This window comes from Idiotropiscis lumnitzeri, chromosome 2 (genome assembly GCF_059441095.1).
Source record: "Idiotropiscis lumnitzeri isolate Australia: NSW breed Sydney's pygmy pipehorse chromosome 2, RoL_Ilum_1.0, whole genome shotgun sequence".
NCBI classification, from domain to species: domain Eukaryota; kingdom Metazoa; phylum Chordata; class Actinopteri; order Syngnathiformes; family Syngnathidae; genus Idiotropiscis; species Idiotropiscis lumnitzeri.
In genome coordinates, this window is record NC_142392.1 from 35,152,808 (window position 1) to 35,224,896 (window position 72,089).

A 72,089-nucleotide genomic window follows, 5' to 3' on the forward strand; every position below is an offset into this window, starting at 1 on the left:
TAAAAATAGTGTCTGGGCATTTTTGTTCGTCATGACATGCAATGCACAACTCTGAGTGGTGACGTATGCTTATTAAAATAAATAAATAAAACACACAAACAAAAAAGGTTTGCATATAGAACTCACGGAGCAATTTTATTGAATTCAAACAATGATATTTGAAAACAAAAATTTTTTGGAATGATTACAAAAGCAATAAGAGCAGCATGTTAGAATGCAGAAGACCCTTCTATCGACTGTGTTTTTGAGTGTTCCCGGACGTCGTACTGTTGTAAAATGCGAGTGGACAGTAAACAGCCAATCAGAATCAGCCCTAGTGTCCGACTCCTGATTGGTTAATAATTGAGGTACAGTTTGCATCGTAAGCGTAAAACTGTGGCCGTGTCCAAATTAACAGGATGGGACCTCCGAAAGCTGCTATTTCGGCCGCGTGTTATCGTTTTCGGTGCGACGCCACCACACGTGGTGTCCAAATTCACGCTGTCATGTACGGCCTTCGAATCCAGCCTTGAAATCGGTATTCGTTTCCGTGGAGACGGCCCCAGAGCCAATGCCGCTTGGCGCAACACTTACATTATGCCCACATACGTTGCTCCGCTGTTCGACGCCGATGTGGCGCATTTACAGTGGATTTATATGAATGGATAATCGGCGCAAAAAGAATATTTGTATTAAGATTTCATTTTGAACAATGGAACCTGAACTTTTCTTAATTTTATTTAACTTTTTAGTTAACTTACATTTTGTTCTTGAGAGGAGAATCATGCTTTGCCATCGGAAAGTTGTCTTTTATCGAACAAATGAAGTAAGTTACAAATACGTCTACCAGCATTTTCACACTGGAACCAACATTGACAGGAAAATAAGTATATAACGTGATTGTTACCGAGAAACTAAAAATATAGCGAGTAAGATAACTTCAGTAGTACATGTGTTTGCTTCATAATAGAACGAACATCCATCCATCCATCCATCTATTATCCGCCGCTTATCCGGGATCGGGTTGCGGGGGCAGCAGCTTCAGCAGGGAAGCCCAGACTTCCCACTCCCCAGCCACATCTTCCAGCTCTGCTGGAGGGATGCCCAGACGCTCCGAGGCCAGCCGGGAGACGTAGTCTCTCCAGCGTGTCCTGGGTCGTCCCCTGGGCCTCCTGCCGGTGGGACATGCCCAGAACACCTCACCAAGGAGTTGTCCAGGAGGCATCCTAAACAAATGTCAGAGCCACCTCATCTGGCTCCTCTCTACGTGGAGGAACAGCGGCTCGACACTGAGTCCCTCCCGGATGGCCGAGCTTCTCACCCTATCTCTAAGGGAGAGCCCAGACACCCTGCGGAGGAAACTCATTTCGGTCGCTTGTATCCGAGATCTTGTTCTTTCGGTCGCGACCCACAGCTCGTGACCATAGGTGAGGGTAGGAACGAAGATCGACCGGTAAATCGAGAGCTTCGCCTTTTGGCTCAGCTCCCTCTTCACCACGACAGACCGATACAGCGTCCGCATCACAGCGGAGGCTGCACCAATCCGTCTGTCGATCTCTCGCTCCGTCCTCCCCTCACTCGTAAACAAGACCCCAAGATACTTAAACTCCTCCACTTGGGGCACGCTCCACAGAACTCCCCGTGGGACACGGTTGAACGCCTTCTCCAAGTCCACAAAACACATGTAGACTGGCTGGGCGAACTCCCATGAACCCTCAAGGACCCTGTAGAGAGTGTATAGCTGGTCCACTGTTCGACGGCCAGGACGAAAACCGCACTGCTTCTCTTGGATCTGAGATTCAACCTCCCGACGGACCCTCTTCTCCAGTACCCCTGAGTGGACCTTACCAGGGAGGCTGAGAAGTGTGATTCCTCTATAATTGGAACACACCCTCCAGTCCCCCTTCTTAAAAAGGGGGACCACCACCCCAGTCTGCCAATCCAGAGGCACTGTCCCCGATGTCCACGCAATGTCGTAAAGGCGTGTCAACCATGACAGCCCCACAACATCCAGAGCCCTAAGTAACTCCGGGGCGGATCTCATTCACCCCCGGGGCCTTGCCCCCGAGGAGCTTGTTAACCACCTCGGTTACATCAGCCCCCGAGATAGGTGAGTCCACCATGGAGTCTTCAGGCTCTGCTTCCTCAAAGGAAGGTGTGTCGGTAGAGTTAAGGAGGTCTTCGAACTATTCTCCCTCACAACGTCCTGAGTCGAGGTCAGCAGCACCCCATCTCCCCTATAAATAGTGTTGATGGTGCACTGCTTCCCTCTCCTGAGACGACGGATGATGGACCAGAATTTCTTCTGGAAGTCGTTTTACATGTCCTCACCTAACTCCTCCCACGCCCAAGTTTTTGCTTCGGCAACCACCGAAGCCGTATTCCGCTTGGCCAGTCGGCACCTGTCAGCTGCCTCCGGAGTCCACAGGCCAGAAAGGCCCGATAGGACTCTTTCTTCAGCCTGACAGCATCCCTTACCGCCGGTGTCCACCAGCAGGTTCGGAAGTTGCCGCCATGACAGGCACTGACCACCTTACGTCCACAGCTTCGATCGGCTGCCTCAACAATGGAGGCACGAAATATGGTCCACTCAGACTCAATGTCCTCTGCCTCACCCGGTACGTGGGCAAAGTTCTGTCGGAGGTGGGAGTTGAAACTCTTTATGACAGGGGATTCTCTCAAGCGTTCCCAGCGGACCCTCACAATACGTTTGGGTCTGCCGGGTCGGACCGGCATCTTCCCCCACCATCGGAGCCAACCCACCACCAGGTGGTGATCAGTTGACAGCTCCGCCCCCCTCTTCACCCGAGGGTCCAAAACATGCGGCCGCAAATCCAATGACACGACTTCAAAGTCGATCATCGAACTGCGTTCTAGGGTGTCCTGGTGCCAAGTGCACATATGAACACCCTTATGTTTGAACATGGTGTTTGTTATCGACAATTCATGACGAGCACAGAAGTCTAGTAACAGAACACCGCTCGGGTTCAGATTGGGGGAGCCATTCCTCCCAATCACACCCTTCCAGGTCTCACTGTCATTACCCACATGAGCATTGAAGTCCCCCAGCAGAACGAGGGCGTCTCCAGGGGGAACGCTCTCCAGCACACCCTCCAAAGACTCCAAAAAGGGTGGGTACTCTGAACTGCTGTTTGGTGCCTAAGCGCAAACAACAGTCAGCACCCGTCCCCCCACCTTGAGGCGGAGGGAGGCTACCCTCTCGTCCACCGGGGTGAACCCCAGTGTACAAACTTGAGTTTTCGGGTTTTTGAAGAAGATAGTAGGGTTTCAGGGATTCCCTTTACCCGAAGAGATAGTACATTTTAGCTTAGTTATTTTCTGGTAGAAGATACAGACTTAACTTTGCTATTTTGGAAGAGATAGTATAGAAATAGCTTTTGTTATTTCTAGAAGACGAAAATAGTTTATCTATTTTCACGAACAGAGAACTGATCCATCTGTGAGTGTGAATGTGTATTGTATGAATGTCCAACGTTTGAGAAATCTAAAACTGACCGAGGGTTGTGAGTAAAAACACCCAGGAATACCCGCTCCAACTTGGGAGTAGAAGCTTGGTATTCATCCCAAAGTCAGGCAATTTGAATTTTTCTCAACACTGAGGAACCATAACTAGACACCATAATAATTAAGACCGTCAGAAATGGCGGCAAAATTGACGAAAGAAATTAACTGTCCACTTTCCGAATTTGAAATAAAAGAAAAATGTCGGTTAGCTTCTCGTTTGTAGCTGTTCAGTGTGGTTTGTGGGCCCGTGTATACGTTTGTGTGTCTGTCTGTGTGTCAAAATGTCAGAAAGAGTGATAAAAGTGGTTGGAATTGTGCTAAAAGGATTGATGAAGTAGAGATAACATGGATTCAATGATTAGTAACTGTTCTGTTACGCAGTAAAAGTTGTGTTTGTTTCTGTGTGTCGGTGTTCTGAGACTGTTTGAAAATATTCAAATGCCTTTGGTGCTCTCTAGAGGAAATTACGGGTAACTACAACTAATGTGCCTTTTTTTTTACAATGCGGAAGTGACGTGCGTATTGCAAATAGACGACAACGACGCACGACGACGCACGTTTCTCTGCCGTCCTGAGAGATCGCACATATCTTTATTTCGAGGTTGCATCGCCGGTGCGTATAATTCGTGTTTAAAAGCGGATTTGTTGGGTTTGATGTATATTTGCCGGCTGTAATTTTCAAATGGCCCGTTAGCAGTGTTGTTTGTAGCTTGCTACTCACGAACATGAGAGTGGTTAAGATGGCGTCTAGGATGCTTATATACAGCATAATGTGATGTACAATTTGTTTATACATTTTGTAATTGTATTTCATTTCTGATTTTCACAGTTTTACCCTTTTGATTACCAGTAAACCTGCTTTGACAACAGCCACGTCTGCAGAGTCATTGATATAAGAAAGGTGTTCCTCGCTATAACGGCACAGTAAAACGGCGGCATCCACGCTGACGTGGCGACATCCACGTTGACGCGGCGACATCCACACTGGTCCGACGGCATCTAGGCTGGACCCGGCGGTCATCCACACGACTAAAGTGAATCTACGCTGACCACTACTACGCCTCGAGCAGCAAGGCATACAGCAGTGTTCCAGCATTCGTCACTTGGTCAACGCAAGCAACTATGGCCGACCAGAAGCAGATGGAGAAGGCGCCATCCGACAAATCAGCTACCTTCAAGACTCGTTCAGGGACGAGTTCAACTGATTCTGCTGCAGCCAAGGCAAGAGCAAAAGCTGAAGCAGCAAAGGCTCGTTTCAGCTTTGCAGAGAAAGAAGTGACTTGAAGACTAGAAAAAGCTAAACTGGAAGCGTCTATTGAGTTACTGCAACAAGAGCGAGATGTAGCTTCAGCCATAGCTGAAGCAGAGGTCTTAGAGGCAGCAGCTTCCTCTCAATTAGATGGACGAAGTAATCTATCTCCTTCCGAAACAGCAGATCGTACAAAACAGTGTCTTGACCCAAGCCGCATTCATAAAAAATGTTTCAGAGCCACCACAAAACAGTGAGACTCCAGGACCTTGTAGTCAAAAACATAGTGTGCAAGTCGACAAAGAGAGCGACAAGACATATTTTCCTCAAAATCAGTCTTTCCCGAATTGCAGCTTTTCTCAGTACAATGCAACAAATAACTTCAGTCATCCTGCCGAACCTGACAATACCAGTTGGTCCCACCAGGTGTCAGCATCTTCTCATCATAATGCTACACTTTACCAACAGCACATAGATAATAATGGTGTTTATGTAAATGACTTTGTTAGGTATTTTGCCCGTAGAGAAATTGTGGCCACAGGACTGCTCCAGTTTAATGATAAGCCTCAAAGTTTCAGAGCATGGAAACGCTCATTCAATAACGCTATCAGAGGATTGGAATTAACTGCAAGTGAAGAGATGGACTTGATGTTAAAGTGGCTTGGTAAAGAATCTGCTGAGCACGCTGAGTGAATCAGAGCCATATACATAAACAGTCCTGCTGCTGGCTTAGCAATAATTTGGAATAGGCTAGAGCAATGTTATGTCTCAGCAGAAGCAATTGAGGACGCGCTATTCAAAAGGATGGACACGTTCTCCAAAATCACAAACATAGACAGTGTCAAGCTAAGAAAATTTAGCGATTTGCTGATGGAAATGCACACAGCCAGAGGAGTAAATCCCCTTGTTCAAAAGCTTCCATTTAACTTGCAGGAAAGGTGGATATCAGTTGGGGCCAACTACAAAACCAAATATCGCGTTCATTACCCACCATTTAACATTTTTGAAGACTTTGTGACACAAGAAGCAAATGCTAGAAACGACCCAAGCTTTCAGTTTGCTTCTCCTTCTGATTCTCTTCTCAAGACAGAAAAGGCACCTGGGAGAGCATATAAACAAAGGGAAATATCCGTCCGTGCACAAAACCGAAGTAGTACCAGGCTCTGACTCAGACACACAAGCAAACGCAGACAGGAGAATGGCCAATGATAAACTTTGTCCTTTACACAGAAAGAATCATCCTCTAAGCAAATGTAGAACATTTCGGATGAAGCCACTACATGAGAGAAAAACGTTCCTGAAGGAGAACCACATCTGCTACAAATGCTGCAACTCTTCCAAGCATATGGCTAAAGACTGTATGGTGCAAGTACAATGTTCTGAGTGTGATAGCAATAAACATTGTGCTGCTCTTCACCCAAGCCCAGCTCCGTGGCAGAAAGAGGCTGAAACGGCATCAGAGCATGGCGGGGAGCCGGTTGCCACAGAGTCAACTTCCGCAGAGCCTGACGTGATAGCCTCCAAATGCACTCAGGTTTGTGGTTAGAGCCAGTCAGGTAGATCATGCTCTAAAATCTGCCTTGTGAAAGTGTACCCTGCAGGCTGTCCTAGCAAAGCAGTACGGCTTTATGCCATTCACGATGAACAAAGTAATAGATCATTAGTTCGCTCAGAGTTTTTTGAGTTGTTCAATGATTTGGGTCCAAGCTCTCCCTACTCACTACGTACCTGCTCAGGTGTCAAAGACACAATGGGTAGGAGAGCCACTGGCTATGTAGTGGAGGCTTTAGATCAGGGGTGTCAAGATCCAGTCCTGGAGGGCCGCTTTCCTGCATGCTTTCAATCTCTCCCGGCTGCAACCCACCTGATTCAAATGATCAGCTCATCAGCAAGCTCTGAAGAAGCCTGATAAGTATCCTGCTCATTTGAATCAGGTGGGTTGCAGCTGGGAGAGATGGAAAACATGCAGGACACCGGCCCTCGAGGACTGGAGTTTGACACCCCTGCTTTAGATGGTACAGTCCACATCCCACTCCCAAGCCTCATCGAATGCAAAGATATCCCGAATGATAGGGATGAAATACCAACTCCAAATGCAGTAAAGCATCACAGTCACCTAAAATCTGTGGCCCATCTCATTCCCGAACTAGACTCCAATGCACAAATTCTAATGCTCCTTGGACGGGACGTAGTAAGAGTACACAAAGTCCGCGAACAGATAAGTGGCCCTCACAACGCACCCTATGCGCAAAAATTAGATCTTGGATGGGTCATAGTAGGAAAAGTGTGTCTGGGAGGCGTGCACAAAACATTGGCAGTGAAGACTCTCTTTACTAGTGCGACAGAAAAAGGCCGCCCGACAATGTTTGAGCCATGTCCAAACGTGTACCATGTAAAAGAGAAGCATTGTGACTTACAAGTTCCCTTTAACAGCCAGCTTGAATACAGCACGGCATGTGAACCTGACCATTTAGGATGCAACGTCTTCAGACAAACAAGGTTTGACAACCACATCTCACACTCCATTCAAGACAAAGCCTTTCGAAAAACGATGGAGGAAGGCCTAGCAAAGGACAAAGACAGCAACTGGACTGCTCCATTGCCGTTCAAGTCATCACGTCCGAAACTGCCCAACAACCGATCACAAGCACTCACCCGCCTTATGTCACTGCTTCGTAACTTCAAAAGGAAAGAGGAAATGAAGGAACACTTCCTTAGCTTCATGGACAAGATGTTTAAAAAGGGGCACGCAGAAATTGCTCCTCCTTTAAAAGACGGAGAGGAATGTTGGTATTTGCCACTGTTTGGCATCTACCATCCGAGAAAACCTAAGCAGATTAGAGTAGTCTTTGATAGCAGCGCCAAGCATGAAGGTGTGTCATTAAACGACGTGTTGTTAACAGGACCAGACCTTAACAACTCACTGCTGGGAGTATTGATGCGCTTCAGAAGGGAAAGAGTTGCATTTACAGCGGACATTGAACAAATGTTTTACTGCTTCAGAGTTCGAGAGGAAGACAAGAACTACTTGCGCTTTTTGTGGTTCCGCGACAATGATCTGTCGAAAGACATTACGGAGTATCGAATGACCGTTCATGTCTTTGGGAACACACCTTCTCCAGCAGTCGCCATTTACGGCTTACACCAGTCTGTCCTACAGTGTGAGCCAGAGTGCGATCCAGACGTTAGTTCATCACTCGCGACTTTTACGTGGACGACGGGCTCAAATCCCTACCAACTGTAGAAGAGGCTGTGTCACTTTTACAAAGAACCCGTGACACACTTGCAAAATCGAACCTAAGATTGCATAAAATTGCAACAAACAGAAAGGAAGTTTTGGAAGCTTTCCCATCTCAAGACCATGCGAAAGATCTGAAAGACTTAGACTTTGAAGCCGACTCTGTTCCCATGCAGCGTAGTCTAGGCATTCTTTGGGACATTAAGAGGGATTGTTTTACCCTCAGAACATCAGATGAGACTAAGCCCTTTACAAATCGTGGAGTTTTATCAACAATAAACAGCCTTTATGATCCATTAGGCTTCGTAGCGCCAGTCACTATTCAGGGAAAGTACATCCTCCGTGAGCTTACTGTTGAAAATGGCGATTGGGATGCTCCACTGCCGCCGGAAATTGAAGAAATTTGGTCGCTTTGGAAAGACTCACTTAAACAGTTGGCAGAACTGTCGATCCCAAGAGTGTATGCAGACGTTTCCCCCTCTAGTGCTCTAAAAAATGAGCTGTGTGTTTTCTCCGACGCATCTACCATGGCAATTGCAGCAGTAGCCTATCTAAAAGTTACAGATGCCCAGGGAGACTGTCATGTTGGCTTTGTTATGGGCAAATCAAAGTTAGCACCACGCCCAGATCAGACCATACCAAGATTGGAACTTAGCGCTGCTGTGTTAGCAGTACAGCTCGCAGATCTAATTTCAGATGAACTTGACCTTGAGTTAGACAACACTACATTTTACTCGGACAGTAAAGTTGTCTTGGGTTATATTTACAATGAGAGACGTAGATTTTATGTCTATGTTAGCAACCGTGTCAACAGAATCCGCAGGTCATCCCAGCCAAGTCAGTGGCGTTACATAGTCAGTAGTCAGAACCCCGCAGATCACGCTACTCGTCCAGTTGCTGTGTATCAACTGCCTCTTACTAACTGGCTCACTGGCCCAGACATTCTGTTCCAGAGTCAAAAACCTGATAATGACACTCATGACCTTGTTGAGCCTAACACTGATGTAGAAGTCAGACCTAAAGTGTCCACACTTAAAACCATTGCCAGCACTGAACAACTTGGCTCTCACAGGTTTTCAAAGTTTTCCACTTGGAAATCTCTCATTCGTGCACTCGCTCGTCTCTTGCACATAAGTCACAATTTCAACCCATCCTCTCGTGGGCCTAAACAGTGCCGTGGCTGGCACTACTGTAAAACAGGGCCCACTCTAACTGAGCTTAATCAAGCCCAAAATGTTGCCATCCGAGCAGTGCAACAGGACATGTATGCAGAAGAGATCAAGTGTATACATAGACGAGACAAACTTTCTAAAACCAGTCCTTTAAAGAACTTGGATCCCTGCTTGGATACAAATGGACTCCTCAGTGTAGGCGGTCGCATTACTAACGCAAGCATCAACGGAAACGAAAAGAACCCCATCATCATTCCTGGTCACCATCATATTTCAACGCTTCTCATTAGACACTACCATGAACAAACTCGTCACCAAGGTCGTTTGTTCACAGAAGGAGCGGTACGTGCTGCAGGATAGTGGATTGTTGGAGGCAAGAGGAAGGTCAGCACAATCCTCTTCCATTGTGTCACTTGCAAACGCCTCAGAGCTCCTCTAAGTACACAGAAAATGGCTAACCTCCCTCCAGACCGTATCTCAACTGACCCTCCATTCACAAACGTGGGCTTAGATGTGTTTGGCCCATGGTTTGTTTCTTCGACGAGAACCCGAGGACACCTTATCCAAAACAAAATGTGGGCCGTCATATTCACATGCTTAAGTATAAGAGCAGTCCACATAGAAGTGGTGGAGTCACTAGACACAGCAAGTTTTGTAAATGCACTTCGACGGTTTTTGGCTATTAGAGGACCTGTAAAAACCATTCGCTCTGATCGGGGCACAAACTTTGTCAGTGCATGCAAAGAACTCAAAATCCCCTCGAACATGGACAATGCAACTGTACAAGCTTACTTGAAAGAACAAGACTGTACATGGATCTTTAATCCACCTCATGCTTCCCATTTTGGTGGGTCGTGGGAAAGGATGATCGGTCTTGCGCTGAGAATATTGGACACTATGTTCTTCCAACTCAAGAACACTAAACTCACTCACGAGGTTCTTGTCACCTTTATGGCAGAGGTGTCAGCCATTATAAACGCAAGGCCCATTGTTCCCGTGTCAGCTGACCCGAGTGACCCACTCGTTCTGACTCCGGCTACCTTGCTCACTCAGAAAGGAACCTCTCTTCAAGCACCAGCAGGCAACTTCGGTGTCGGACCTCTACAAGTGTCAGTGGCGCCAGCTCCAACACCTGTCAAACACCTTTTGGGACAAATGGAAGAGGGAGTATTTGCCTACACTACAGCCACGCCGTAAGTGGCAGTCTGCCCAACCTAACATTTCCCCAGGGAGTACAGTTGTGCTCAAGGACAGTCGTATGCCTAGGAACGAATGGCCTCTTGGACTCATAACACAGGTGTTTCCTTCAAAAGATGGTAAAGTCCGGACAGTAGAGGTTAAAGTCGCTAAGACAGATGGGACTAAAGTGTTTACTAGACCTATCTCTGAAGTTGTTGTGTTGATTGCGTCTTAACATGTATAAGGTTATTTAGTGGCGTCATATCACGCCAGACGGGGAGTGTTCTGTTACGCAGTAAAAGTTGTGTTTGTTTCTGTGTGTCGGTGTTCTGAGACTGTTTGAACATATTCAAATGCCTTTGATGCTCTCTAGAGGAAATTACGGGTAACTACAACTAATGTGCCTTTTTTTTTTACAATGCGGAAGTGACGTGTCGTATTGCACATAGACGACAACGACGCACGTTTCTCTGCCGTCCTGAGAGATCGCACATATCTTTATTTCGAGGTTGCATCGCCGGTGCGTATAATTCATTTGTGTTTAAGAGCGGAATTGTTTGGTTTGATGTCTATTTGCCGGCTGTAATTTTCAAATTGGCCGTAGCAGTGTTGTTAGTAGCTTGCTACTCACGAACATGAGAGTGGTTAAGATGGCGTCTAGAACGCTTATATACAGCATAATGTGAGATACAATTGTTCTTACATTTTGTAATTGCATTTATTTCTGATTTTCACAGTTTTACCCTTTTGAGTATCAGTAAACCTGCTTTGACAACAGCCACGTCTGCAGAGTCATTGATATAAGAAAGGTGTTCCTCGCTATAACGGCACACAGACATTATATTCATGCAGCCCGAGTGAACCACAGCATTGTTGCAAGTTCGGTCGGAGAAACGAAACCTCCCACTGCTGGAGCAGCAAAGGCTTCTCGGGGCATAGTCGGAAGTGACGTAGGAGCTGACTCGCCAATGTGGCGTTAATTTAGTTATTTTGTTAAAAAGAAATCACAACCGAATTATAATATTATTTGAAATATATATCAAAATAGAAGAGCCTGCGGTAAAAGCAAACACAGAGGCAAAGAAATAAATTTGAAAAATACGTGTTTAAATCATGACGTCATAAGCAAGCGCGCAGCTTCCGAAGGACCTCGACCACATCCACCGACCCGTCCACACCGGAACAAAAAAACCCACCGCTAAATTCTTCTTATTTAGTGTGGTACTGACTGTAATTTTCTCATAGGATGTCCAGTGCGACTCTAAAGGACTACGACATAATTCATTAAGTCTTTGTGTCCCGATAACCTCATCTTCGCGCGTTGATGCTTTTCGGCGTAGTTAGCTTAGCTTGTTAGCTAGCTAGCCGCTAACGAAAAGAGGCACATGACTCATCGCCAAGCAGAGATCAAGTGTGGATTTTTTGGAATTATCATTTGAAAATGTGTGCAAAAACGACACCCAAGTACGAAGAGGAACTTTGTGGAATAAAAGAAGAGAACGAGCAACATCTTCAACTGCTGGGCGAAGGTTGCAAGCAGCTTCGTGTTGTGCCACACAAAGCAGGTTTGTAGACGTCTTACTCTCATTTGCTTTGTATAGAACGACTTTCTATCGTTAGAAATATGCATCACAACATTAAGTTGTTTGGGGAAATCGTTCACGGTTATTGCCATTTTATTTTTAAATGTTGCCTTTTACTTGTCGGTTTGCTGAACATTTGTTTATGCCAAATAAAATCAGTGCAGAAAATGTATGCCAAAGAATAACCAATAGTGGGGGGTGAATTCCGTGTTTTTTCCCAGTATAAAATTTGAACTGATTATTTAACATTTTACATTTTCTGGTTTTTATATCTTGTTCAAGCAAGTCCTTACGGAAGGAATTCTGCCCGACTCTAAAAAATGTGCACTCTGCGGCGAAAACATCAATGGCGGTTGATCAATTTTAGTGGATAAAACACAAAATATTAAGTTTTTAAAAAAAAATCAAGTACGTATTGGTCTTATTTATTTATTTATTAACTTTGCACTGGCTTCGTCGGGTGAGAGTCAATGAACCTCGCGTGGCCCTGCACTGTTTTGTGCACATGTGCGTAGATTCACCCCATCCAAACATTTAAAATACATTGAATGCATCCATTCAGGGTTGCTCGGATCTCATCAGTGAACAAGCGCATGCTGCAAGGAATGCATCTGCATCTTTGGCTTACTATGGGCTTAAAAAGGGAGAACGTCACAACCCCCTTTTCTACCAACAAGGCCAGGAACATTTAGTTCCTGGTCATAAAGTTCCTGTGGCTCAGGTGGTTTGCATCTCCCCCGCAACTCATAGTTCTTGATAATTTATGCAAATGACAATGATGATGTCTAATTTTGTCCATGTGATGTTCTGCTCTTATGCAGCTTGCACTGTCAAAGTGGGTCTTGTGTTACTTTGTTACTCATTACTGACACCTTATGGCTGTTAAGCATCATTGCAGTTACAAAATAATTCAGGGAACTCTTATAATATTATGGTGTATCTTAGTCTAATTTGAATATGTATTGGATAACTTTAATATAAACAGTCATGATTCAAATATGTCAACATGTAAGTCAGAGTGAAAGTGTTATTGCTTAATGCTTATGTGTAGGGATTTTGTCTCTTCAAACATAGTTTTGTTTTAAATATGATTTAGAAACAGAAATTTTATTTTAAAAAAGGGAAATGTCGGAATGTACGAGCAGGATAAATATCATTTTGGGTAAAAAAAACAAAAAACAAACGTAAATCATGCAATAAATAGCCACTCTGATTCCAGGGCCCCTTTATTCTTATAGGGATCCAGATTATAATGGAAGCAAAAAGTACCCACGATGAAACTATCTCTAAATGCAAAAAGAAATACTTGTAAACATATTTCACTTGTAGGATTCCTATTTTATCAATGACATTATGTTGCGATGGCCCCCAGTGGCCCCCATTAATAAGTTAGGGTCCCACAACAGGTGTTCCATCAGACGCACACAATAGCCTGTGTGTGCTAACTTCAGCTCGCTTCCAGAAACGTCTGTGACTATGTCCGGAATGAAATCGGGCATCAGCCGCAACGTGCTTCCTTTTTAGATGCTCGTTTATCACAGTTGTGCTGCTAAAGGGAGGTTTACATCGTAGGACGTAATTTTGTGAAATGCCCCCATGCTCCGGTCCAAGTTGGGGTTGCACACATTGCTCCGTGTGCGGCAGGCACAAGTCAAGGTAGCACAGTAGAAACAATATAAGACAAAGTCACCGCATGAGCTTTGACTTGACCAAACCAAATGTGTGTTTGTCTTTTTGTGTCCTACAGACGTCAGACAAAACGATCTTTGTGCTGTGAAAGAGGAGCCAGACTTGACTCACATCAAAAAGAAGGAGGAGGAGGAGATCAACAAGTCACCAGTGAACGGTGTCCCAATCAAGACTGAAGATGAAAACAAGGATGAGAGTGAGGACAACAGAGGGGCGGAGCCTCCAAGCACCATCTCAAGTAGTCACGTGACAACAGAAGGTGATGAAGACCAATGGGGACCATCACAAGTACATAATGAGGACACATTATCAGATGCTCATCACGATGATGATACTTATGATGATGATGAAAATGATGATGATGATGATGGGCAAGCCAAAGGTGAAAGGGCATGTCACACAGACTCATTAACTTCAAAGTTGTCTTTAAAAGGGCACACAAAAACACACACTGGAGAAAAACCCTTTTCCTGCTCAGTTTGTGGCAAGAGTTTCTCTCAAAAGTCGCATTTAACAAACCACACAAGAACACACAGTGGAGAAAAACTTTTTTCTAGCTCAGTTTGCAGTAAATGCTTCTCTCCAAAGTCTTTAGTAAGGCACACAAGAACACACACTGGAGAAAAACCTTTTTCCTGCTCAGTTTGTGGCAAAAGCTTCTCTCAAAAGGCACAATTAACAAGGCACACAAGAACACACACTGGAGAAAAACCTTTTTCCTGCTCAGTTTGTGGCAAGAGTTTCTCTCATAAGATAAGTTTAACAAAACACACAACAACACACAGTCGTGAAAACCCTTTTTCCTGCTCAGTTTGTGGAAAATGCTTCTCAAGAAAGACATATTTAACAGAACACACAAGAACACACAGTGGTGAAAAACCTTTTTCCTGCTCAGTTTGTGGCAAGAGTTTCTCTCAAAAGCAAGATTTAACTAAACAGAAGAATACACAGTGGAGAAAAACCCTTTTCCTGCTCAGTTTGTGGCAAAAGCTTCTCTGTAAAGTCAAATTTAGGAATCCACACAAGAACGCACAGTGGAGAGAAGCCATTCAGTTGCAGCGTTTGTGCTAAAAAATTCTCCACTAAACGGAGTGCTAAGAGGCACGATTGTGCTGGTGAGAATAGCAGCGATCCTTGAAGCTTAAAAAAAGAAAACAAAAAACTGAAGGAACTGACTCTTTGTGGTAAGATGTAAATGTGATTTTGAATGAAATATGAAATATTGAATTTTGCATAGCTCTTTTATTGACACTAAGCCAATGTGATCATTGCCAGAAGAACCATTGTGTCTGAGTGATGATTTTTTTTTTGTGTGTTTACTTCAAACATGTAAATAAAATTAATTGCCTTTGCCTGGAATAACATTTGTTAACGTTATGCTTTTCAGTTGTCTTTTTAATCGTACTTAATGGAAAAGGTGTGAGAAGAAACTGCTTATGAAATCGGTACCTTCCACAGTCATCAATAAAATCACTTGTTCCACTTGCTCAACTGGCCTTCATTACGCAGTGTGAAAAGGTGAAAAACTAAACTAGAAGTTGAACTATAAAAAGAACCAGAAAGAGAAACGCAAATCGGCTCAGTTTCTCTCAAAGGTTTTGGTATGTCAGGAGTTGGCAACATGATGGCGACTGGAGTCAGCGCTGGTTTTCTCGGTGTGTTTGGCTGGGTCGTATAGGTATGGTCCATTGAACAAAACTCAAAGTCTTCAAATATCCCCTCACATACATTTAATATTTCACTTTCTGAATAAAAGAGATAGAAAATAGGCCTGAGCATTGTTTATGGTGGTGGCAATTCTCTCGCCAGGTCAGTGACCTTCCAGGGTATGAGAGTAATTTAAGGTGGTCACTAGTAGACTGGTCGTATCAACGGGGAGACGCATCTGCTCTCCCTCTGGGGGACTTTTGGAGGGAAATCCCAAAGACTAGCATGATGGGAATGCATATGCGTCACGTCAAGTCAATTTTATTTGTATAGCCCTTAATCAGAGACAGTCTCAAAGGGCTTTACATAACCACAATCGACATCCACTGATCTTAACCCCCAGGAGGGCAAGGAAAAACTCAAAAAACCTCAGTAGGGGAAAAGTGAGAAACCTAGAGAAGGGACCACAGATGGGGGAATCGCCCTTCCAGGCTGCAATGGATGCCAACTGGGCAACATTTGACACATAAAATGATGCTATTCAATGTTAGATGAGATAATGTGAGAGTCAATCAAAAGAAGTGCTGCAGGAAGATGACTTCAGTGGAGTGGGTCCTCATCCAGGGCCGTAATATCCATGGCAGCATATCCGAGGATGAGCCTTCGATCTTGTACCGGTCAGTTGGTGTAAATTCAGAACAGCCACTTCCAAGTGAATCACCATCACCTAATTCCCAAGCCCGGGAATTGGGAACAGAAAAAAAACCAAAGAACAGAAGCAGTAAACAGGCCAACAAGTAGTTCAACGAAGTTCTGAAATATAAGGAAATCAGAAGAGGCGCTGCATGAAGACGACTTCGGCAGAGCAGGTCCCTCCCCGGTTGGTCAGTGCCGTAATCTTCAAAGCATGTCCCCATCACCTAATTCCCAAGCAGGGGAAGAGGGGGCAGAAAAGAGAAGAAGCGGCAGTAAACAGGCCAACAAATATTTCAGCTAAATGCACAAGAGTATAAATGCGTCTTTAATAGTGTTTTGAACATTTCTACTGAGGTGGCGCCTCTAATATCTGAGGGTAGTGCATTCCAAAGCATTGGTGCCCGAATAGAGAACGCTCTAGAACCTGCAGACTTCTTTTTGGCTCGGAGGATCACGAAAAGACAAGCATTTTGTGAGCGAAGGTTTCAGGACGGAACATATGGTACCACGAGGTCAACGAGATAAGAAGGTGCTAAGCCGTGCAATATTTTAAAAGTAAGTAGCAGAACTTTAAAATCACAACTTCCGAGGACCGGAAGCCAATGCAAATTGGCTAGTATCGGGGTAATATGATCAAACTTTCTCGTCCTAGTCTTTTAATACTAGACATGGGGAGACCCGAGAGCAAAACGTTACAATAGTCGAGGCGAGACGTAACAAACGCATGGATTAAGATTTCCGCGTCACACGTTGATAGAATTGGGCGAATTTTAGCAATGTTACGCAGATGAAAAATCGCAGTCCGAGTAATATTTTTAATGTGCATTTGAAACGACATAGTTGCGTCAAATATAACACCGAGATTTTTTGTTAAATCCTTCTGGGTAATTTTACATTTATCGATACTCAGAGTGGTGTCTTTCATGACGCGCTCGTCCAATGATCAGCATCTCGGTTTTATCTGAGTTAAGACGCAAAAAATTTAAAGACATCCATTGTTTATTTTCGGCAAGGCATGCCTCTAATTTAGAGCAATCGCGCGGATTTGTTATATCCAACGGCATGTATAACTGCGTATCATCAGCATAACAGTGAAAACTAATGTTATATTTCCGTCTAATATCACCAAGCGGTAGCATGTAGATGCTAAACAATAGAGGTCCAAGTACCGATCCCTGCGGAACTCCACATGTGATCTTACAAAGATCCGAAGTCGCTTTGCCATGAATTACACGGTGCGTCCTCTCCGACAGATACGAATTAAACCAAGAAAGCGCTGAACCTGAAATGCCAACACACGTTTCAAGGCGTTTTAATAATTTGTTATGATCAACGGTGTCAAAACCGGCGCTATGATTGAGTAAGAGTAATATTGATGAGGTGTCGGTGTCATGACCCGCGTCGGGCATGTCAGTGTTTGTGTTATTATTTTCTTCCCTCCTTCCTGCCATGTGCTTTTGTTATTGTTTTCGCCACCTCCCTGCCATGTGCACCTTGTTTTTGTTTTGTCAGCTGAGAGGGGCGTTTCCCTCTCAGCCTTTTCGTTCTCACCAGCCACGCACCTGTTCCCAGTTCATCATCACGCACCTGTTTCTCATCTGCTCCCTTGATCACTATGTTTATTTAAACCCCCCAGACCGACACCACATTGTCGGGTCATTGTTCCTTCTTGCCGCATTTCCCGTGTATCTCGCTACCTTTGGACTGTCACGACCACGCCCTGTTCCCGTTAATGCTCTTGTCATCGTTCCCTGTCCGCCTTGTTCGTTCTCGTCTCGTTTTTGTTCCTTGACCTCATTCCAGTTTAGTCTCGTTTAGTTTGCCTTTTGTTATTTGCACCCTGCCACGTGTTTGTCCTGGTTTGACCCTGTCAATAAATTCCCTTCAAGTTACACCTTCCCCTGCCTCCTCGCCTTTTGGGTCCACCTCCTCATCGCCGCAAGGCGATACCTGACAGAATGACCCGACCTAAGAAGGACCCAACACAACCGCCCTCATCAGCCTGCCGACCAGCCCCGTACCTCGTCTTCGTGTTACGGTAACGCCCTCGATTTCCTCCCCGACCTTCCTCCACACAGTATCATAGACCCCGATTACGACGACAATTTTGATCACCAGGCCAATTCACCCCCTCACGTTTTTGTTGATTTAGCAGAAGATTTTGAGCACTATGCCCCTCACGTGTTGGTCGATTCCGATACCATCGATGATTCTGAGCACTATGCCCCGCACGTTTGGGTCGACTCGGATCACGAGTACGACGCCGACTACATCTACGCCCTGTTAGACGCTCAGCGCAACCCGGACACAGTTAGGACCAGTCACTTTCTTCCCCCCGAACCATTCCTGACACCTTTTTCGTTTGAGTCTTTCAAGACCACCTCCCACTCCACCTCGCGCGCTTCACGCCCCAAATCTCGGAAGTCACGGTCACGTCGCACACCTCGTTCACCATCGGTTTCAGCACCTGCTCACGTTCCCCTGGCACCTCCTAGCTCGCGTTCACCAGCCCCGGTAACCTTGGTCCCTCGTGTTCCCCATTCCCCTGATTCCCTATGGCGGCAGGCTGATAGGGATCAGGGCCCCCGGTTCGGCTGTGCCTGGACCGACTACTGCGCCCGGCCCTCTGTCGCCCCCCCGCCAGCTGCTGAGCCCTGCCACGGCTCCCCGGCAGCTGCTGAGTCCCGTCCCGGCTCCTTGCCAGCCGCAGCGTCCCTTCCCGGCTCCCCACCAGCTGCTGAGCCCTGCCACGGCTCCCCGCCAGCTGCTGAGTCCCGTCCCGGCTCCCCGCCAGCTGCTGAGCCCTGTTCCGGCTCCTCCCCAGCTGCGGAGCCCCGTTCCGGCTCCCCGCCAGCCGCTGAGCCCCGTCCCGGCTCCCCGCCAGCTGCTGAGCCCTGTTCCGGCTCCTCCCCAGCTGCCGAGCCCCGTCCCGGCTCCTCGACAGCTGATGAGCCCCGTCCCGGCTCCTCGACAGCTGATGAGCCCCGTCCCGGCTCCTCGACAGCTGATGAGCTCCGTTCCGGCTCCCCACCAGCTGCTGAGCCCCGTTCCGGCTCCCCACCAGCTGCTGAGCCCCGTTCCGGCTCCTCCCCAGCTGTTGAGTCCCGTCCCGGCTCCCCGCCAGCGGATGAGTCCCGTTCCGGCTCCTCGCCAGCTGATAAGCCCCGCCCCGGTTCCCCCCGAGCTGCTGGGGCCCGTTCTGGCCTCCCGAGAGCTGCTGACCCCCGTTCCGGCGCCTCGCCAGCGCTTCAAGTCCCTGTTCCGGCGGAGCACGTCCTGCGTCCGCCACCAGTCCCTGTTCCGGCGGAGCACGTCCAGCGTCCGCCACCAGTCCCTGTTCCGGCGGAGCACGCCCTGCGTCCGCCACCAGTCCCTGGTCCGGCGGAGCACGTCCTGCGTCCGCCACCAGTCCCTGTTCCGGCGGAGCACGTCCTGCGTCCGCCACAAGTCCCTGTTCCGGCGGAGCACGTTCTGCGTCCGCCACCAGTCCCTGTTCCGGCGGAGCACGTTCTGCGTCCGCCACCAGTCCCTGTTCCGGCGGAGCACGTCCTGCGTCCGCCACCAGTCCCTGTTCCGGTGGAGCACGCCCCGCGTCCGCCACAAGTCCCTGTTCCGGCGGAGCACGTCCTGCGTCCGCCACAAGTCCCTGTTCCGGCGGAGCCCGTCCTGCGTCCGCCACAAGTCCTTGTTCCGGCGGAGCACGCCCTGCGTCCGCCACAAGTCCCTGTTCCGGCGGAGCACGCCCTGCGTCCGCCACAAGTCCCTGTCCCCCCGGCGCCGGGCCCGCCGCTGCTCCAAATGTCGGCCTCGGCGGCGCCAGACGGCCCGCCGCCACCCCAATTCCCTGTGCCGCCGGCGCCCGAAGACACGCCGTCGCTTCACGTTGCTGCCTCAGCGGTGCCCGACGATCCGCCGTCGCCACCAGCTCCTGTTGGGGCGGGACTCGACGGTCCGTCGGCGCTCCAGTTTCCTGCCTCGGCGGTGGACGACGACCCGCCGTCGCCTCTCGCCTCTGGCCCGGCGGTGCCAGAGGAACCACCGCCACCCCTCGCCTCTGTCTCGGCGGGGTTCGAGGACCAGCCGCCGTGCCACGTTCCTGTCTCGGCGGGGTTCGAGTACCAGCCGCCGCTCCACGTTCCTGTCCCGGCGGGGTTCGAGGACCAGCCGCCGCGCCACGTTCCTGTCTCGGCGGGGTTCGAGGACCAGCCGCCGCTCCACGTTCTTGTCTCGGCGGGGTTCGACGACCAGCCGCCGCTCCACGTTCCTGTCTCGGTGGCGTTCGACGACCGGCCGCCGCTCCACGTTCCTGTCCCGGCGGGGTTCGAGGACCAGCCGCCGCCCCATGTTCCTGTCTCGGCGGGGTTCGAGGACCAGCCGCCGCTCCACGTTCCTGTCTCGGCGTGGTTCGACGACCAGTCGCCGCTCCACGTTCCTGTCCCGGCGGGGTTCGAGGACCAGCCGCCGCTCCACGTTCCTGTCTCGGCGTGGTTTGACGACCAGCCGCCGCTCCACGTTCCTGTCCCGGCGGGGTTCGACGACCAGCCGCCGCTCCACGTTCCTGTCTTGGCGGGGTTCGACGACCAGCCGCCGCTCCACGTTCCTGTCTCGGCGGGGTTCGACGACCGGCCGCCGCTCCACGTTCCGGTCTTGGCGGGGTTCGACGACCAGCCGCCGCCCCAAGTGCCTGACTCGACGGCGGTCGACGTCCCACCGCCGCGTCTCGTCCCGGCTCCGGCGGCGTCCGGCGTTCCACCGTGCCTCGTCTCCGTCTCGGCGGCGTCCGACTTCCCGCCATCGCTCCAAGTTCCTGCCTCGGCTGCGCCCGCCTCAACGCCGGTCCAAGCTCCGTCCTCTGCAGCACCCAGCGTCCCGCCGCCGCCCCTCGTCTCAGCCCCATCAGCGGACTCCATGTGGCGTTCGGGTCGTCCCGGACGTCCGCCTGAATGGCCCCATCGGGACGCACTGGTCTGGCCACCCGCACAGCCCCCTGAAGGGCCACGAAACGACTCGCTGGTCTGGCCCCCCGGGCATCCGCCAGACCGGCCTCGATCACGGGTCGTTGACCCACCTCCCGACCCCTTCCGCCCACCCTCGTTTTTGGGACATGGTTTTTTCTTTTTGTTATTCTTGGGGACGTATGGAATCCGTCCCTTGAGGGGGGGTACTGTCATGACCCGCGTCGGGCATGTCAGTGTTTGTGTTATTATTTTCTTCCCTCCTTCCTGCCATGTGCTTTTGTTATTGTTTTCGTCACCTCCCTGCCATGTGCACCTTGTTTTTGTTTTGTCAGTTGAGAGGGGCGTTTCCCTCTCAGCCTTTTCGTTCTCACCAGCCACGCACCTGTTCCCAGTTCATCATCACGCACCTGTTTCTCATCTGCTCCCTTGATCACTATGTTTATTTAAACCCCCCAGACCGACACCACATTGTCGGGTCATTGTTCCTTCTTGCCGCATTTCCCGTGTATCTCGCTACCTTTGGACTGTCACGACCACGCCCTGTTCCCGTTAATGCTCTTGTCATCGTTCCCTGTCCGCCTTGTTCGTTCCCGTCTCGTTTTTGTTCCTTGTCCTCGTTCCAGTTTAGTCTCGTTTAGTTTGCCTTTTGTTATTTGCACCCTGCCACATGTTTGTCCTGGTTTGACCCTGTCAATAAATTCCCTTCAAGTTACACCTTCCCCTGCCTCCTCGCCTTTTGGGTCCACCTCCTCATCGCCGCAAGGCGATACCTGACAGTCGGCGTCCATAGCTATGAGAAGATCATTAGTAACTTTAGCAAGGGCCGTCTCAGTAGAGTGGTCGGCTCTAAAACCCGATTGGAAAGGTTCAAATTGATTATTAGCAGTCATATATTCATTAAGTTGTTGCGATACGATTTTTTCAAGAATTTTTGCAATAAACGGAAGATTTGAAACCGGCCTATAGTTGTTTAGACTCTCAGGGTCAAGGTTTGGTTGCTTCAGTAACGGTCGGATAACGGCGGTCCTAAAAGCTGCTGGTACTATACCTGTAGTAAGCGATAGATTAATTATATTTAAAACAGACGGTCCTAGGGTCGTAATCAGTTCTTTAATTAGTTTACCAGGAAGCGGATCGAGCACACAAGTTGTCGGTTTTGCCGCACTAACCAATTTTGTTAGGCTTTCAAGAGATATTTTTTTAAATTGAGATAAGGTTATCGGACAGTTATCAGCCCTAATGTCCCTATTAACCCCATTTATCGCGGAATTCGACGGAATTTTAAGTACGGTGTCCTTCATCTCATCACGAATACATTCTATCTTCTGAGTAAAAAATTGCATAAAATCTTGAGCTGAAAGGAAGAACTATCCGAGGTTGGTCGCTGTTGCGTTAGCATTGCTCCGGTATCAAATAAATATTTAGGGTTGTTTTTATGTAACACAATTAATCTAGAATAATAGTTAGTTTTGGCTAGATCAAGCGCTTCTTTCTATATTAGTAAACTATCGCACCATGCCTGACGGAAGACCTCAAGTTTGGTCGCACGCCATTTGCGCTCAAGCTTCCTACAAGATCGTTTCAGTACGCGCGTTTCCTCTGTAAACCACGGAGTAAGCCTCTTTGGACGAGTTTTAGTTTTTAAAGGCGCGACGGAGTCAAGCGCATTTAACAAAGCGACATTAAAGTTGTTTGTGAGATCATCAATCGTACCAATATAATTAGGAAACGAAGCAGTTGCTAAAGGGAGTAGCTCAGAGAACGCAACGATGGTTGAGGAGCTAATGTTGCGGCTGCTATAATTTTGATTCTGGTCAGAACGATGACAGTGAGCCAAGACTTCAAATTTGATAAAGTAATGGTCAGATATAGCACTGGTATATGGTAATACAATTATTTTTGAAGATGCTAAGCCTCGGGTTAATACCAAATCTAGCGTATTGCCATTTATATGCGTTGCTTCATTTATTATTTGCGTGAAACCAAACATATCAATGATTGTCCGAAACGCCACGGTAAGTGGTTCCGACGGGAGATTCATATGAATGTTGAAGTCGCCCATGATAAGTATATTATCCGCATGAGTTACTAAATCAGCTACGAATTCAGAAAATTCATCTAAAAAGCCGGAGTAAGAGCCAGGTGGACGATAAAGAACGGCAAGATAAAATGGCAGCTCGGCTGAGGATCGCATAATGAGAACTTCAAATGTTTTAAAGGAATTGCTAAAACGAGGACTAAGTTTTAGGTTAGATTCGGAAATGAGGGCTACACCCCCGCCTTTCTTTTGAGGGCGCGCAACATGCAAGCTCACGAAGTTTGGAGGCGAAGCCTCATTTAGCGGTAAAAACTGATTCGGTTTTAACCAGGTCTCGCAAAGACCAATCATGTTAAGATTATGGTCTCTAATAAGGTCATTAACTAACAAGGCGATCTAATATTTAAAAAACCGAGTTTCAGTAAAATAGGTCTAAGTTATTCCGCGCAACAGGACTCCTGGTCATAATATTAAGGAGATTGCCTTGCCTAGGTCCCGGATTGTACCTCGAGCGACTATAAACGCGGCGAGAAATTCTGACGGTCGGAATCCGATAGTTATTTACCAGCTTTCGAGTGCTATTATTTTGAGAGAACGGCTCGTCGTCAATAAAACCGACCGAGGAGGAATGCTTAAACCCATCATGTATTGCCACCTCAGTAGAAATTATATCAGTATGAGATGTAACAGCGTATGGTGTGTAGCGCTCAAATCTAGAAGAAAAGCTATGTGTGTTGTCTAAGTCTAGCATAGCGCTAGTTAGCGCTAGCCTTACAGACTCCATACCCTTCCTTACAGGCTCACTATTCGCCTGCAACCCGACCTGCTCTAATATGAATAGTCATGGAAGGCTCAAACAATAATCTATGTTTCTAGAAAGAGTGATGGCGCCTTCCCAGTTAGGGTGAAGGCCGTCCATCCTCAGCAGGTCGGGTCGGCCCCAGAAAGAAGGCCAGTTATCTATAAACTGCAGTCCCTGCTCACTACAAAAACTAGCCAGCCACTTATTTAGCGAGAATAATCTACTAAACCTCTCATCATTGCCTCTCGCAGGCAAGGGGCCAGAGACAATTACTTGATGACGACTCATCTTTCTGACGAGATGACAAGTCCTTGATATGTTTTTCTTTGTGATCTCTGATTGCTTCATCCTAGTGTCATTGGAGCCGATGTGTATCACTATATCTGAATAGCTAGCGTTGTTTGCACTGCGCTGGTGTCTAGGTGTCTTACGCGCTAGCTCCATAAGATTAGCTTCTGGCCCCAGGAATACACATTACTGTGGCTGGATTTTCAAGCTTAATGTTGCGGGTAATGGAGTCACGTCTCACTAAAGTGCGGGAGCCAGGAGACCAAGGTGGAATGGAACTGCTATGCGTCTTAACAGGCTCGCCGCGATTAGCAAGCCATTTACGGCCAATGCTAACCAGACTAGCAGGTTGGCTACAACCCGTGCTAACAGTCGTGTCCGCCACGTTTACGCTTACCACATTACTCTGCTCTAGCTGGCGGACACGTCCCTCTAGCAGGGAGAGTCTTTCCATGAGAATGGTGCAAGTGTTGCATGTGGTGGTGCACAAAACCATAGTTGCGTTTACTCACCCGGTTGTATGAAAACGGAGGAACAGATGTCGCGCCGAAAGTGATGTCACGGGGAGTCAAGTTTAAAAGGCCACACAGGAACACACAGTGGAGAAAATCTTTTTTCCTGCCCGGTTTGTGGAAAATGTTTCTCTCAAAAGGCACATTTAACAGAACACACAAGACCACACAGTGGCGAAAAACCTTTTTCCTGCTCAGTTTGTGGCAGAAGCTTCTTTGATAAGTCAACTTTAACAAGCCACACAAGAATACACAGTGGAGAAAAACCTTTTTCTTGCTCAGTTTGTGGCAAAAGCTTCTCTGATAAGTCAAGTTTAACAAAACACACAACACATAGTGGAGAAAAACCTTTTCCTGCTTGGTTTGTGGTGAAAGCTTTTCTATAAAGGCAAGTTTAACAAGCCACTGGAAAAAAAGCACACTGGAGAAAATCCTTTTTCCTACTCAGTTTGTGGCAGATACTTCTCTAGAAAGTCAAATTTACAAATCCACACAGGAATACACAGTGGAGAGAAGCCTTTTTCCTGCTTGGTTTGTGGAAAATGCTTCTCTCGAAAGTCACATTTAACAGCGCACACAAGAACACACAGTGGAGAGAAGCCATTCAGTTGCAGCGTTTGTGCTCAAGAATTCTCCACTAAGCAGAGTGCTGAGAGACACGATTGTGCTAGTGAGAATTGCAGCAACCCTTGAAGCTGAAAAAAAGACAAAAAAAACTGAAGGGACTGACTCTTTGTGGTAAGATGTAAATGTGATTTTGGATCAAATATGATATATTGAATTTTGCAAAGCTCTTTTATTGACACTAAGCCAATGTGATCAGTGCCAGAAGAACCAACATGTCTGAGTGATGATTTTTTTTGTGTTTACATCAAACATGTAAATAAAATTAATTGCCTTTGCCTGGAACAACATTTGTTAACATTATTCTTTTCCGTTGTGTTTTTGATTGTACCTAATGGAAAAGGTGTGAGAAGAAACTGTGCTTATGAAATCCGTGCCTTCCACAATCATCAATAAAATCACTTGTTCCACTTGCTCAACTGGCCTTTTTCCTGAGCCTTTGTGTTAGTAGAGTCATTTAAAAGTCTAATATAGAAAACAGTGTCAGTGTGAAAAGGTTGGTTTCTGATTGCCAAACTTACATTTATGAATAAAAAAGTTATTATTAGCAAATAAATTATGAAAAAAGCCTCTACAGCACCACACTTCTTCAAGAAACAGAAAACAACATTTTCCCACTTTAAAGAAAAGTTTTTATAAAGAAATAAACTGACAAATTTATTGAAGTCCTTCCAAAATGTCCTTGAATATGAGCCGATCCAAAACAGGTGTTGAACTGTCTTAGCGTGGGTTCCACAAAAAGAGCAACTCTTCCGGTTTCTCTCTCTTCGGTACAAAACACAGTTTTACGCTTACAATGCAAACTGTGCCACAATTGTTAACCAATCAGGAGTCGGACGCGAGGGCTGATTCTGATTGGCTGTTTACTGGCAAATCGCATTTTATAACAGTATGACGTCCGGGTAGACTCAAAAACACAGGCCGTGTCCAAATTAACAGTCCGCGACCTCAGAAGGCCAGTTTGCAGGCTGGGTCCTCTGAAGCCTAACAAGGCTCCTCCTCATGTAGCCTGAATGGATCGCATAACTCGTGGTGAATTTGGACAGGCTCAATAGCTACAAATTAATAGGCTCCGTCCTTCGATGTCCAATATGGCGACCAGAATACGTCACTTCCGGTGCGACGAGACTGCTTACGCAGGTGTCCAAATTCACGCAGCCTCCGAGAACTAGCCTTCAAATCTGGCCTTGTTTCCATGGAGTTTCCATGGCGACGGACCCTGAGGGAAGGCTACTAAAATGTAACCTTCGCAGCCTTAAATGCCTCGCTCTTCTTATGCCGTTCTACACTCTTCTTCGACAAAAAAAACCAAACGAAGCTACGTACGTGTTCCACCTCATCTGAGTGCACTTTCAGATATAAGTATAAGTTATTTGTATGTAATATTAAAACATCAATCATAAGAAATATTGGGCAGCAATGGTTGGATATTTAGCTCCAGATTAAGATCAGTTTATCAGTTATCGGCCAAATATAACTAAGGTCGTTCTAGTAACTCTTGTATAGAAGGTACGGCTGAAACATTTGAATTGTCGTAATTCTGCATGCATGCAAAATAGCATTATTTTATTTTATCTTTCTCTTTAGGGAGCAAGGAGATGACCGCGCGGCTGATCAAGCTCCAGGGGGAATCGTATATACGACAGCCTCTTTACGGGAGGCCAAGTTCTACGCAGCCAGTGCATGGTGTAAAAAAAATAATATCACAGGAAAAACATTTAACGGGTTATTGTCTTATCTATTTCCATCCATTTACTCAAGATGCGCTAATTCAATGGTTCCTAATCTTTCTTGGGTTGTGTACCCTCGGGTACCCCCCTGACTCTTATGTGTTGATTATTCACTAAATGTATGTAACAGAACTGTTCATTAATTATTATTTTCTCTACCTTAACGTGATTTGTTAGGAATTGGATATGAAATAGGATATTAGAATATTTAAGTCACATATATTTCAATAGTAGGGAGCAAAACAAAGAAATAAAACTGTCTTTGTTGAATCGAACTCATGAAATAAGACTCTACAAACTGGGTTTAGAAATGCGGAGACAAGAATTGGAGAGACAGAGGTTGGCAGAGGAGAGAAGAGCAACTGAGAGGAGGGAGACGAAGGTTTTTCAGTTTAATGGAAAAAATGATTGATCAAAATAAAAATCAATGCTTGGTGTTCCCAAGACTAGAATTTATATAACATTCACTTAAAAGTAAACAAAAACCGGGGTACTTTCAAAACAGATGAACTAGTTTGTATCCCAGTCACATCTTGAGATCAGCTTCTTCAGACAAAAGTGAAAAAGCCCAGGTTTGTGAAAGACCAAAACTTTTACAATAATATGAAGACTCCACCATGTCTGTTTTGCTTACAAACTTAATTTATTGAAAAACTGGTGGACAAACAAGGCATAAATTAAGTACATTATAATTCACAGTAACTATTCACAGAAAATAAAAAAGCATTCCCCAGTTCATAACTGTTGCAGGATAAACCTGAGTGTGTCAGTGCTGTTTTGCCAATTTTCGCCTGAGCAGGGACTCATTTGGAGCATGGATGGAACCTTTCTTCCAGGACCCATGACATGGATGGGGCACGAGCAAGAGTCCTGATCTTCCTCTCGTGACTTGAAGTGGGGCATCATACCGGTTGCAATGTCCACTACATCATCCATTACGTGGGGGTTTGCAGGGGTGGTTGGGGCAATAGATGGCTGCCATGTCACTCCAAAAGATGGCATAGATTTATTAACCATTCATTACATTGTATATGAATCTATTTTTCCATCTTCTCATATTTTGCCATGTTTGTGTGTCTGTGCTCTTTGATGATTCAGTTAAAGATTATTCTGTGCCAAAGGTGTGGTGCACCTCCAGGGTGCGGAAAAAGATGGCCCGGAATCTCACCTTCATCATTCCAAAGGCACGCTCAATAATAGAGCGTGCCTTGGAATGATGAACGTTGAAGCGCCGGGCCCCCACGCCCTGCACCGGCCGCTTGTAAGGAGTGATGACGGGGAGTGGTCGTGTGGCACGGATACCCTCCATCTGCCAAGATGAAGTGCCCTGGAGGAGGATACAGCCCTCTTTGGCAAAGAGGGCTGTGCCGGAGGACCCTAGAGTCGTGGACTGATCCAGGCCAACCCAAGAATATGTCCAGAAAGCGACCCTGATGGTCACACACAGCTTGCATGATTATGCTGCTGAAAAGCTTGCGGTTCTTGTAGTCATGACCATCAGGGCCACTTGGAGGCTTGATTCGGACATGACAACCATCTATTGCTCCAGCAGCTCTTGCAAATGCATGGTGCTTCGCCAGCCCTGCAAATCCCTGGGTCACTGCCTGAAGGTCTCCTGCAGTGTTGGGGAAGTGGATGACTCTGTGGCGAAGAGCCACCACTTCCCCAGTGACCCGGTGGATGATGTAGTGGACGGTGGACCGTGGCATCCCAAATGCTCGTGCCACCACCCGATATGATGCCCCACTCGCCAGCCAGAAGAGAAAGACAAGGACCTCTATCTCGACACCCCATCCATGTCGTCGGTCTTGGTCCAGGAGGTTCAGCAACACTCTGAATAAGTCCCTGCTCAGGCGAAAGTCTGTTTGGAGATCCTCTCCATTGAAAAAACGATCCAACGCTGGCACACCCAGGTTTATCCTGCAGTATGGACTTCTTGGCTGTTAATGTTTTGAATAAAAAAAACATGAACGCATTAATTATTGTACTTGTTTCGTTTGCTTGCATCATTCCTACAGTATCACCAACTTAATTTTAATAACTCTGGCCCTAAACTCTCTAGTGGTATTCTGGTGTTTTGCCATATGTACAAACTAATCACGGGGACAATAAAGCCGTCACAAGTATCTAAATTCATAAAAACTCTTTCAGAATGTATATAATTATATCATTTCCATTCAATATTCGTTCTATTATGAAGCTAACACATGTACTACTGAAATTGTACTACTGATGTTTTTAGTTCATCTGTAACAATCACGTTATAACCCTATTGACCTGTCAATGTTGGTAATAGTGTGAAAATGCTGATAGACGTATTTGGAATTTACTTCATTCCTTCGATAAAGGACAACTCTGCGATGGGAAAGCGTGATCCTCCTCTCCTCAAGAACAAAATGGAAATAAACCAAAAAGTGAAATAAAATGAAGAAAAGTTCGGGTTCCATCGTTTAAAATTAAATGATACAAATGTTTTGCTAAGCCGATGCCTTCGGTCTGGCGCTCGTCGCAGATTATCCATTGATTATCCAAGCCGTTCATAAATCCACCACAAATACGTATCACCTGCGTCGAACAGAGGAGCAAAGTATATGGGGGCGTAACGTAAATGTTGCGTCAAGCGGCCTTGGCTCCATGGAAACGAAGACCAATTCCAAGGCTGGATTCGAAGGTCGCACGTGACAGCCGTGAATTTGGACACCACGCGCGGTCGTGTCGCGCCGAAAGTGACGTCATCCGACCGAAAAAGCAGCCTTCGGAGGTCGCAGCCTGTTAATTTGGACACGGCCAGTGTCGGGTCATTGTTCCGTGTTACCCCGCTTTGTACCCTGGTTTGCCCTTCGGTTGTCGCCAATTAAAATCCATTTAAGTTACCCTTATCCCTGCCTCCTCGCATTTTGGGTCCACGTCCTTCTCGCCGTGCGGCGATTGCATCACCTCCTCTTCTTCGCCGGACGGCGGATCGTGACAACAGCATCTTGGCACAATCTATTTGCAGAGAAAATTTTGCGAGAAGTACCCTTTTTCTCCTGTTCTTTGTGACATTGTTCAAGTCATGCAAAGTAAGATATTTGGAAGGCTTCTACACATGATTTTTGTACTTTTATTTTCCATTGAAAGTAATGTGTACCACTTGGTCAATAAAGAAAACAGTTATTATGTATTTCCTGCATTTATTTTGATTTTGGTCCACGGGCGGAAATTTATCGTGATTCATCGTTATCGAGGTAAAATTGCTCATTTTATTTTAGGTCATATTGCCCAGCCCTATATTCTCTCCATCACAATTGTGTCTCTCAGCCTGCCATTTAGTGGCGAATTTTTTAGCACAAACGCTGCAACTGAATGGCTTATCTCCACTGTGTGTTCTTGTGTGTTTTATTAAATGTGACTTTTCAGAGAAGCATTTTCCACAAACTGAGCAGGAAAAAGGTTTTTCTCCAGTGTGTGTTCTTGTGTGTATTTTTAAATCAGACTTTCGAGAGAAGCGTTTACCACAAACTGAGCAGGCAAAAGGTTTTTCTCCACTGTGAGTTCTTGTGTGTCTTGTTAAACTTGCCTTTTGAGAGAAACTTTTTCCGCAAACTGAGCAGGAAAAAGGATTTTCACCACTGTGTGTTCTTGTGTGTTCTGTTAAATGTGACTTATGGGAGAAGATTTTACCACAAAATGAGCAAGAAAGAGGTTCTTCAGTGTGTGTTCTTGCATGCTCTGTTAATCGGAACTTTAGAGAAAAGCTTTTGCCACAAACTGAGCAGGAAAAAGGTTTTTCACCACTGTGTGTTCTTGTGTGTTCTGTTAAATTTCCCTTTTGAGAGAAGCATTTTCCACAAACTGAGCAGGAAAAGGGTTTTTCTCCAGTGTGTGTTCTTGTGTGGGTTGTTAAATGCGGCTTTTGAGAGAAACTCTTGCCACAAACCGAGCAGGAAAAAGGTTTTTCTCCACTGTGCATTCTTGTGTGGATTGTTAAATCAAACTTTCGAGAGAAGCATTTCCCACAAACTGAACAAGAAAAAGTTTTTTCACCACTGTGTGTTTTTCTGTGCCCTTTTAAAGACAGTTTTGAAGTGAATGAGTCAGTGTGACATGCCCTTTCACCTTTCGCTTGCCCATCATCATCATCATAATCATTAGTATCATCATCGACATGAGCGTCTGATAATGTGTCCTCATTTTGTGCTTGTGATGGCCCCCAGTGGTCTTCATCACCTTCTGTTATCACGTGATGACTTGAGCTGTGGCTTGGAGGCTCCGTCCCTCTGTTGTCCTCACTCTCATCCTTGTTTTCATCTTCAGTCTTTATAGGGACAACGTTCAGTGGTGACTTGTTGATCTCCTCCTCCTCCTTTTTGATGTGAGTCAAGTCTGGCTCCTCTTTCACTGAAAGGAGATCGTTTTCACTGACGTCTGTAGGACACAGAAAGACAAATTTGGGTTGATAAAGTCAAAGCTCAGGCGGCGACTTTGACTTATATTGTTTTTAGAAATCCCTTTATTGTCATTGTACACAAGTGTGCAACGAGATTAGAGGGCTCCCCTCTCCAGTGCAATACAACAATAATACAGACAAATATATAAATTAGATGAATAAATAAGAATGGAATTCAGTACTGAATAGGGCATATAGAAACACATCACAATGCTGTTTTGCAAGGTTAGGGTGGTCTCGTGTGTGTGTGAGAGTTCAGTATGGAGATGGCTCTTGGAAAGAAACTGTTTCTCAGTCTATTTGTCCTTGATTTGATGCATCTGTAGCGCCTGCCAGAGGGCATCAGGTCGAACAGGTGTGAGTTTGGGTGGGTATTGTCTTTACCGTGCTACCTTGACTTGTGCCTGCCGCATACAGAGCAATGTGTGCGACCCCGATTTGGACCGGACCATGGGGGCATTTCACAAAATTACGTCCTACGATGTAAGCCTCCCGTTAACCGCACAACAGTGATAAACGAGCATTTAAAAAGGAAGCATGTTGCGGCTGATGCCCGATTTCATTCCGGACATAGTCACAGACGTTTCTGGAAGCGAGCTGAAGTTAGCACACACAGGCTATTGTGTGCGTCTGATGGAAGACCTGTTGTGGGACCCCAACATATTGATGCAGACCACTGGGGGCCATCGCAACAAAATGACATTAAAAAAATAGGAATCCTTCAAGTGAAATATGTTTACAATTATTTCATTTTGCATTTAGAGATAGTTTCATCGTGGGTACTTTTTGCTTCCATTATAATCTGGATACCAAAAAGAATTAAAGGCATCATAGTCGCTATTTATTGCATGATTTACGTTCGTTTTTGTTTTTTTTCTCTCCAAAATGACTTTTAGCCTGCTAGTACGTTCCAACATTCCCCTTTTTACTTTTTAAAAAAAAAATAATTTCTGTTTCTAAATAAAATTTAAAACAAAATTATGTTTGAAGAGACAAAATCCCTACACATAAGCATTAAGCAACAACACTTTCACACTGACTTTCATGTTGACATATTTGAATAATGACTGTATATTTTAAAGTTATCCAATACATATTCAAATTAGACTAAGATACACCATAATATTATAAGAGTTCCCTGAATTATTTTGTAACTGCAATGATGGTTAACAGCTATAGGGTGTCAGTAATGAGAAACAAAGTCACACAAGACATCCCACTGATGCATCATCATTGTCATTTGGATAAATTACCAGGAACTACGAGTTGCGGGGGAGATGCAAACCACCTGAGCCACAGGAACTTTATTACCAGGAACTAAATATTCCTGTACTTGTTGGTAGAAAAGGGGTTTGTGACGTACTCCCTTTTTAAACCCATAGTAAGCCAAAGATGCAGATGCATTCCTTGCAGCATGCGCTTGTTCACTGATCGAGATCCGTGCAACCCTGGATGGATGCATTCAATGTATTTTAAATGTTTGGATGGGGTGAATCTACGCACACGTGCACAAAACTGTGCAGATCCACCGGAGGTTCTTTGACTCTCACCCGACGAAGCCAGTACAAACTTAATAAATGAATAAGACCATTACGTTCTTGATTTTTTTAAAAAAAACTTAATATTTTGTGTTTTATCCACTAAAATTGATCAACCGCCATTGATGTATTCGCCGCAGTGTGCACATTTTTTAGAGTCAGGCAGAATTCCTTCCGGGAGAAATTGCTTGAACAAGATATAAATACCAGAAAATGTAAAATGTTAAATAATCAGTTCAAATTTTATTAAAAAAAACTTGGAGTTCACCCCCCCCTTATTGGTTATTCTTTGGCATATATTTTCTGCACTGATTTCATTTGGCAAAAACAAATGTTCAGCAGACCTGCAAGTAAAAGGCAATATTTAAAAATAAAGCGGCAATAACCTTGGACGCATTTCCCCAAACTACTTAATGTTGTGATGCATATTTCTAATGAAAGAAAGTCGTTCTTTACAAAGCAAATGAGAGTAAAACGGGTATAAACCTGCTTTGTGTAGCACAACACGAAGCTGCTTGCAACCTTCGCCCAGCAGTTGAAGATGTTGCTCGTTCTCTTCTTTTATTCCACAAAGTTCCTCTTCGTACTTGGGTGTCGTTCTTGCACACATTTTCAAATGATAATTCCAAAAAATCCACACTTGATCTCTGCTTGGCGATGAGTCATGTGCCTCTTTTCGTTAGCGGCTAGCTAGCTAACAAGCTAAGCTAACTACGCCGAAAAGCATCAACGCACGAAGATAAGGTTATCGGGACACAAAGACTTTATGAATTATGTCGTAGTCCTTTAGAGTAGCACTGGACATCCTTTGAGAAAATTACAGTCAGTTCCACACTAAATCAGAAGAATTTAGCGGTGGGATTTTTTGTTCCGGCGTGGACGGGTCGGTGGATGTGGTCGAGGTCCTTCAGAAGCTGCGCGCTTGCTAATGACGTCATGCTTTAAGCACGTATTTTTCAAATATCTTTCTTTGCCTCTGTGTTTGTTTTTACCCGTGGCTGTTCTATTTTAATATATATTCTATGTAATATTTTAATTCGGTTGAAAAAAAATGTAACAAAATAACTAAATTCACGCCACATTGGTGAGTCATCTCTCGCGTCACTTCCGCCTATGCCCCGAGAAGCCTCTGCTGGAACAGCAGTGGGACGTTTACGATTCTCTGACCGATTCTGCGGTTCACTCGGGCTGCAAGATTGTATGAATATAATGTCTGCATATACTAGCAGTGCTTCTCAATTATTTCACGCCGGCCTCTACCAAGAAGAAAAAGATGCGCCTCCCCCCGCCACCAATTTTTTTTCTGTCTTTGTATAGTGATGTTAGATTGTCAATAAAATATCCCTTAACTAAGCTAAATTGATAAGAAATATAATTTTGAGAATTATTATTGTGAGGATCTCGAAACTCAGTACTGTTGTGCAAATATTGATGAGATGATAAATATTTACTCATACGTTTTTTGTAAAATCTTTATTCACAAAAGCACACCAAACACATTTATGAATACCAAAATCCATACGATGCATCTAATTTGAAGTACTTAGCACCTGCCATGTCACTCAGGATTTTTTCACGCTTGGGAATCTGATAATGTTCTCTTATATGAAACAAATCAGTGCCTACCTTCTGCCAGGGAGTTGTGGGAAGGTCAGCTACCAGTATTGGCTCTTTGACTTGTTTGTGTTGATGTTTTTGGCAAACTTGGCATTTTTGAATCATTTCTTCGATGTCTTTGTTAATGCCCGGCCAGTAGATGGCTTCTCGTGCTCTTCTCTTACATTTCTCCACTCCCAGGTGTCCTTTGTGAAGACGCTGAAGCATGTCCTTGTGCATAGCTTGTGGAACTACAATCCTGTCCGTCCTCAGCAGGAGGCCGTCCGCCATGCACAACTCCGCTCTCATCGGGTAAAACTGAGGGCAGTTCCCTTTTGACCATCCATTGTTCATACATTGTGACACTTTGTTCAAGACTGACAGCATAGCGTCAGTTGCAGGAAGCGCGGCTGTGACCATGTTGATGTGAGCCTCAGCCTCCTCCGCCGTAACGCACTCCTTGATGTCACTGTTAGGGTGCGGCGCTCGGGATAACGCATCAGCAAGCACGATGTATTTTCCAGGCGTGTATATTAGCTCAAAATCATAGCGCTGCAACGTCATCATGCGTTGAATTCTGGGCGTCATGTCATTGAGATTTTTCTTCCTAATTGAAATCAGTGGCTTATGATCAGTCTCTGCTATGAATGTGGGCAGTCCATAAACATACATGTGAAATTTGCCAAATCCAAACACTAGACCCAGTGACTCCTTTTCGATCTGAGCAGAGCGTTTTTCAGTCTCTGACATTGACCTGGATGCATAGGCTACAGGTTGCCATGTGTCTCTCGCCTTTTGCAGCCGTACGGCACCTAGCCCATCTTTCGACGCAAGCGTGGAAATTTTGGTTGGTTTTGATGGATCAAAGTAGGCAAGGACTGGCTCAGCTGTCACAGTTCTCTTTAGATCTTGCCATTCTTCGTCATGTTTTGTTGTCCACTCAAAGACTATGTTGTGATGCAGCAGCAAACTTAGGGACTTTGTCCTTGAAGAGAGGTTTGGAATGAACTTGCCCCGGAAGTTTATCATCCCCATTGCTCGCAGAAGTCCTTTTTTCTCAGTTGGAACTGGCATGTCCAGTATTGCTTGCACTTTGGTTCTGTCTGGCACCACTCCATCTGCTGTGAGCTTGTCTCCCAAGAATGTCAATTCTGTAACTCCAAACAGACATTTCTCTCGTTTTAGTTTAAGTCCATTCATTTTAACTCTTTGTAGCAGTTCCTCAAGTCTTTCATTGTGTTCTTGTTCCGTGTTTCCCCAAACAACCAAATCATCAATGTACACACGGGTTCCTTCCAGACCTTCTATGATTGACTCCATAGCTCTGTGAAAGATCTCAGGCGCAGACTTTATGCCAAATGGCAGTCTCAGAAAACAGAAACGCCCAAATGGTGTGTTGAAGGTGGTGTACCTGCTGCTTTCGGTGTCCAGCTTCAGCTGCCAAAATCCATGCGTTGCATCTAATTTGCTAACGTACTTAGCACCTGCCATGTCACTCAGGATTTCTTCACACTTGGGAATCTGATAATGTTCTCTTTTAATGTTTTCATTCAGATCTTTGGGGTCGAGGCAAACACGTAACTCTGGGGAGTTCCTCTTTTTAACACACGTGATGGAATTTTCTTTCACTTTCTCTCTGACTCTTATTGGTGTCATTCTGTTCAGTTCCTTTTTTAATCTATCTTTGAGAGGGGCTGGAACTCTTCTCGGGGCATGTACTACAGGTTTAGCATCTTCCTTGAGCTGTATTTTATAAGTGTAAGGTAGCATACCTTGTCATTTGAAGACAGAAAAGTATTTGTTCACTATACTCTTACTACCTTCACTCTGCAACACTTTGTTGTTCTTATTGACATCCTTGCTGTTGATTTGGTAAATTCTTTTTACCAATCCAAGATCTTCAGATGTCTTGTCTCCAAGGATTGACTCCAGTCCACTTGGCACAATTTTGAACGTTAACTTGTGTTGTCTTCCCTTTGCTGTCACTTTTAGCCTACAACATCCCTTTGTTTTTTTTGGCTGATTGTTGTCGGTTTTCAATTTCACGGCCTTCTCTTCAAGTGATTTCAAGTCTTTTTCATTAATTATGTTTGCTTTTGCTCCTGTGTCAATTTTAAAAGCAAGCAGTGGTGCAATCCATTTATCTTCTTTTACTGCATTAACAGCTTGCTCTGGGTCTCCTCTAGTTTGTTGTTGCACATCGCTTTCGTCATATGACACGATTTTGATGAAAAAAATGTCACTTAGGTCATCACTATCATCTGTGTCTTCCTGCACGGTGTGCACTTTCTTCTTGGTGTTGCACATCTTAGCATAGTGATTTTGCTTTTTACACTTAGCACATGTTCTCCCAAATGCAGGACACCGTTTTGGCTCGTGCATTTCTCCACACTTTTTACAGCTGAAATGAGCTTGATCATTTTCATTGTTTTTGGTCTTTTTCTTGAATCGCAGTTTACCTTTCCTCGTCACTGCCTTCACGGACTCTATTTTTTTCATAAGATGCCGCTGCTTGGAAAGTTAGCACGTGCTGCTTTGCTAGCTCGTTAGCTTGGCAAGTCTTTATTGCACTTTCCAATGTTGGGTCGGCTTCCCTCAATAGCGTCTCTCTTAGTTTCTTTTCGTTAGTCTGATCCCTTATGATTGAGTTTTTCAGATCACCAAAGTTAGACTTAGCTTTAATTTTGAGATCGGTGAGGAAATTGTCAAAGGACTCACCGCGCTGTTAGAGTCTTGAACAAAACACGTATCTCTCATAAGTTTCGTTTTTCTTAGCAAGACAGTTTTCATCAAATTTTTGTAGGACCGTTTCAAACTTGTCTTTATCTTCGGTTCATCATAAACAAAGGTGTTGAATACCTCGATGGCCTCGGCTCCGGCATTGGTTCGCAAAAGGGCTATTTTTCTTTCGTCCGCTCTGTTACCGACTCCCACGGCGGCAAGGTAGAGCTGGAATTGTTGCTTGAAAGCCCGCCAACTCTCGTCCACATTTCCCGTCTTTTTCAACGCTTCTGGTGGCCTTACGGAGCCCATCTCGCGTCAGTCCTTTTCTTGACCCGCGACCTGGTACCATGTAATGTTCTGTCTTCTATCTTAAGAAGTCACGCAGGTAATGTGATGCTGCAAGCTTGTGTCTCTTTATTTACGGACTTGCTTTCTCGTCTATGTGCATACACACTTGTTCGTCTGGTAACTAAACAGGCAATACTGCCAACTACTGACTAATGATATAACTGCTATCATTACATTTACTATACGTTTGACATCGAACCACTTCGTCGTGATGACGTCAGACATTTCCGTGTTCCTTTTATTTTATGTTTAGATACTTAATGGTTGCAATACAACATTTCTGTTCATAGCTGCTGGCTCTCCACCCAAACGCAGTTCAAGTCAGACTTCTGTTAAACGTCGAACGTACATCGAAACAATTAATTCTAGCGATTAGCGCGCTTAGCACCTCCTCGCCTCCTCGTTTAGCACGCTACTTGTTAGTGGAGTCGTTTATTTGCCATCACGTATCTTGTTGCTGCTCCTGTGCGCGGACTTAGATATAGTTCAAATAAAGTCCGTGCTGCTGCGGCACAAGATAGCTTAGCCCAGGGCGTTTAAGTAGCGGCAAAATAAATCACTTCCAGGACAACCAGCGACAGGCTGACGCTATATATATATATTTTTTAATCAGTACCGCGTGAACTAGGGGCACAAACAGCTTTGACTGAGATCGCCTTTTTCAGTCCCAAAACGATGCATCGTTCAGATGGACTATGGCGGAAAAAAAGCATGTTCCCCAGGGTCCTCTTGCGCCCGCCTCAGCATCGCATCGCGATCCACGATTTGAGAATCACGGCTTGAAAGAGTGAAGATGAAGACAAAGGTGAGAGTGAGGACAACAGACACGCGGAGCCTCCAAGCATCACGTGACAACAGAAGGTGACGAAGACCACTGGGGGCCATCACAAGCACATAGTGAGGACACATCGTCCCACGCTCCTGAAGACGACAATGATGATAATGATGATGATGATTTTCGGCACCGCGCAAGTGGCTGCCTGTTTCAGCAGCACTGGCTCACCGTTGAGCCTTCTTCGTGTGTTTTTCCCTCTACCCTGTTTATTTATTTATTTATTTCACCTCATCACAGCAATGGACATCCAATTTGTGGTGGTTTTATTGCTGCTGGGGGCTGTTTTTTGCGCGACCGTGTCCGGAGACATAACTCTGAGCTACGGATCGATCGTGTACACAAGAGATCACCTGTTAGCACTCCGTGCGAACCCCGCACCGGCTGCCAGAGTGAGACCCGATTTCCCCCACGAGCTGAGGAGGAAGAGACGGGGATGCGGGGGCTAAACACCAGGCAAGGAGGAGACGATAGCACTCCGTCCTCCCGTCCGTTATTATAGGGAATGTTAGATCTGTTCCCAATAAAATGGACAAGCTAACAGCGTTAACCCGTCACCAGAGAAATTTCTGGGAGGCAAGCTTGCTGATGTTCACGAAGTCTTGGCTAACAGAGCTAACGCCGGACGCCATCGTCAAATTGGACGGCTTCCAAATCCTACGTGTGGACAGGACACTGGAAAGCGGTAAGAAGAAAGGAGGAGGGCTGGCTGTGTTTGTTAATGATAGATGGTGTAATCCTGGGCACATCACTATTAAGGAGCAACTTTGCAGTCGGGACATTGAACTTCTAGCTGTTAGCGTGCGTCCGTATTACGTCCTACGAGAGTTCAGTCATGTGATCTCGGTGGCGGTGGACGAACCTCCGTCTGCTAAGAGTGAGACAGTCTATGACGTGCTGACTGCAGCTGTGAGTAGGCTACAAACAAAGCACCCAAATGCCCTGCTCCTTATCACTGGTGACTTCAATCATGCTTCTCCTTCCTCCTCTCTGCCTTCATTCACACAATATGTGACTGCCACACCAGAGACAATAAAATCTTGGACCTTTTCTATGCCAACACCAAGGAGGCGTACACGTCACTGTCCCTCCCCTCGCTGGGCACAGATGATCACAACTTGGTGGCTCTCCTTCCTGTGTACAAACCTCTGGTCCGCAGGCCGCCAGCTGTGACAGGCAAAGTTCAGAGAGGGTCTGGAGAAGCAGAGGAGGCCCTAAAGGACTGTTTCAACACAACTGTGTGGGAAGTATTCAGCAAAGCCCACTGGGAGAGCATTAATGGTCTAACGGACACATTTACAGACTATAATAATTTCTGCATGGAGAACACGAGTGATGGGTCCAGCGACACCGAGGCGTCGATGCGCGCGCCGAGCTTCCAGGGCAAACCCCGTGTCGGTGCGCGTACTGCTTTGAGAAAGTCACGTGACCACTACCAGAATCGTGTCGACACAGCGGTCGTGCGCCAAACGGTGTTCATAAGGAAGCGCATCTGTCAACAGGATGGACGCTCAAAACAAGCATCGAGTTATTGGCACGTTACTTTGCATTAAATATCCGCAAGATGGAAGACGTCACTGTTGATGCGCACTCAGAGGTGCAGCGCTATATGTCAGCAGGACACGTTGCACGTACGGAAGACCCGCTCTTATACTGGAAGTCCATGGAGGCAACGTTCCCTCACCGATTTATATTAGCCACACAGGCGTTGTGCACACCGGCCTCTTCAGTGCCTTGTGAGAGGATCTTCTCAAAGGCGGGGGAAATTGCCTCAAAAAAAGAAATAGACTGAATAACAAAACGCTGGAGAAACTAATTTCTTTTGAATAAAAATATTGAATTACAATGAGTCCATTGTCATTCACAACACTTTTACTTGGGCATTCAGACAGATGTTCTCTTAATTTATCAACTGCGTCTCGAATATCAAAGATTTTTTTTATGAAATTGCGTGTATGTAAAAATAATGTGAAAGCAAATGCCTAATCAGAATCAGAAATCCCTTTGTCATTGTACTCAAGTGTGCAACGAGATTAGAGAGCTCCCCTCTCCAGTGCAATACAACAATAATTCAGTTAAATATATAAATTAGATAAGAGAATAATTAGTGCGATGGAAAGTAATAAGAAATAGGATATATAAAAACACATCACGTCGCTAATCAATGGAATTGGATAAAATTAGTTTGACAGATCAGTGTCAGATGACCCTGTCAAATATTTCCTGCAAGTCCACCAGGTGTCAGTATTCAGCAACACAGTGTCAACACAGTGTCAATACATTGTGTCACTGTGTCGAAACGATACAGGATGCCTCATCTACCCATCACTACTTGCAACGCAAGGAACCGAAAAAGCAATGCTTACCACAAAAGGGTGAAGACAAATCCAATTGCAACGAGAACTTAAAGCGAGCCGTAAAGTAGCTGAGCAGAATCAAAATACAAAATACGCAAACAACAGAACGCGATCAAACCACGAGGAGAGCAAACTATGAACAAGAGCATGCGCAAAAGCATGAGCAACGCAGGATAATAATCCGACGCGGGTATGTCCGCGTCGGCTGCTTAAATAGTCCGTAATCAGAGTCCCAATGAGGCGCAGCTGTGGCGATCGGGAGCGCGTCCCGCTCGTGGCCGTTTCCCGGAGCGGAGCCGCCGGGCCACGCCCACTCGCTGGGAGCGCAACAGACGGATCGTGACAAATGTAAAATTGGAAACCACATTCAGACTTAATTCAATTAATAAAAATAGAAACATTTTATAAATATTGAACTAATTGAGAAGAGTCCTGATCTTGAAATATATATTGAATTATAAAAAATACTAAAAAATTAATTCAATAACCCGACCCTGGATGAGCGGCAGAAAATGGCTGGATGGATGGAATAATTTAAATTGCACACATATTCAAAAGAACAAATTTGTTAAGAAATATTCAAGTGTGAAATAAAAAGGTTTAAATTGTTGATAATTTTACATATTAAAATAATTGAATAAATATTGTATCATTACATAAGCAAGCTTAAATATAAATTGAAATAAATGAAAAAAAAGTTGTGTATTTTTAAATGGCCTAATATAGATATGGGAAGTAATTCTCTTTATGAAACTATGAAGGGACTGGAGCTCACAGAAGTGACGAGTCTTGGTTCTGAAGTTCCGATGTAACCAGATACTGCCCTGAGAGAAAATAGGCCTGAGCATTGTTTATGGTGGGGGCAATTCTCTCGCCAGGTCAGTGACCTTCCAGGGTATGGAAGTAATTTAAGGTGGTCACGAGTAGACTGGTCGTATCAAAAGGGGAGACGCATCTGCTCTCCCTCTGGGGGACTTTTGGAGGGAAATCCCGAAGACTAGCTGGATGGGAATGCATATGCAACAAGGGAAAATTAGATATTCATGTCCTATTTGGGCATTCCCTATAAGAAGGGAATGTCTGAGAGGGGGCTCGCACGTTTTTGGGGAGACTTCTTTTGACATCAGCATGTGACGAGAAAAAAATATTTTTCGAACCAGTTCTTTTCCATCACCAATCCAGCCTTGCTCGGCTGCCTCTCCGGAAGGCAGCAAGGACCCACACTTCAAAGACAAAATATACTACATATTGAAAGAAAAATAATACTCAAATATTGAAATAAGTATAGAATTGAATGAATAAACAACAAAGAAATAAATACCTCCTGGAAAATATCATTATTTGCAACATTTGTCAACATTTTTCTTTCTTGCACATTCTTAAACAGTCGTAATTTTTTTTTTTTTTTACTTTTACTTTTTAAGTTACTTCAGTGCATTTCACACCTGTGCCTTCGGGGAATTCCTACTTTGTTCTACTTGAATAAATCCCCATCAAAATACCATCATTTATGACGCCACGGCTGGACAAATAATATCCAGAAACACACTTACGCACCACTGAGTGAGTGTTAGACGATATAGCTTCTCTTGAAAGGTCCGACTTGAAAATGTCTTTGCAAGTGTATCTGCAATTAAATCCACACTTTTCCCTCCTTCGGCCATTGTGGTTCAAAAAAAGCAAGAATATATTTTAGATTTTCGAACGGCCGCCAATTACAACTTTCGAGTGTGTTGATTCGGCATCACGCTGCCCCCTCACGAGTGAGTATCCAATCACAAAACGCGTTCATCACCCTCAGCAAAAGGCCAGCGAAAAGGTTCACTGTAACCAACTCGTGATCTGATTGGCTGTCGCAACCGTCTAACAAGGCCGTGAAATTGAAAACCGACAACAATCAGCCAATAAAAACAAAGGGATGTTGTAGGCTAAAAGTGACAGCAAAGGGAAGACAACACAAATTAACGTTCACAATTGTGCCAAGTGGACTGGAGTCAATCCTTGGAGACAAGACATCTGAAGATCTTGGATTGATAAAAATAATTTACTAAATCAACAGCAAGGATGTCAATAAGAAGAACAAAGTGTTGCAGAGTGAAGGTAGTAAGAGTATAGTGAACAAATACTTTTCTGTCTTCAAAGGTAGCGTACCTTGTCCTTACAAAATACAGCTCAAGGAAGATGCTAAACCTGTAGTACATGCCCCGAGAAGAGTTCCAGCCCCTCTCAAAGAGAGATTAAAAAAGGAACTGAACAGAATGACACCGATCAGAGTCAGAGAAAGTGGAAGAACCCACCGACTGGGTAAATTCCATCACGTGTGTTAAAAAGAGAAACTCCCCAGAGTTACGTGTTTGCCTCGACCCCAAAGATCTGAATGAGAACATTAAAAACGAACATTATCGGATTCCCAAGCGTGAAGAAATCCTGAGTGACATGGCAGGTGCTAAGTACTTTAGCAAATTAGATGCATCGCATGGATTTTGGCAGCTGAAGCTGGACACCGAAAGCAGCAGGTACACCACCTTCAACACACCATTTGGGCGTTTCTGTTTTCTGAGACTGCCATTTGGCATAAAGTCTGCGCCTGAGATCTTTCACAGAGCTATGGAGTCAATCATAGAAGGTCTGGAAGGAACCCGTGTGTACATTGATGATTTGGTTGTTTGGGGAAACACGGAACAAGAACACAATGAGAGATTTGAGGAACTGCTACAAAGAGTTAAAATGAATGGACTTAAACTAAAACGAGAGAAATGTCTGTTTGGAGTTACAGAATTGACATTCTTGGGAGACAAGCTCACAGCAGATGGAGTGGTGCCTGACGGGACCAAAGTGCAAGCAATACTGGACATGCCAGCTCCAACCGAAAAAAAAGGACTTCTGCGAGCAATGGGGATGATAAACCTCCGGGGCAAGTTCATTCCAAACCTCTCGTCGAGGACAAAGTCCCTTAGAGAGCTGCTGCATCACAACGTCGCCTTTGAGTGGACGACAAAACATGACAAAGAATGGCAAGATCTAAAGAGAACTGTGACAGCTGAGCCAGTCCTTGCCTACTTTGATCCATCAAAACCAACCAAAATTTCCACGGATGCGTCGAAAGATGGGCTAGGTGCCGTACTGCTGCAAAAGGCGAGAGACACATGGCAACCTGTAGCCTATGCATCCAGGTCAATGTCAGAGACTGAAAAACGCTATGCTCAGATCGAAAAGGAGTCACTGGGTTTCGTGTTTGGATTTGGCAAATTGCACACGTATGTTTATGGACTGCCCACGTTCATAGCAGAGACTGATCATAAGCCACTGATTTCAATTAGGAAGAAAAATCTCAATGACATGACGCCCAGAATTCAACGCATGATGACATTGCAGCGCTATGATTTTGAGCTAACTTACACGCCTGGAAAATACATAGTGCTTGCTGATGCGTTATCCCGAGCGCCGCACCCTAACAGTGACATCAAGGACTGCGTTACGGCGGAGGAGGCTGAGGCTCACATTAACATGGTCACAGCCGCGCTTCCTGCTACTGACGTTATGCTGTCAGTCTTGAACAAAGTGTCACAATGTATGAACAATGGATGGTCAAAAGGGAACTGCCCTCAGTTTTACCCGATGAGAGCGGAGTTGTGCATGGCGGACGGCCTCCTGCTGAGGACGGACAGGATTGTAGTTCCACAAGCTATGCACAAGGACATGCTTCAGCGTCTTCACAAAGGACACCTGGGAGTGGAGAAATGTAAGAGAAGAGCACGAGAAGCCATCTACTGGCCGGGCATTAACAAAGACATAGAAGAAATGATTCAAAAATGCCAAGTTTGCCAAAAACATCAACACAAACAAGTCAAAGAGCCAATACTGGTAGCTGACCTTCCCACAACTCCCTGGCAGAAGGTAGGCACTGATTTGTTTCATATAAGAGAACATTATCAGATTCCCAAGCGTGAAAAAATCCTGAGTGACATGGCAGGTGCTAAGTACTTTAGCAAATTAGATGCATCGCATGGATTTTGGTATTAATAAATGTGTTTGGTTTGCTTTTGTGAATAAAGATTTTACAAAAAAAACGTATTAGTAAATATTTATCATCTCATCAATATTTGCACAACAGAGGACTGAGTTTCGAGATCCTTACGGTAATAGGTCTCAAAATTATATTTCTTCTCAATTTCGCTTAGTTAAGGGATATTTTATTGACAATCTAACATCAATATACAAAGACAGAAAAAAAATTGGTGGTGGGGGGGCGCGAATCTTTTTCTTCTTGGTAGGGGCGGGCGTGAAATAATTGAGAAGCACTGCTAGTATATGCAGACATTATATTCATACAATCTTGCAGCCCGAGTGAACCGCAGCATTGTTGCTTCGTTCGGTAGGAGAAACGTAAACGTCCCACTGCTGGAGCAGCAGCGGCTTCTCCGGGCATAGGGGGGAAGTGACGTCGGAGCTGACTGTGGCGTTATTTTAATTATTTTGTTACATTTTTTTAATCAACCGAATTAAAATATTACATAGAATATATATTAAAAGAGAACATCCAGGTGTAAAAACAAACACGGAGGCAAAGAAATATATTTGAAAAATACGTGCTTAAAGCATGACGTCATTAGCAAGCGCGCAGCTTCCGAAGGACCTCGACCACATCCACCGACCCGTCCACACCGGAACAAAAACACCCACCGCTAAATTCTTCTGATTTAGTGTGGAACTGACTGTAATTTTCTCACAGAATGTCCAGTGCTACTCTAAAGTACCACGACATAATTCATTAAGTCTTTGTGTGCCGATAACCTCATCTTCGCGCGTTGATGCTTTTCGGCGTAGTTAGCTTAGCTTGTTAGCTAGCTAGCCGCTAACGAAAAGAGGCACATGACTCATCGCCAAGCAGAGATCAAGGGCGGATTTTTTGGAATTATCATTTGAAAATGTGTGAAAGAACAACACCCAAGAACAAAGAGGAACTTTGTGGAATAAAAGAAGAGAACGAGCAACATCTTCAACTTCTGGGCGAAGGTTGCGAGCAGCCTCGTGTTGTGCTACACAAAGCAGGTTTGTACACGTTTTACTCTCATTTGCTTTGTAAAGAACGACTTTCTATCGTTCGGAATATGCATCACAACATTAAGTTGTTTGGGGAAATGCGTTCAAGGTTATTGCCGTTTTATTTTTAAATATTGCCTTTTACTTGCAGGTCTGCTGAACATTTGTTGATGCCAAATGAAATCAGTGCAGGAAATAAATGCCAAAGAAAAACCATTAGTGGGGGGTAAACTCACTAAAATGTTTTTCCCAGTATCAAATTTGAACTGATTATTTAACATTTTACATTTTCTGGTTTTTATATCTTGTTGAAGCAATTCCTTACGGAAAGAATTCTGCCTGACTCTAAACAATGTGCACACTGCGGCGAAAACATCAATGGCAGTTGATCAATTTTAGTGAATAAAACACAAAATATTAAGTTTAAAAAAAAAAAAATGTACGTATCGGTCTTTTTTTATTTATGAACCTTGTACTGTCTTGGTCGGGTGAGAGTCAAAGAACCTCGGGTGGCCCTGCACTGTTTTGTGCACGTTTGCATAGTTTCACCTCATCCAAACATTTAAAATACATTAAATGCATCCACCCAGGGTTGCACGGATCTCATCGGTGAACAAGCGCATGCTGCAAGGAATGCATCTGCATCTTTGGCTTACTATGGGCTTCAAAAGGGAGAACGTCACAACCCCCTTTTCTACCAACAAGCCCAGGAACATTTAGTTCCTGGTCATAAAGTTCCTGTGGCCCAGGTGGTTTGCATCTCCCCCGCAACACATAGTTCCTGGTAATTTATGCAAATGAAATGTTGTGTTACTTTGTTACTCATTACTGACACCCTATGGCTGTTAAGCATCATTGCAGTTCCAAAATAATTCAGTGAACTCTTAAAATATTATGGTGTATCATAGTTGAATTTGAATACATATTCCAGAAACGTCTGTGACTATGTCAGGAATGAAATCGGGTATCAGCCGCAACGTGCTTCCTTTTTAAATGCTCGTTTATCACAGCTGTGCTGCTAAAGGGAGGTTTACATCGTAGGACGTAATTTTGTGAAATGTCCCCATGGTCCGGTCCAAATCGGGGTCGCACGCATTGCTCCGTATGCGGCAGGCACAAGTCAAGGTAGCACGTTAGAAAATAAGACAAAGTCGCCGCCTGAGGTTTGACTTGACCAAACCAAATGTGTGTTTATCTTTCTGTGTCCTACAGATGTCAGTGAAAACGATCTCCGTTCTGTGAAAGATGAGCCAGACTTGACTCACATCAAAAAGGAGGAGGAGGAGGAGCAGATCAACAAGTCACCACTGAACGTTGTCCCTATAAAGACTGAAGTTGAAAACAAGGATGAGAGTGAGGAAAACAGAGGGGCGGAGCCTACAAGCAGCAGTTCAAGTCATCACATGACAACAGAAGGTGATGAAGACCACTGGGGACCATCACAAGCACATAATGAGGACACATTATCAGACACTCATGACAATGATGATGATGATGGGCAAGCTAAAGGTGAAAGGGCATGTCACACTGACTCATTAACTTCAAAGCTGTCTTTAAAAGGGCACACAAGAACACACAGTGGAGAAAAAACATTTTCATGCTCATTTTGTCGCAAAAGCTTCTCTCGAAAGTCACAATTAACAAGGCACGCAAGAACACACGGCGAAGAGAAGCCTTTTTCCTGCTCAGTTTGTGGCAAAAGCTTTTTTTTAAAGTCATATTTAATAAAACACACAACAATACACAGTGGAGGAAAACATTTTTCCTGCTCAGTTTGCGGAAAAAGTTTCTCTCAAAAGTCACATTTAACAGAACACACAAGAACACACAGTGGAGAAAAGCCTTTTTCTTGTTCAATTTGTGGCAAGAGTTTCTCTCAAAAGTCGCATTTAACAATCCACACAAGAACACACAATGGAGAAAAACCCTTTTCCTGCTCAGTTTGTGGAAAATGCTTCTCTCATAAGGCAAATTTAACAAGCCACACAAGAACACACAGTGGAGAAAAGCCTTATTCTTGCTCATTTTGTGGCAAGAGTTTCTCTCAAAAGTCGCATTTAACAATCCACACAAGAACACACAGTGGAGAAAAACCCTTTTCCTGCTCAGTTTGTGGAAAATGCTTCTCGAAAAAGTTTAATTTAATAAAACACACAACAACACATAGTGGAGAAAAACCCCTTTCCTGCTCAGTTTGTGGCAAGAGTTTCTCTCGAAAGTCACATTTAACAATCCACACAAGAACACACAGTGGAGAAAAGCCTTTTTCTTGCTCAGTTTGTGGCAAAATCTCTCAAAATGCAACGTTAACAAGTCACTCAACAACACATAGTGGAGAAAAACCCTTTTCCTGCTCAGTTTGTGGCAAAGGATTCTCTCAAAATGCACATTTAACAAGGCACACAAGAACACTCAGTGGAGAAAACCCTTTTTCCTGCTCAATTTGTGGCAAGAGTTTCTCTCGAAAGTTGCATTTAACAATCCACACAAGAACACACAGTGGTGAAAAACCTTTTTCCTGCTCAGTTTGTGGAAAATGCTTCTCGAGAAAGTTTAATTTAATAAAACACACAACAACACATAGTGGAGAAAAACCCTTTTCCTGCTCAGTTTGTGGCAAAGGATTCTCTCAAAAGGCACATTTAACAAGGCACACAAGAACACATAGTGGAGAAAACCCTTTTTTCTGCTCAATTTGTGGCAAGAGTTTCTCTCGAAAGTTGCATTTACGGATCCACTCAAGAACACACAGTGGAGAAAAACCCTTTTCCTGCTCAGTTTGTGGCAAAAGCTTCTCTGTAAAGTCAAATTTACGAATCCACACAAGAACGCACAGTGGAGACAAGCCATTCAGTTGCAGCGTTTGTGCTAAAAAATTCTCCACTAAACAGGGTGCTGAGAGTCACAATTGTGCTGGTGAGAATAGCAGCGATCCTTGAAGCTTAAAAAAAAGAAAACAAAAAACTGATGGAACTGACTCTTTGTGGTAAGATGTAAATGTGATTTTGAATTAAATGTGAATAAATTCAATTTTGCAAAGCTTTTTTATGAACATTTAGCCAATGTGATCAGTGCCAGAAGAACCAATGTGTCTGAGTGATGATGATTTGTTTTGGTGTTTACATCAAACATGTAAATAAAATTAATTGCCTTTGCCTGGAATAACATTTGTTAACGTTATGCTTTTCAGTTGTCTGTTTAATCGTACTTAATGGAAAAGGTGTGAGAAGAAACGGTGCTTATGAAATCGCTGCTTTCCACAATCATCAATAAAATCACTTGTTCCACTTGCTCAACTGGCCTTCATTACGCTGTGTGAAAAGGTGAAAAACTGAACTAGAAGTTGAACTCGAAAAATAACAAGAAAGAGAAGCGTGAATAGTCTCAGTTTCTCTGAAAGGTTTTGGTATGTCAGGAGTTGGCAACTTGATGGCGACTGGAGTCAGCGCTGGTTTTCTCGCTGTGTTAGGCTGGCTCGTATATGTATGGTCCATTGAACAAAACTCAAACTCTTCAAATATCCCCTCACATACATTTAATATTACGCTTTCTGAATAAATTTCTTCTTTCTAGGTTGAGGTCTATCAAGCGGTTTGTTGCTAAGCAAAATTTCACTTCGGAAAAAAACTGTCATTTTGTCAAATATACCAAATATTTTTTTTCATGCTTAATTATATTTTTTTACATTGGATTACAGTAGAACCTCGGTTCTCGAACGACTCTTAGTTCAAACAAATTGGAGTCCGAACAAAAAAATAGAGAAATTCTTGCTTCGCAGTTCGAACAAACATCGGAGTTTGAACGCCGGTATGACGCGTGAGTGCGTACGCGAGGGTGGGATGCTGAGCAGCGTACGGGTGAAGATCGCTCTCTTGCTCTCTTTGTGACCAACTGTTGTCGCGTGCGGACGTGCTGCGTTTTGCTCTCGCGTTTTATATAGGTGTACGAAGTGTTTTAGCCCCTAATCATGCCTCCAAAGAAAGTCAGTGCAAGCAGCAAAGGAATGGTTTCGGTGTTCGAACAATTCGCTTTTCGAACAGGGTTCAGGAACGGATTACGGTCGAGAACCGAGGTTCCACTGTATTTATATAATGAAATAGGAAAATATTAAAATGTAAAATTGGAAACCACATACAGACTTAATTCAATTAATAACAAATATAGAAACATTTTATAAATATTGAACTAATTGAGAAGAGTCCTGATCTTGAAATAAATATTGAATTATAAAAAATACTAAAAAATTAATTCAATAACCCGACCCTGGATGAGCGGCAGAAAATGGCTGGATGGATTTATTTAAATTTAAATTGCACACATATTCAAAAGAACAAATATGTTAAGAAATATTCAAGTGTGAAATAAAAAGGTTTAAATTGTTGATAATTTTACATATTAAAATAATTGAATAAATATTGTATTATTACATATACAAGCTTAAATATAAATTGAAATAAATGAAAAAAAAAGTCTTGTATTTTTAAATGGCCTAATTTAGATATGGGATGTAATTCTCTATATGAAACTATGAAGGGACTGGAGCTCACAGAAGTGACCAGTCTTGGTTCTGAAGTTCCGATGTAACCAGATACTGCCCTGAGAGAAAATATGCCTGAGCATTGTTTATGGTGGGGGCAATTCTCTCGCCAGGTCGGTGACCTTCCAGGGTATGAGAGTAATTTAAGGTGGTCACGAGTAGACTAGTCGTATCAAAGGGGAGACGCATCTGCTCTCCCTCTGGGGGACTTTTGGAGGGAAATCCCGAAGACGAGCGGGATGGGAATGCATACGCAACAAGGGAAAATTAGATATTCATGTCCTATTTGGGCATTCCCTGTAAGAAGGGAATGTCTGAGAGGGGGCTCGCACGTTTTTGGGGAGACTTCTTTTGACATCAGCATGTGACGAGAATAAAATATTTCTTCTTTCTTTTGTTCTTTTTCATCACCAATCCAGCCTTGCTCGGCTGCCTCTCCGGAAGGCAGCAAGGACCCACACTTTAAAGACAAAATATACTACATATTGAAAGAAAAATAATACTCAAATATTGAAATAAGTATAGAATTGAAAGAATAAACAACAAAGAAATAAATACCTCCTGGAAAATATAATTATTTTCAACATTTGTCAACATTTTTCTTTCTTGCACATTCTTAAACACATTCTTTTTTTACTTTTACTTTTTAAGTTACTTCAGTGCATTTCACACCTGTGCCTTCAGTGAAGTCCTACTTTGTCCTACTTGAATAAATCCCCAACAAAATACCATCATTTATGACACCACGGCTGGACAAATAATATCCAGAAACACACTTACGCACCACTGAGTGAGTGTTGGACGATATAGCTTCTCTTGAAAGGTCCGACTTGAAAATGTCCTTGCAAGTGTATTTGCAATTAAATCCACACTTTTCCCTCCTTCGGCCATTGTGGTTCAAAAAAAGCAAGAATATATTTTAGATTTTCGAACGGTCGCCAGTTACGACTTTTTGGTGTGTTGGTTCGGCATAGCGCCGCACTGCCCCGCAGTATTGGAACTCACTGGAGTTGCATCTTCATTTGAAGTTTGAAAAACACAACAAAAACCTACGATATTTCTTCCGAAAATTGACAGTCGGAAGTTTTCTTACCTTCTGCGCATGTTTACAAGTGGCGACGAGTTCGTTCAAATCCGAACATTTCGGATTCTGACATGACTAAAGTAGCTCGAATATTTTTAAGTAGACAATTCAGTTGCGAGTAAGGAAGGGAGTAATGTTTGATTATTGGCTGTTAATTCATTAGCTCCATGATGTGACCTGACATCGTGTCAGTGACTGTGTTCTGTTTATGCTATGAAACTTATGGAGGCAGCGCCACAGGCACTGGTCTTAAAGGAACACACAAATTTCCCACACTCATAATTTACTCATGTGATTACTCAATTAATAGGCTCCCCTGGACTTAAAATTGATATCTGGATTGCTGTAATATCATTTTCCCAATTTAACATGCAGATTTGTTAATTATTAAAACTACAATTAACATTTTCAATAACTGCACAGGATGATACATGCTGTTGTGAGCAGGGTTTCATGGTTGATGATGAAAACAAGACTGTGTAATTGTAATTCTGTTGTAATTCTTTCGAGGCAGGAACTGTCCGAAAAAAAAATTCATGCAATTTGTAATCACACACTTTGTCATCCAAAAAGTCACTTGCCCAAGTTGGGCAAGTAATTTGGCCACTCGGGCAAGGCAAATTTTGGCACTTGCCCTATGGGCAAGCAGTTTTTAAAGTTAACTTCGAAGCCTGCGAGTGAACCACAGCATTGTTGCAAGTTCGTTCGGAGAAACTTAAACGTCCCACTGCAGTTGCAGCAGCGGATTCTCCGGGCAAAGGCGGAAGTGACGTAAGAGCTGACTCGCCAATGTGGCGTTAATTTATTTTTTTTTTATCAACCGAATTCAAATATTATATAAAATATATATTAAAATAGAACATCAATGTGTAAAAACAGACACAGAGGCAAAGAAATATATTTGAAAAATACGTGTCTGAAGCATGACGTCATTAGCAAGCGCGCAGCTTCCGAAGGACCTCGACCACATAAAAAAATAAAAAAAAAAAATAAAAAAATAAATAAAAAAAAAATAAATAAAAAAAAGGACCTCGACCACATCCACCGACCCGTCCACACCGGAACAAAAACACCCATCGCTAAATTCTTCTGATTTAGTGTGGAACTGACTGTAATTTTCTCACAGGATGTCCAGTGCTACTCTAAAGGACTACGACATAATTCATTAAGTCTTTGTGTCCCGATAACCTCATCTTCGCGCGTTGATGCTTTTCGGCGTAGTTAGCTTAGCTTGTTAGCTAGCTAGCCGCTAACGAAAAGAGGCACATGACTCATCGCCAAGCAGAGATCAAGTGTGAATTTTTTGGAATTATCATTTGAAAATGTCTGAAAGAACGACACCCAAGTACAAAGAGGAACTTTGTGGAATAAAAGAAGAGAACGACCAACATCTTCAACTGCTGGGCGAAGTTTGCAAGCAGCCTCGTGTTGTGCCACACAAAGCAGGTTTGTACACGTCTTACTCTCATTTGCTTTGTAAAGAACGACTTTCTATCGTTCGAAAAATGCATCACAACATTAAGTTATTTGGGGAAATGCGTTCAAGGTTATTGCCGTTTTATTTTTATTTTTTGCTTTTCACTTGCCGGTCTGCTGAACATTTGTTGATGCCGAATTAAATCAGTGCAGGAAATAAATGCCAAAGAAAAACCATTAGTGGGGGGTAAACTCCATGTTTTTTTCCAGTATAAAATTTGAACTGATTATTTCACATTTGACATATGACAATGTCAAAGTGTTCATGTTTTTCCATTCTTTATGAGTTTGCATTTACAATTTGCTTTGCTGTGCTTCAATAAAACGCCGCACAGGAGCAGGAAAGCTTTTCTCTTTGGCGGACTGCTCCTCGCAAGTGACAAAGACAATCTTGGTTGGGTGATTCATTTATCAAGGCTTGTCTCGTTTTTGACAAAAACTCTGACATATCTTGTTCAAGCAATTCCTTATGGAATGATTCAACCTGACTCTAAAAACTGTGCACACTGCGGCAAAAAGATCAATGGCGGTTTATGAATTTTAGTGGCTATAACACAATGGATTAAGTTTTTGAAAAAATCAAGTAGAATAGAATAGAATAGAAATCCCTTTATTGTCATTGTACTCAAGTGTGCAACGAGATTAGAGTACGTATTGGTCTTATTTATTTATGAAATTTTTACTGGCTCGGTCAATGAACTTCGGGTGGTCCTGCACAGTTTTGTGCACATGTGCGTAGTTTCACCTCATCCAAACATTTAAAATACTTTGAATGCATCCATCCAGGGTTGCACGGATCTCATCAGTGATCAAGCGCATGCTGCAAGGAATGCATCTGCATCTTTGGCTTACTATGGGCTTAAAAAGGGAGAACGTCACAACCCCCTTTTCTACCAACAAGCCCAGGAACATTTAGTTCCTGGTCATAAAGTTCCTGTGACCCAGGTGGTTTGCATCTCCCCCGCAACTCAAAGTTCTTGATAATTTATGCAAATGGCAATTATGATGTATCAGAGGGAGGTCTTGTGTTACTTTGTTACTCATTACTGACACCCTATGGCTGTTAAGCATCATTGCAGTTACAAAATAATTCAGTGAACTCTTAAAATCTTATGGTGTATCTTAGTCTAATTTTAATACATATTGGATAACTTTAAAATACACCTTATTCATATATGTCAGAGTGAAAGTGTTGTTGCTTAATTTATGCGTAGGGATTTTGATTCTTCACACGTAATTTTGTTTTAAAATTTATTTAGAAACAGAAATTTTATAAAAAAAAATTAAAAAGGGGAATGTTGGAATGTACTAGAAACAATATGAGACAAAGTCGACGCACAAGGTTTGACTTGACCAAACCAAATTTGTCTTTTTGTGTCCTCCAGACGTCAGTGCAAACGATCTCCGTTCTGTGAAAGAGGAGCCAAACTTGACTCACATCAAGAAGGAGGAGGAGGAGATTAACAAGTCACCAGTGAACGTTGTCCCTACAAAGAGTGAAGATGAAAACAAGGATGAGAGTGAGGACAAGAGAGGGGCGGAGCCTCCAAGTAGCAGTTCAAGTCATCACGTGACAACAGAAGGTGATGAAGACCACTGGGGGCCATCACAAGCACATAATGAGGACACATTATCAGACGCTCATGTCGATGATGATGGTGATAATGATGATGATAATGGGCAAGCTAAAGGTGAAAGGGCACGTCACACTGACTCATTAACTTTGTGTTTAAAAGGGCACAAAAAACACACAGTGGTGAAAACCCTTTTTCTTGCTCAGTTTGTGGCAGAAGCTTCTTTGATAAATCAACTTTAACAAACCATAGAAGAACACACAGTGGTGAAAAACCTTTTTCCTGCTGTTGGAATTTATCTTTATATCAATGTTAGAATTTAACTTTAACCCAATGTAAACTCAAATTAGTAATCTGACTCCAATTTGCGACCTTACCCAACTCTCACTCATCCAACAATATGCGCGCTCGTTCTGCAATAGAAAGGTATCAGGAAGCCGGCATTTTCACACACGAAGTGGATTTATTCCCAATACAGATTTCCTACATGGCACCTAGATCTCGGATCCCTCTCAATACAAGTCTACACCTCTCTTGCCACCAGCGAATGTGTTCTACCTCCGAGTTGCCCAGTCCTGATTCATGCTATACAACATGCAAAATGGCACAGACAAAGGCATCCTGGCATGATTCTATTGGCTATGTGTATTGCAGTTAACTTTAGCTCGCTCTCATTGGTCTTTCTCCTCCCGCCGAATCCCGTGGCTCCTCCTGCGTGCGATCCCCCGATGGCCGCTCCTTCCCGGAGTCATCTCGTCTCGCTCAGCGCCTTCTGCTTCTAAAACATTCCATTCTTGCACAACCCCCGCAACCAGTTTCGCGCCACCAGTCACACTCTCAGCATTTTACAATATCACATTTTCATACATTGGATGCACCAACATCTAATGAACTATGTTAAGCTCAAACTCTTATATTCCTTTAATAGTCAAAAGTATGAAATCCTTTAAGTGTAACTGAAGTTTAGACCATGCTAATGACCAGACACTCAGAGGAATGCAGGAAGATTAGATCACAGCTGCACCACAGGAGGTGTGAACGAGACCCCTCTGAAACAATGGACTTCCATGCCAGGATCACAAAAGTGGCTCCGAGCAGTCTAACCTTTGTTCAGTTTTAAATTGACTGCCATTTACATTATCCTTTAATCCCTCTCATGACCTCAGACATCTGAGGTCATCACTTGAACACCTTATTTCATTGCTGCACACGAGCTCGACATCACTTGCCATAAAACTAAAACACATCAAACAATTAGTAAAAGAATAAGAATCAGTAGAAAATTTCCTTCCCTCCTTATGGCCTCAGGTCCCCGAGGCCATCTTTCCATACTTACATCCTGGACTCCCGGAGGGCCACGGCTACCTCCGCCTCCTGGGGGTCCTTTTGAGGGATCATCATGTACTGACCACCCGGAGGGAGTGGCCCCAACGTGCGTTCTATTGTCTTAACAGTTAATGATCTGATACATGGAATACAGCAACATCCGCATAACACCATAATAGCGGCAAACACAGCGATAGAAATCAGTACTGATGCAATCAGGCTTTTATATTTACCAAAGATGTTGAACCAGTCAGAATACCAACTGGTGTCCACACCTGAGTGCTCCTTCATTTTGTTACTTAGCGTGCGCAGACCCTCCAATGCCTTGGTAAGGCGACCGTCAGGAGATGTATTGTTGGGAATCAGAGTACAACACTGATCCCCAAAAATACCACACACCCCTCCTCTTTCGGCTAACACCATATCTAAGCTTATTCTGTTCTGGAATGCCATAAGAGACGTGGCAGCCAATTGCTCATGCACTGCCTGGAGTGCTGAGGTGGTAAAATTCGCCAATCGTTGGACATTATAGTGGACATTATTAATCCGGTCCACATTTTTGTTTACTGTAACGAACAGGAAAAGGCTCTCCCATCCTGCCGCAATTTGATCCACCAATTTATACTCGTCAGGGATCCCTCTTGGAACTCCAATTGCATCTATATATGTGGGATCTCCTGCATTCAACCATTCTTGCATGTCCCTTCTCTTCCTGTTAAGGAAGGGGATTCTTCCCCATTGTCCAACACCTTCCCACTCCATTTTGGCCAGATCTAAGGCTGTCACACTAACTGGCATGATCAGCGTTACCAGGGCGCACTTACCTGAGGCATTGGTGGGACGCCTATCGTACAGCACTTTCTCTCCACACCACAGCCAAACATCATCACGAGCGAGAGGGATTCCTACTGGCAAAGACACATTTTCATTACACCATGACTCCTGGATATTTCCAATCCCAGGACCCGTCCCATTTAACTTTTAGGCAGGTGAACTTTTGTTTTGCAACTTGGGTGTCAAAAATAGGCTCTTTCTTCCTTATTCCCACATCATTCCATGGGTGTGTCCAATTAAAAATTGTCACCCAAGTGTTCACCTGTGTCGGTTGTTTACATTTCAGATTTAGCAGTAGTTGTTGTGTCTGTGTCAGCGTCTTACCATCATCTCGCTCTGCTCCATACCATACCATTCCATTACATGCTCCTTTCGCTCCATCACTTCTGTCATCCCGCATCCTATGTTCAAACGCAAACATCGTCCACACAAAGCACACGCCAGCAAGCAAAATAGTCAATAAGTTAAACAGTTGCATCGTCATCGTCTTTGTTCAGACTTGAAAGTGTCTGACTTTGATCCAATTCATGCCATCTACACATTCCCTCTCTTGACCTGCCCGTCCGGGCGGTCAACCTCTAAGCTCAACCTTGGCGGGCACAAACACTGGGGCCGGGCGCAACTACCGGGGCCGGGCGCAACTGTGAGTTATGGTACCACTGTTGTTCTGTAGCACCCAAATGGATGGCGTGTGAGGTTCTAGCCAGAACACTAAACTGTCCTTACCCGCGAGATTGAGTCCACCTCCGGGAAAGCACCCGGAGGTCGATGTACGGAGTGATGTCCGACTCCAGTGATGCTGAGTTCACTGAGTTCAAATATCTAACTGTGTTCCGAGATTACAAATCAAGCCTCGAGCTAACGCTCCAATTTTGACTGTTAATTGACAAATTTTAAAGCAACCCAAATGAAATAGTAACCATTTATGCTTAAAATAAAAAATCCCAAAACTATAATAACGCAGATACCGAATTAAACCTCTATTATTATTATTTTATTTATTTATTTTTTTTTTTATTTATTTTTTTTCACGCAAGAAAAGGTGCTCTACAAGACATAGACAGCTCCAAGACCGCTGCAGTCTTCACCTCCGATTGTCTCATGATTGGCTCAATCCACCTACAGGCTGTGCCCACACTGATTCTGTCAACTGGGGGAGGGGGTAGAGACAGTAAAAACAATCGCGGAGCTGTGGAGCCGAGCCCCAAATCAGTCGGGCCCTGGGTCCACAACACCTCTAGCAGAGACACACACAGAACTACCATTTCCGAGCGACCCTTCCCTGGAAATTTTGAAATTTAGTAATGTTCCCAAAACCAAAGAATTTGTAGTCGGTGCTGAAATATGATCTCCCGATTGTGACGCGGAGTATTCAACAACTATGGGGTCTAGATCTCTAGTATGATGACGCTCATCAATATTCAATGCGATTTGTGGCTCGGCGACAGTAAACAATTCATACCATTTCCGCTGCTCAGGGACAAGGCACGCGTGCGAGGCAACGCCAGTAGACATAACAAATATATAATTCTAACGCAAGATGCACTCATGACTAAATTTGGATGAGTGCATTTTTGATAAACCAAATCATGTTTGTGATCACATGTACAATGTGATATGTCAATTGGTGAATTGAAAGGGTGGCGGTTGCTAAACCACTCAGACCAGAGCAAGAACAGGGCATACCCACCGCGGGAGGATGGGAACCAGGTTTCAGAGCTGCCCTCAAATGTTTCAGTTCAGTTTAGCCACTGGGAAGGAAGAGAGCACGACATATGCTCCCTCCGACGGATGTGCAGAGTCAAGTTCAGTCCCATCCGGGAATGCCACTCGAATTCCAGTGTTCGTTCAGTCAATGGCAGTGACTCAGGCAATCTTGAGAGTCCACATGGCTCAGTGGGGGTTGCGGAAGGAGCTCATAGCTCGCCCCAATATCCAGCACCATCGAAAACTTGTCCATCCACCGTCCCCGGAATGCTAGGACCTGCTAGTCCTCGAACGCTGAAGCTCCGCGGCCCCCTGTCATGGAATGGGGTACGAGCGGGTTTGTGTCAAGTGCGTTGGGAGTGGGTAACGGTGGCGCCCCCTGCGCTGGTGGAGCTCTTTGTGACAGATATGGCACCGGAGGATGGCACATTCCAGAAAGTGGCTCGGCATGGACAGCTCATCACCCAGTGACCCCACACCCCGCAGCAAGTGCACACCCCACTCACAACCCCCGTCCATAACCACCCGTACCTCTGTTACTGCAATCCCAACCTCGTTGACTGGCCTGCTATGGACAGCAGCCAGTCTGCTGTGGCGCTGCGTCACCCGAACCTTGCCCAGAAGCAGCAGAAGTGGAAGGAGCAGCTGCCTCCTTTTTTCTTATCTCTCTTGGCCTTCTAAACCTGCAAGTACAACAATTTTAGTCACGCTCCTTAATCCAATCCCATATTTTCCTTTTCTGATGTTGTGCAAAATTAGGTACAAAATGTGTTCTACTTAGGCCGATTGGCATTTTTTCATTCATGGACTATTTCGCCTGATGTCTGCCACTGGAAGGTGCACGCCCTTGTGGACGGCCAACTGGAACAGCTGTGTAGTAATGTCGACATTATTGGATGGGTCACTGCCGGAAGTCTCACTCCATTCACGTCTCGCCCTGGCCACATAGACCAGGCCTGTCTCCCCCTTCCCCACCTGAAAGACACAGCAACATCGACCCCAACGGGCCAGAAATATCTGATGCACGGCAGAGCCAATCTCACCTGAGGTGTCCCCACTTAGCTGGTGACCATCATGCTGGTCAGCAGGTCTGGCCTCGGCCTCAAGTGAGGACAGTTCCTCTTAAATAAATTTTGTCCCGCTTGTAACTCTGTATAAACCTCTTAGTCTGGTGTCTCCTTTGTAGGAGATTTCAACCAACGTGACCTCTTTACAACGTGTGACCTCTTTACAACGTGTCGAATAAACCAATGTTGACCTTTCTGCTATCTTTACAGCTGTGAGAGCTGTTACTAACCCCTCCTTCCCCCTTGGGTAATTACGAATGGCTTATCTTCAAACTTCTTACAAGCACCCAGTATCCTGGCTTTACTAGATTACTGCCCTGCTGGGAGACGGAAAGAGCTTTGTCACTCTAAATTTGCGCCTGTCTTTTGTTTTCCTAACACTTTTCACATATGGTCAGCTAAAGTTGCTTTAACAACTATTTCCCATTTGTTCTTAAATTTGAGGTATTCTATAAGTTCTTCCAAACAGTGTTTTACAATGTCTTAGTCCTAAATACAATGAAATACGTTACAATGGAAAATATCAGAATAAAATTTCATACATCCAACATGAGACACGTGCTTGTGACCACTTCAGGGTCATTTGTGTCTGAAATATCTCCTCTACAACAACTTACCCTTGCGTTAAGTGAGTAATTTTCCATAAAAACAGTGCCACTAATTCGACATTAATTTCAAGTATCACTGCTGTGGTGCTGTATTATATGGAAAGGTCTAAACAATCCAAGAAAATTTTGCCCTATCCTGGACTGGGTGTGTGTTATCTAGTCGCGCATCCAATGTGAATAATAATAACTCCCGTGGAGCACATGAGCAGGCTAAAGCAACAACTATATCTTAATCTGTACCGTGGACCCTAAATTAGAATATCTTATTTCTCCCTCCTTGTTGAGGAGAACCTCCGGGATGGGCGTGGTGAGGCGCTATTTGAAGCGTTCTCCGGCCTTCTGGTCACACTGGTCACATGTCACCTCAAACCTGTGGACAGAACTGGACGAGTGGCACTTGCCAGTGAGAATGAGAAGGGGTAAATTATCTTCCTTCCAAAACTTTCAGTTTTGCATAAATTTTGTGTAATAACGTCAATCAACCATTCACTTGATGCTTGAATTTAATTACTCCAATCTTTCTCCAAAAACAATTTGAAAATCAATACTCGGGAGTGCAATAGGGATTCAGGTTGATCAGGCCTGTCCACCCATCGCATCCTAAGTACTGTAAGGGCTTGCCGGTGACCTCAAACAATTTTCTGTCCTGAGGCCCGTCCCTTAAACATTCACTCACACCACATATGCATCCAAACACTTTTTCTTTCACACTTTCATTCACCCAACGATACTTTCCAATTCCACACAGAGACCCCTCCCTTGGCGCGTCCGCCTTGATTCCACTGAGATTTGTGCTGGCAGATCCATAATTTTGCCTTAATTTAGCCAGCGTATGCCAAAATTTACAACTGTGGGTCTCTGGATTTTCCCATTCACTCCCCGTGAAGTTGTTTCTCCTCTCCTGGACGCAGCTGACGAATCTGCACCTGTGACATCAAACAGCTCATAGATGCGAATGTTAGCAGTCTGGTATTTATGGAATGATGTCATGTCCTCCAAAATTGTCATGTCAGCGTTCGCGTCGTACAGTAAAAAAAAAACATCTGTCTTCCACCTTTGTCACATTTAATACACATCAGTTAATAAATCATCTACAAAACTATTTAGTCCAACTTTATATTTGGTAAACCAATCTCCAATGGCTAGATATTCCCCTTTCCAAAGATTTTCTTTCAACATGTTCATAGAATACTTCACTTAAAACTTATCCAAAAACCATAATCCCTTTGCTTAAAAATTAAAATTTTAATACGATTGTCGCCGCCCTGCTGTTCCTCAGGCATCCCCTGCATGTTTCAGTGTTTAACTTGTGTTCTAATTCCCTGCTAATTTGTATTTATTGTTAGGTTGAATACATATATTTTATCCCGTACCTTACTACACTAGCACTGCAAAAAAATTGCTCCACAGTGCGACCCATGCTCGACCACATGAGAACACCTCAAGGAGAGGCAGATGCCTGAAGATTAGATCAACGTCTGCAACATCGAGGGGGGGTGCCGAGACACACCTCTGAAACAAAAGGACTGTGACCTTCTTTCGAGAGCACCAAAAGGCATATCTTCCTTTTCAATCAGTTAACGACTGCCATTGATGCCTGTTTTTCCTCTTGTGTCTGAAATGTTTACATGTTCCTGCTGGTGCTCACCCCCCCCATTAATGGCGCCGTCGGATCGGGCGGCGGCTCAAACACATACTGTTGCGAGTCTGGCAACTGTGGATGAATGCCTCTCAGACATTCCGTCTTTTCTTCCGCTTTTTCAATCACTTCATCCTCTTTCTCTGACTTCCTCCCCCTACTTGGGAACGAGCATCTAACTTCAAAGAGCTGTGAACTCTTTGTTACAGCACACTCATGATTTTACGATTACACCTCTACCCATTGCCTTCTGTAAAATCTTTCTCACTCTTATTTTTTTTCCTTTAATTTTCCAAATTCACTGTAGCCTTACCAAAGCCACTCAAACAATCAAGGTATCAAATCACAAACTACAAAGTCAGGAACCACCTATGCTCTTGCAAAGTTTTCTCATGCTCTCAAAAGCTTCATTCAATTATGATTTCATAACACCAATCTTTTTTTTCTTTGTGTCATTTCCATCTGTGCATTTCATTCCAGTTACTAATTACAGTTACCTTAATAGAAAGACCATCAACTCAAGTATGAAACATGAAATATTTATTTCTTCAATTCCTCCTTACAGCAGACCCTAATTCTTATCCTTTTCATTTGTTCAAGTCACACCTTCTTTAATACTGCCTGTTTCATCATCCTCCTTTCAATGGAACATTAATTGTTCCTTTCTCTTTTCTTATTGAACTTTCAATCTCTACACTGACACAATTTCTTCTCTTTTCTCTAGCTTTCTTTCTTTCTCTTTTCTTATTTCATCCCTACTTCATGTTTTTCTTCTCTTTTTTATGTTTCATTTTTATGAATTTATCCTTAATCTCCGTGCCACACCCGGGACCCGAGACCACTATCATACTTCCTCTCCTTCGCCATCTTGAAATCAAAATCCACTCGTGCGTGTCCCAACCACTTTTACGCAGAACAATTTTAGCCTTCACATTCACACAGCTTCCACACAGACACGTAAATCCCAGATTTTAAACCGTGTCCCGATACGTAAATCCCAGATTTTATACCGTATCTTAACCACGAATAGTTCCAAACTATTCTAGTAGGTAAATCCCAGATTTCAGACCCTACTAACGTCCACACTGTTACACTTTTTATTTTTTTTTTTTAACTATACTACTTTACTTTTGCGCCATTCATTATGCTAGGAGGTAAATCCCAGATTTTACACCCTAATAGCGTCCAACACTTTTACGCTTACTACGTTCCGCTCCTCCTTCCTCTTATAATTTAGCGTTGCCAATGTGCAGAATTTGAAAGGGTTCTGCTTACCTTGTTTGACTGTGGGCCCAAGAGGAAAGACGGTCGGATGTGTGGCTCTTTTATCCTTTGTCAGGTCGTCACCTGGTGTGGACGTGGGAGACCCGGTCTCCAGTGGTTTTCCTCGAAGTTCCAAACTTCTTTTCTTTTCTTAGAGTCCCAGACTCTCTTTGAAGTCCCAGACTTCTATTACCTCTCATGCATCACGTCGGCGTCACCATAAATTGTTGGAATTTATCTTTATATCAATGTTAGAATTTAACTTTAACCCAATGTAAACTCAAATAAGTAATCTGACTCCAATTTGCGACCTTACCCAACTCTCACACATCCAACAATATGCGCGCTCGTTCTGCAATAGAAAGGTATCAGGAAGCCGGCATTTTCACGCACGAATGGATTTATTCCCAATACACAGATTTCTACATGGCACCTGGATCTCGAATCCCTCTCAATACAAGTCTACACCTCTCTTGCCACCAGCGAATGTGTTCTACCCCCGAGTTGCCCAGTCCTGATTCATACTATACAACATGCAAAATGGCACAGACAAAGGCATCCTGGCATGATTCTATTGGCTATGTGTATTGCAGTTAACTTTAGCTCGCTCTCATTGGTCTTTCTCCTCCCGCCGAATCCCGTGGCTCCTCCTGCGTGCGATCCCCCGATGGCCGCTCCTTCCCGGAGTCATCTCGTCTCGCTCAGCACCTTGTTTCTAAAACATTCCATTCTTGCACAACCCCCGCAACCAGTTTCGCGCCACCAGTCACACTCTCAGCATTTTACAATATCACATTTTCATACATTGGATGCACCAACATCTAATGAACTATGTTAAGCTCAAACTCTTATATTCCTTTAATAGTCAAAAGTATGAAATCCTTTAAGTGTAACTGAAGTTTAGACCATGCTAATGACCAGACACTCAGGAGATGAATGCAGGAAGATTAGATCACAGCTGCACCACAGGAGGTGTGAACGAGACCCCTCTGAAACAATGGACTTCCATGCCAGGATCACAAAAGTGGCTCCGAGCAGTCTAACCTTTGTTCAGTTTTAAATTGACTGCCATTTACATTATCCTTTAGGTCCCTTATTTTGACTCGACACTGGCCCAATGGACTCATTTTTGTTTTATTGTACATTACCAGTACCTTGTCAGAATGTTCCAGCTTTACATCTGGGTTTAGGTGATGCACAGGAATGACATTACAGCTCGCTCCACAGTCTATTTGAAATTTAACTTGTGTAGTGTCAATTAGCATACCAGCAAAGAGTTGTTTTTCTGGAGTATGTCTGTCTCCAATTTGGTTCACGTTCTCTTTTGTCTCAACGATGTGGGTCATCATCATAATATCTTCATATTCTTCTTTATCTTGCTCTTGAATTGCATTCACAGCTCTATCATTTTTACCATGTGCATTTTTTGTCTTACACATAGCAGCAAAATGATTATCCTTCCCACATTTTTTACACTTTTTTCCAAAAGCAGGGCACTTCTTCTTATTCCACTCATGCTTCTTGCCACAAAACTTACAGCAAACATCACCTCTGCTTGCTTTTTCTTGTTTGAGTAGATGCACTTCCTCCTCTGACTGCCCTTGCAGTGTTTTACAATTTTCTCGTGACAACTCTGTTGCTCGACAAATCTTCATGCATTTTTCTAATGTCAGATTGTCTTCTCTCAGCAGTCTTTCCCTCAGCCCATTGTCGTTTGTGCCACACACTATTCTATCTTTTATCAATGAGTCTCTCAACTGCTCAAAATTGCAGGTGCTGGCCAAAACTCTCAATTCAGTAACGTACTTGTCCACATTTTCGCCCGGTGTTTGATCTCTCATGAAGAATCTGTATCTCTCCACAGTCTCGTTTAACTTAGGGTTACAATGTTCGTCGAATTTTCTCATCATCTCCCTCACGGTAGTTCTTGCCGACACATCAACAACGTGTTCAACAGTTCTCTACCTCCTGCCTATGAGCTAATGAAACAGCTTGCATTTCGTGGATTCCTCCGAGTCCGGCATTGTCAGGTCCACATACAATGTGAATTCCTCTTTCCACGCTTTCCACGTCTTCGTCAAATTGCTTGAATCCAAAGCCAGAATTGGCGGCGGTCGCAGTCCTTCCATCGTAGCGACTGTCCGTAGTTAGCTTCCGTGCTAACGAGCTAGCGATCCTTTCAACACTCTCTTCCCGTCGCCAGTTATGACTCACGCGCTGCCACCATGTTTCACTCTGTTCTGTTTCTCATACAGAGTGGACGATTAAAGCATTGACTTGCTGACTTCACTTTTATTAACTTCTTAACTTGTGCAGTACAGTACGTTACTTCAGTCTGTTGACATAGGGAAAACGTCACTTCCTCTTTCTCCCGTCCGTCACTGTAAATAGCTCCTAAGCAACAAAACATAACTAACAATAATATTGTTACACTATACATGTGGCGTTATGTTGTACGCGCGAATCAGAGTTACAATAGTAACAGTGAGGCTCGACTCCCGTTAGCAGTGCAAACACAGTTAGCCTTTATTTAACGTCTGCCATGCACACATCGCGGCAGTTCCCATACGCGCTCTCACGCACGCAAAGCATCATAGTCAATGTAGGCTGAACAATTCACCATTCGTGACAATACACTACTCCAGCAGTATGTCCGACCGACATGAAATATCTAACTTGGAAGTTAGGTCAGAATGTGGAGCTTCAAATGTGTCGTCTTCACGTCATTCCAAGTCAAATGCAGGCAGAGCGTCATCCTCGCATCGCTCTTCCAAATCAAACTCAAGCCAGATCGCAGCAGAAGCACGTGCAAAGGCGGAAGCTGCACGGAAAAAAGCTGAATATGCAAAGCTTCAAATCGACATGATGGTTCAACGCACGCGAATTGATGCAACACTGAACGCTCTTAAAGAAGAAGGCGAAGCTGAAGCTGCACTGGCTGCTGCAAAGGTGCTCGAAGCTGCTGCAGAAAACCAAAACGCTGAGATTGATGCAGCTATTGGCTCCCATTTATCACCGGCGGATTCAAAGCAACGTACAAATGACTATATTAATACGCACTTCAGCCATCGAATAAAGGATGAATGTGATGATAAAAGAGAGACAGGAAATACTTTACAACCCCAACGCGACGACGCCTTTGATGCCAATCAGCACGTGTTGCGGCACGTATTGCCACTTACTACACAAAGTTGCAAACATCCTCAAGACATGCTCCACCAAATGTCTCCTCATGCCAACGACGATGATTTCACTCCCTACTTACCACAGGACATCAGCACAGCGAGTTCACCACACAAGGTCAGTGACAAGCATGCACTCAGGTCTACAGACGTCTCTGACCTCGTCGCTTTCCTCGCTCGTCGCGACCTCCTCACAGCAGGGTTCACAGTGTTTGACAATCGTCCAGAGAACTATTTGTCATGGAAATCTTCTTTCCACAATGCCATAGAAGGTTTGAAGCTCAAACCTAGCGAGCAGCTAGATTTACTCACCAGGTGGCTTGGCGGGGAGTCCCTTCAACATGCCCTGAGGATCAGAGCGGTCTATGTCAACAATCCAACAGTGGGACTCGACAAGCTATGGCAACGTTTGGATAAAGCTTATGGCTCTCCAGAGGTGATCGAGGCTTTGTTGTTTCAACGTCTGGAAGATTGACCAAAAATCACAAACAAAGATAACCAACGTCTTCAGGAGCTTGCAGACCTTCTCCTTGAAATAGAAGCCGCAAAGAATGAAGGCTACCTACCAGGTCTCAGTTTCCTTGACTCAGCCAGAGGCATAAACTCGATTGTGGAAAAGCTTCCGCATAATCTCCAAGACACATGGGTTAGTCGAGGGACGGCATACAAGAAAGAGCACCTCGTCCATTATCCCCCTTTTTCCTTTTTTGTTGACTTTGTGAATAGTCAAGCAGACATGAGAATGGATCCAAGTTTTTCCCTCCAAGGTTTCAGCACAGCACCCTGCAAGGATGAGAAGCCTTCACCTAAGCAGTGGAAAGCTAAACTTCCTGTCTCAGCAAATAAAACAGAGGTTGAGGCCTCCAACTCCTCAGATGAAGACAACTCTCTCGCATAGACCCAGAGAAGAACTGTCCCCTTCACAAGAAACCACACTCTCTCAGTAAATGTAGGGGTTTCAGAATGAAGAGTTTGGAAGAAAGGAAGAGTTTCCTGAAAGAGCATTATATTTGCTTCAGATGTTGTATGTCAACAAGCCATAAAGCCAGGGATTGTAAGATTGACATTCGCTGCGCTGAGTGCAACAGTGACCGCCACATCTCCGCCCTACATGAGGGTCCACCTCCCTGGATGCCAAAAGAACCCATCACTTCAGCAGGGGGCGAGTGCGGGGAGGAAGTTCAGGAGAACTCGCCTGTAATGACCTCCAGCTGCACAGAGGTCTGCGGGGAGGGTTTAAGAGGGAAGTCATGCTCCAAAATGTGTCTGGTCATGGTGTATCCTAAAGGGCATCCTGAACAGAAGAAGAGAATGTATGTGGTATTGGCCGACCAGAGTAACAAGTCACTGGCCAAAACTGCCTTCTTTGACATGTTTAGCGTTCAAGGAATGGTCTGCCCCTACACGCTGAAAACATGCTCTGGCATAACGGAGACCAGTGGAAGAAGAGCCACAGATTTTATGATAGAGTCTATGGATGGCGCAGTTTCCCTAGCACTACCAACACTCATTGAGTGTAATCTGATACCAAATAACAGAGAGGAAATTCCAACTCGCGAGGCTGCTATACATCATCACCATCTTAGATCAATTGCTTCCAAGATACCCCCTCTTGATCCCTCAGCTGAAATCCTTCTGCTGCTGGGACGGGATATCATTCAAGTCCACAAAGTCCGCAGTCAATGCAATGGGCCACATAATGCACCATACGCCCAACGCCTTGATTTGGGATGGGTAATTATCGGAGATGTGTGCCTTAAGGGAGCCCACAAACCCATTGTGAACACTTTCAGGACCAGTATCCTGGAGAATGGTCGAGCCGGCTTCTTTACACCCTACGTGAACAGCATCTGTGCCAAAGAGAGGTTCGCAGCTGAACATCCCAAACAGCTTCACAGAAGCTCAGCCCAAGACAAGCTCGGCAAGCAGATTTTTTGCCATTCGGTAGATGACAATAAACTGGCACTATCAGTTGAGGATGAAATCTTCCTTCGCATCATGAGTGAACATTTCTCTAAGAATGAATCAAACAGTTGGGTGGCACCACTTCCGTTCCGGGTTCCAAGACAGCGCTTACCAAACAACAGGGAACAAGCACTCAAACGTCTTCTGTCACTTCGGTGTACCTTGAAGAAGAAACCAGAAATGAAGGGCCACTATGTGGAATTCATGAAACAGATGTTCTGTAATGGACATGCAGAAGTAGCCCCTCCTCTGAAATATGATGAAGAATGCTGGTATCTGCCAAGCTTTGGTATCTACCATCCCCAGAAGCCAGGCCAAATCAGAGTAGTCTTCGACTCGAGTGCTCAGCACAACAACACATCCCTTAATGATGTGCTGCTTAGGGGCCCAGATCTGAACAACAGTTTGGTTGGTGTGCTTGTACGCTTCAGATCGGAACCCATTGCAATAATGGCTGATGTACAACAAATATTCAACAGCTTTTTCGATGAAGATACGCATCATAATTACTTGCGCTTCCTGTGGTTTCACAACCATCAGATTGACGGGGACATTGTGGAGTTCTGTCACCAGCCGTTGCCATATATGGGCTGAAGAAGACGGCCGTGGAAGGAGAAGAGGAGTACTGAGCCCACGTGAGACTCTTCATTGAACGCCACTTTTATGTCGATGATGTTCTCAAGTCATTCTCCAGTGTGATGGAAGCAGTTGACGTGTTGGAGAGAGCCCAACACATGCTAGCTCAATCCATTCTACGATTGCACAAAATCACATCTAACAGCCCGGATGTCATGAGAGCGTTTCCAAATAAAGACCTTGCCAAGGAGCTGCAAGGGATTGAACTTGGGCAGGATTTCACACCCATGCAACGCAGCCTGGGCCTTGGCTGGGACCTGTCAATGGACACATTCCAGTTTCGAGTGGACACCTGTTGGAGACCATTCACAAAACGTGGCGTGCTGTCTACTGTCAACAGTTTGTACAACCCTCTGGGATTCGCTGCACCCTTCAGCATTCAGGGTCAATCTTCACTCAGAGACATTACTCGGAATGTTGGCGACTGGGATGTACCACTCCCAAAAGAGAGTCATGAAAAGTGGCAAAAATGTTAAGATGCCTTGAAGGACTTACAAGAGCTGAAAATTCCAAGAATGTACACATCACGCCCTCTGTCTGCAGCTCTTAGACAAGTAATGTGTATTTTTTTGTGACGCTTCCACAAAAGCTATAGGTGCAGTTGCTTATCTGAAAGTGACAGATGTCAAGTGTCACAGCGAAGTAGGGTTCATCTTCGGGAAAGCAAAGCTTTCCCCCAAACCTGAGATCACAGTTCCACGACTCGAGCTCTGTGCCACTGTATTGACTGTGGAGATAGCAGATCTGCTCCAAGAGGAGTTGGACGTGGCTTTGGATGATGTCAAGTTATTCACCGATAGCAAAGTGGTGCTTGGCTACATCTACAATGAGACAAGGCGGTTCTATGTTTATGTCCACAATCGTGTGCAGCGCATCAGAGGTTCCACTAAGGCAAATCAGTGGTGCTATGTGCACACCACCGACAACCCAGCTGATCATGCCATTCGTTCATTGCCGGCAGAGCAGCTGGCCTTTTCTACATGGCTAACGGAACCTACTTCCCTCACGACCAGAACAGAGAATCGATCCCCAGAAAAGACTTTCAGTCTTGTTAATCCTGGGTCAGATGTAGATTTATGGACAGAAGCCACCATGGTCCATTGGCCTTATCGGGGGAGGGGGGGGGGCAATGGGCGAGCGCTACGGGGATCAGTTCGTTCAGTGAATGTCGAGTTAAAGTGAACGTCAATAAATCCCGCAGTATTGGAACTTGCTGTAGTTGCATCCTCATTTGAAGTTTGAAAAACACAAAAACCTACGATATTTCGGCCGAAAATTGACAGCCGGAAGTTTTCTTACCTTCTGCGCATGTTTACAAGTGGAGACGAGTTTGTTCAAATCGGAACATTTCAGCTCGAATATTTTTAAGTAGACAATTCAGTTGTGAGTAAGGAAGGGAGTACAGTGAACCCCCGGTTATCGCGGTTAATGGGGACCGAGACCACCCGCGAAAACTGAAAATCCGCGAAGTAGCGTCACACCTTCAAAAAAAAAACACTGTGTATATATATATACTTCGCACCTATATATATATATTCTGGTAGAGAGAAAGAGAGTGAAATTCATGTTATAACAAAAAAACAAATATTATTAAAACTTATTATTTTTTTATTCCCCAGCCATTATTTTTGTATTTATTCAATTACTTCTTTTTGTATTTATTTAATTACTTCGACTTTTACCTGCTGGTATGCCGTCCGGTGTGCCCTGTGAATGTTATGATCCTCCAGCAGAACTGGAGGATTGAACAGGACTCTCCAAACGCAGACATGGGAAAAAAAGGTGGTGATACAAAGATAGTGTAGCGACTTTGTAAATAGTTCAAGGGTTCTGTGTTTTCCTCTTTTCTGTGGAGGCTGTGAAGGCAGCAGGGGAGTGAACTTTATGTTGTTGTCGTTGTGTTGCTCTCTCTCTGATCGGCGTGGTTGCGGCCAACAGCAGCCGTTTTTGGCTTAATAATAAAAGCGTTCGCTGATGGACAAATTGGCCTGATTTATTATACAACGTTACAATATTTATTATAATCACAATATAGTCAGTGTAATCAGCGCGTCTCGCAGCAGCTGATGGCATGGCGCGAGATGATCGCTGGAGGAACGCCCACACAGCTGAAAAAACAAAAACACACGCGGCATGACAGGCACGGATCATGACAGTGAAATGAAAGGTGGCATTCTTCATTTATTTATTTATTCATTCATAACTGACAGCCTCGCTCTCCGCCGTTGCCCGGGCGGAAGGTGCTCCTATTCGGCTTAACTACCACACACGCCGGCCGGTCTCCTTCGGAGCTCACGCACGGTCCCGAACGAAGCCAAATGTCGCCGCGCGAGTGCCCGGGCGGAAGTTGTTTATCTTCGGCTTGACAGCCACACACGCCGGCCGGTCTCCTTCGGAGCTCACGCACGGTGTCCGATCGTGTCCGTCGCCACCAATCGTGTCAGGGGGAACCTGCTCTTCTTCGGCCACTCTCTTCTTCGTCCACTCTCCTCTTCGGCGCACGCCGACCGTCTAACCGCTTCAGCGCCCCCTTGTGCCGCTCGGCGAAACTACAATGCTCCCGAATATTTTTTAGACCCGCGAAGCACTGAACCCGCGAAAGGTGAACCGCGAAGTAGCGGGGGTTCACTGTAATATTTGATTATTGTCTGTTAATTCATTAGCTCCATGATGTGACCTGACATGGTGTCAGTGACTGTGTTCTGTTTATGCTATGAAACTTATGGAGGCAGCACCACAGGCACTGGTCTTAAAGGAATACACAAATTTCCCACACTCATAATTTACTCATGTGATTCCTCAATTAATAGGCTCTCCTGGACTTAAAATTGATAATCTGGATTGCTGTAATATCATTTTCCCAATTTAACATGCAGATTTGTTAATTATTAAAACTACAATTAACATTTTCAATATCTGCACTGGATGATACATTTGCTGTTGTGAGCAGGGTTTCATGGTTGATGATGAAAACAAGATTAATTTATGTTTATCAGATTATATGTTTATTTACATTTATGGCGCACATTTTACAACCCTAAACATTTTATTCTTTGAGAAAAAAAAGTGTCACTTGCCCAAGTCGGGCAAGTAATTTGGCCACTCGGGCAAGGCAAATTTTAGTGGCACTTGCTCTATGGGCAAGCAGTTTTTAAAGTTAACCGCGAACCCTGGCAAGCTCTGTCCTTTCATTGATCCTGATCAAATCCTCAGAGTTGGAGGTCGGCTAGCGAGAGCCCAGATCACATCCGATGAGTTGCACCCTATACTTATTCCTAGCAGACACCACATTACTCAGCTGCTGATCCGACACTTCCACAAGAGAGTTTGTCACCAGGGCAGACATTTCACGGAAGGAGCCATAAGGGCAGCCGGATTCTGGATCGTTGGGGGAAAGAGAATGATCAGTAGCTTC

The 72,089-nt window shown here is 44.4% G+C and overlaps 1 protein-coding gene across 1 annotated transcript; it reads right to left on the reverse strand.

Annotated features, from left to right (window-relative positions):
* Nucleotides 1-28,163: 28,163 nt before the first annotated feature.
* Nucleotides 28,164-33,763, reverse strand: LOC148342407 (uncharacterized). The gene is made up of 2 exons (XM_088281158.1): nt 33,363-33,763; nt 28,164-31,316 (listed from the first exon to the last, which is right to left on the reverse strand). Exons 1-2 carry the CDS (start codon nt 33,484-33,486, stop codon nt 30,157-30,159), a joined length of 1,284 nt encoding a protein of 427 aa, XP_088137284.1. The 5' UTR covers nt 33,487-33,763; the 3' UTR covers nt 28,164-30,156.
* Nucleotides 33,764-72,089: the final 38,326 nt, after the last annotated feature.

What these genes read in the sequence shown, in the direction of transcription:
- LOC148342407 (XM_088281158.1), bottom strand. Translation starts at nt 33,486, where the DNA reads ATGTGTGCAAGAACGACACCCAAGTACGAAGAGGAACTTTGTGGAATA. An exon ending in TGTTGTGCTACACAAAGCAG is followed by an intron (nt 31,317 to 33,362) that starts GTTTATACCCGT and finishes TGTGTCCTACAG; the next exon opens with ACGTCAGTGAAAACGATCTC.